General features: G+C 35.4%; 3 protein-coding genes across 4 annotated transcripts; 2 read left to right on the top strand and 1 right to left on the bottom strand.

The window, feature by feature from the left end:
- The first annotated feature begins 35,217 nt into the window (after positions 1-35,217).
- LOC141717255 (putative ETHYLENE INSENSITIVE 3-like 4 protein) lies at positions 35,218-36,928 on the top strand. Its single transcript, XM_074519348.1, has one exon. The coding sequence runs from the start codon at positions 35,255-35,257 to the stop codon at positions 36,716-36,718; it is 1,464 nt and encodes a 487-aa protein (XP_074375449.1). The 5' UTR covers positions 35,218-35,254; the 3' UTR covers positions 36,719-36,928.
- Positions 36,929-48,414: 11,486 nt separating this feature from the next.
- Positions 48,415-52,393, top strand: LOC141721395 (uncharacterized). Of its 2 annotated transcripts, XM_074524317.1 has the most exons (8): positions 48,415-48,450; positions 48,562-48,655; positions 49,000-49,247; positions 49,535-49,693; positions 49,829-49,985; positions 50,151-50,293; positions 50,416-50,451; positions 51,509-52,393. In XM_074524317.1, exons 2-8 carry the CDS (start codon positions 48,580-48,582, stop codon positions 52,277-52,279), a joined length of 1,590 nt encoding a protein of 529 aa, XP_074380418.1. In that variant the 5' UTR covers positions 48,415-48,450; positions 48,562-48,579; the 3' UTR covers positions 52,280-52,393. The 2 variants fall into 2 exon arrangements, with proteins under 2 accessions (XP_074380418.1, XP_074380417.1); XM_074524316.1 differs by lacking the exon at positions 48,415-48,450 and having other exon boundaries at positions 48,457-48,655.
- Positions 52,394-53,306: 913 nt separating this feature from the next.
- On the bottom strand, positions 53,307-57,911 carry LOC141721394 (short-chain dehydrogenase ptmH-like). Its single transcript, XM_074524315.1, has 3 exons — positions 57,482-57,911; positions 55,706-55,865; positions 53,307-53,932 (listed from the first exon to the last, which is right to left on the bottom strand). Exons 1-3 carry the CDS (start codon positions 57,837-57,839, stop codon positions 53,596-53,598), a joined length of 855 nt encoding a protein of 284 aa, XP_074380416.1. The 5' UTR covers positions 57,840-57,911; the 3' UTR covers positions 53,307-53,595.
- Between the last annotated feature and the right edge of the window lie 14,178 nt (positions 57,912-72,089).

Raw genomic sequence — 72,089 nt, 5'->3', positions numbered from 1 at the left:
GAAACTTCAAAGCTTTTACCATTTACTCTCTGCAAAACCTACAAGTTATTCTCTGCAATTTCTACTTACAACAATGGCACCAGTAGTAAAAATTATGTCTCAATCTGGGTTCATCTATGAGAAGAACAATTTCATAGCTTCGGTAGCAAAGAATGAAGCCCACTCAAATTATCACAAAATGATGGACTTCATCAAAAACTGTAAACTTAGCTATGCAATGCTGGAAGCCCCAACGATTTACTGTGAAGTAGTTGAGGAGATTTGGACAACTGCTGAGTTCAACTCCATAGATATGACCATCTCTTTCACTCTCAAAGGTAAAAATCACTGTGTTAACTGTGATGATTTACTAGCATATTTTAAATTGCCTGAGAACAATGCCATGACACCACACACTAATAATGATGTATCCAGCATGTTAGATTCCATAGGTTATTCTCTTAACTCTGCTAGTTTAGGGGGTATTAAAAGAAAAGGCCTTAGGAAAGAATGGAGTTTTCTTGGGGATGCCTTTATCAAGGTTTTCTCTGGGAAAATTAGTAATTTTGATGCCATAACTTCATCTCTTGTTAATATGCTCTATATGCTTGTTTCTGATAGGTATTTCAACTTTAGCAATTATGTTATGCTAGAATTGGGTACTAGATTAGGTAACAAAGCTAATAGACCTAATAACATCTATTATGCTAGATTCTTTATGTTATTAGCTAACCATGTTGCTGAAGGTTTGGTCATAACCAATGAGAATAACAAACTCAAGTGTTGGGCACAAGAGAAAAGAGTTCTTGCAGATTTATTGAGAATGGATCTCAACAGCAGTGTACCATTGGTATATTTACCAATCATGAATGCACCTCAGGTAAGTGAGGTAATTGTTTCTACAACTCCTACTTCTTCCAACCCCTCTATTTCTTTATCTTCTAGCGTGCCCATGGAATCTGTGACAATGCCCCAACAGATTCCTACCAAGGTCACCAAAACTAAAATTTCAAAATCAAAGACAAAGAAAACCACCTCTGTTGTTTCTCAAAAGACAACAGTTGTAACACCTACCCTTAACCCTGAGGGGAGTGAACAGGGTGTGAGTGGTGAGGGGAGGGGTGAACATCAAAGAAACCCCCAGGATAAGGAAGGAGAGATAAGTGTTTCCCAAGCTAGCCAAGCCACAGTTTCTCAAAAAGCTGTGGTGGTTGAAAAGGTTACTAGCACATCCCTAGCCGCATTCTCCCAAAAGGATGCAACTATTGAAAATAGTTCCCAACCAGGAACACAGAACAAACGAGGGAGGGACACAGAAGCCAAACACTCACCAACAAAAGCTTTTATTAGAAGAAAGAGGGCTAGAACCCAATCTTCTACACAGGGTGCACACACTGCACAGATACATCCATCTGTATTTATGCCTTCTCAAACTCAGTTTGATGTGGCTCCAACAAATGTGAAGTCACAGCCCCAATCTCTCACAATTAACACACATCAATCAACACACACTTCATCACCATCTCTGGATGTGGATATGTTATTCCCATCAATTCCTGATTCTCCCTCTTTACAACTCAGGGAGGAGCCCCACTCAAATACAGGTGATCCTCATCTTTTAGATGATTTGTTGGATCACCCGCAAATTCTTTCAGATGTAATTGAAGGATCTGTGTCACCAAAACTCAAATCAATCCACACAGATTCAACAATTATATCACTTTCAATTTCTACTTCTTTTCCTTCTTCAACGGATATCACTCATCCGTTGACAAGTGGTTGTTCTTCAACGGATAAGCTTAACAGCAGTTATCCGTTGATACCATCAGTGTCACCTTCAACGGCTATTTCATATCCGTTGATAGTCTCTACACACACAACTGAAACAATTCCAAGTGTAGAAGACATGATTACTGTACAATCACTTTTAGGACTGAGGGAAGGGAGTGACAATTTGAGTGAGAGGCTGGGTTGCACCCAGGCAAAAGGAGAGATTGAGAGCTCAAATAAGCATGCTATTTCTTCCAGCATGGCAAAAGTAAGTGAGAGGAGTACCACCTTAGTAGGTGAAGGTGAGGGTGTGAGGAGTGTGAGCCAGGGGGAGCCCCTGATGCAAGAATATAGAGAAAAAGAGAGAAAGGCAGGTACAGCAGATATAAGGGTGGATCCAACCATTGCTAATGAGTCAATGATTGTGGATGATGCTGAAAAGGAAAGACAATTTCAGCAACATTATAAAGCTGTAATTGATAACATTTCCTTGGATGCTGACACTTTTACTCATCCTGTGTCAGCCTATCAGTTGTTGGCTGCTCAGGGCAATGAGGAGGCAGAAAAGACACTACATCTAGTACATACAACAAAATCTCTTCAAAGGGATAAAGCTGCTATTAACAAGATGCCTTCTACAGCTGGTGAGTCATCTGAGGAATTTGGAGTAAATTCTGATGATGATGACTCTGTTTCTTTTGATGGAAGCATGAACTTAGGGGGAGATGAAAGACCTAGTTCTATTCCAAATTTACCTGAATGGGCCTTGACAAAGGAGTCTACACCAGGGCAATTCAATATCTCCTTAGTCAAACAAATCAGTACTATCCAACAGGCCATTCAGAAAACTTCACATGCTGGTACCAAGGCAATCCTTACAGCTCACCTGGACTCACTGCATCTCATGAAGTTGCAGCAAGTAAGCCAGAATCAGAGTGTGGATGAACTCAAGAAGGATATTGCTGACTTGAAATCCTACAATTCTGAAAAATTGGATTCAGTCATGCCCTATGGTACAATGAAGGACTTATTGTTGAGATTGAAAAAGGATTCAAATACTGAAAAGAGGCTGGCTAAGTTAGAAGACAGAGTCCAAGTTATTGAAAATTCTTTGGCCAGCATTCTTCACAACCAACAATCTCAAACAAGTCTACTTATGCAGCTGGCAAAGGCACAAGGCTTGACCCCTCTCCTTGATGATAACAAAAAGGGGGAGAGAAAAAGGGAAGGGGAAGGAGAGCCATCTACAAAAATCCAGATATCTAAAGTGCTAGTTCCTGCCATCACTACTTCTCCAATTATGCAAATCAAAGGAAAGCCTGATGGAATTGACCTAATCCAGCTAGCAGCAGCTGAAATTTAAGTGAAAGAGCAAAGGAGGAGAATTGATGAAAGGGTGCAACAAATGTTTGGCTCAACACAAGATAAATCAATATCTGTGAAACATAGCACAAAGGTTGAACCAATCATTATGGAGCACAAGCCAGAAAAGAGGAATAAGGTTGGAGAGACTTCTTTCAAGAATCTAAAACCTATGGTTCTCAAGCCCAACACTAGATCCAGCAAGGACTCCACAAAGAACCCCTTAGACTTTGCTCAGATGAAAGAAGTGGACTTTCCTCTTCCAAAACCTGATGAAGACAAAGTTTTGGGTGCTAACATCATAAAGCTTAAGGAGACCAAGGACATAGTTGAAAGAATGAAAATGGCCATTATCTTTAGAGAGGGAAAGAGTATCTGTGTGATGCAAGGACATCCCAAATTTCCAAAGGCCAAGAGGGAAGAAACCAAAAGGTTGAAGAAAGAAGCTGAAAAACTCAAGGCTGACAAAAGAGCACAAGCAAAGCTTGAACAACAGCTAAAGTCAAGTCAAGTTGAAGGAGAGAAAGGAATTGAAGTCAGGGGTGAAGACAAGATTGTAAACCTAGATGAGGTTTTTGGGAGTATATTTGGTGAGAGTATGGAGGAAAGAGAGGAATGGCAGAAGGGAAACAGAAGAAAGGCCAAGGCACATAGAAGGAGTGAAGATAACACTGAAGAAACTAAATCAATATCTAAACCACTACCTTCCATACTTGAACCTTGTGTTGCTGATCCCACTATAAACATCCATGGTGAACTAATCATCCCAAAAGAGGAACCTATTGATTGGGACACCATCAAATTGCCTACCTTTTTAACCACTCTTCCACTACCAAAGAAACTAGAAAAGAAAATCCAAATATACACCTCCCCTAACCTCTAAGAAATTCACTCAAAAACAAAAACCTAAGCCTATGCCACCCATTTCTAAAGATGATTATGTTCACATCTGTGACATAAAAGAAATTTCAGACATTGAACTCTATCTGGATGAGCTGGAGGATGTAAGGGGAATAGCTGCCTACAGACAGCTACCAGAGAGATTGGTGTTCAGATACAAAGGAGCTGGGGAAAGAACATGGCCTCTCTACAGGATTCTGAATGAAGGCTACTCTACCTTGATCAGAGTCTTTTCAGCCATACAAAAGGATTCTGGCTTTACCAGGACTGCCAAGACTGAAATTCTCAACAAGATTGCCAACATAAGGAAAACTTGGAGGGAGCCCAATGTTTTGCCCAGAACCTTACTCATTCAAGAGAGGGGAACTACAATTCACAAATCACCTCATTGGTTGATGGAATTCAGAGATGATAAAGGAGTCAGAAGATTTTTCAGACTTGAAGACCAACTCAAGATTTCCAGCAATGAAACTCTCAAGGAAATGCAATCTAAGTTGGATATCAGTGATGAAGATGAAGCTGAATTCTACAGACAACTCCAACTCCAAATTGAGGAAAATGACAAAGGGCTAGGAAAGAAAACAAGGGAACAAAGAAGAAAAAGATGATTTGCTCAGACTAAAGGAGCACCCTTGGAAATTCTGTAAATCTTCAATTACCTCCTAGTACATACACTTTTGCAGCACTTTTAAATTTCTACTTAGTTTCAGTTCATATATTTGTGAAGTGTTTTGTTATCATCAAGTTAACCCTGAATTTATATCTACAATTCTTATAGACATAAATAGGGGGAGATTGTTAGGAATATATGTGCATTAGTTTGATGATATGTTTAACAAAACACTTAAGTAGAAGTTTAGTGTTTGCAGCCTCAACGGATAAGACCACTTTGGCTATCCGTTGATGGTGCAGCTTTACTTAGAAATAAGTCTAGTGTTGTAGCATATTTCAGTCTCTGTATTTAAGATATAATTCTTAGAAGTTGAGAGAAAATATAAGTCATGTTGACTACTAAAAGATATGCAAATAGGAAGGCCAATTGTAAATATTTCATACCTTGTAATTTTGTATAAATGAAGTGGTATCAACGGATATCTTAAAGACCTTCAACGGATGAGAAACAAAGCTTCAACGGATGTCTCTAAAGCTTCAACAGATAGAGCTTCAACTGCTAACACATCAACGGATAAAGCCATCAACGAATGAAGGCTTCAACGGATGTTCTGTTAAATAGCAGTTGATAAGTGGTAGTTATAATAGCAGACAGAGGCACATGGGTTGACAGAGACAACTGAAATGTGGAAGCCTAATTTCAGGAACATCAGAAAAAGCAGCCGTTCTACTCTAGTACAAAGAGGCAATAGTCAACAAAGTACTTGAGTGATATGGAGAAGAAACAAGTGGAGAACTTATTTTATTATTGTATTTTTATCTTTATCTTCACTTGTGCACTTGGTGATATATAAACCAAGTAGCAGCTAGTAATTAGATACGAATTTTTCCAGTGCTGTTTAGAAAAATCTTGAGAGAAAAATTATCTAGTTTGTACTAGGATGCAGCTGTGATCAACATCTTGAATCATAGATTTTCTGAAATACCATCTCTGGTGGAACAACAATCCACCAGAAAAGTTTTTAAGGTCTGTTGTGTTCTTTACATTAGTGCTTGAATATATATCTGTCTGTATTAGCTTAAAGCAATTCACACACTTGTTTATCTTGAATACAAAGCCTTCAAAACTGCTCAAAACTTGAAAAAGTTTTGAGATTTACATTCAACCCCCCTTCTGTAAATCTCATTGTTAGTCCACTAGGAATAACATATATTACTATTCATAAAGGTCTTCTACCGATGTCAAAAATTTGGGTTCTTACAGTCTTCCCCCCCTTAAAAGGATTCCATCCTGGAATCAGTTTAGAAACAGGCAGGGATATGCTTCTAGCATGACAACCTCGAGTTCTCACGTTGACCTTGTTGTATTTGATCTCTTCATAAAATTTCCACTCATCCATCCAATATATTTCTGGTTACTCGTCCTTGTAGTCTTATGACCTCTATATGTTACTCGGCATACGCTAAGTCTGGCTAAGAGTTTATTAGCTCATTTTCAATCATATGTTTGGTTTTGACGGTTAAATTTCCTAACCTGGATTCGTGGTACTCGTTATAAACTTGGTGATCGTTCGACGATGGTGCTAATTTATAAGTCAACTTTTTTTTGTCCTTTAATCCTTTAACTGGTCCAATAAATCTTGGGTTCAACATTTCTTTCCCTTTCGAATCTCATCACTCCCTCCTCGGGAGGTACTCTCAACAATACTTGGTCAGTTACTTCGTACTTTTTGTCTTTATAGTTCTGGTCCACGTATCTCTATTGTTCATTCTGGGCTGCCACTAGCCGGGTTCTGATAAGTTCTAGGAATTCCTTTGGTCTGTTGACTCAACTACAGTGCAGTATCCTCCGCTTACCAATTGCTTCCCAACCTAAGAGAGAACGATTCTTTCTTCCGTACAAGCTTTGTAGCCGTTCCAATGCACGCATGACAACTTGTTATTGTCGATAATTCGATTAACTTCAACTGGCCAGTTCATTTCCCTTAAAAATTGATAACATGGACGATTAGCGCATCTTCTAGTGTTTGGAATCATCCTTCAACTTATTTGTTTCCCCCTACATCGCTCCTACTAGTGCTAGAGTTTCATTCGCTAATGTTTTCCTATTTTGGCGCATCCTCTCTGTCGATTAAGTCATGTAAGAAGTTCTCATTGCATTTCTACACGCTCGTCTTCTGCTACACGCTTAGCACCAGATTTAACATTTCTTTCCGTAGTAACGTAAAGCACGTCATCGTCCTGTTGCCATCTTGAAGGAAGCACCATTGCATACACAATTGATTGACACGTTTTGAGATCGTGCAACGTTCAGCTTCCGTCATCGGTCAGACTTCTTCAATCACTCCCCGTATAATATCTATAGTACTACGACACCTTCTGGGTCGTACTTATTATTCTCGCTAGCGCCTTAGACGTATTCACGTTTATTGGTACCTACTACTAGTGGCCTTTATAGGGCGTGTACGATCTTCTTTTCCTTCTATCAGTTCTGACAATGTCATCCTTCATTCTTTCACGTTGCCCTTCGTAAGGCATATCGGTGACTATTTTTCGTATGCTAGCGTGGTAAGTACATCTACACGAATTATATGTCAACAATAGGCGATTCCCCAAACCTTTCCAAATAAAAGGTAAGCCGCTAGACGTATCTTCAATGGTCAGGATAGTCCTCTCGTTCTACTTGTCGATTTGAGAACTCTAAGTCGTGCCTCTGTCCGTCCTTTTTCGTAAAATATCTTGGGAAATAGTCCCGTTGTGAAATTAAATCTTGGGTCCTTGTGCGGTACAGTCGTCACAGGGTCTCTCTGTCCCAATTATCTCTTCCGCGTTCATAACAATTTTGTAGAGTGGACATCTATCGTTTGCATAATAAAGTAAGCGGTCTTATTTAATCTATCACTCAAAATCCTCAAATAGCACGATGGCTAACTTGGTTCTTGATAATCCTCCTTCAAAATTTATTATAATTAACTCTTACTCCTATTTGGGTCATCTACAAGTCGAAATCGCCAAAATATTAACCCTCGCCTTTTCATTTTCATTTTCAACTATGTCGAATACTTACTTACCTACTCAATGACATCCCTTTTCATATTCTGTCATGACTAATATCCGTTTACGGTTTTAGGCACCTTTAAGTCTTCCTGTTAAGTAATAAAGCGTTCTTTTCATGTGATCCTTCTCATCAGTTATTCTGAGTTTTGTCATCCTCCACATATCTTTTCCTACTTAAAGTGTCAGCCACCACTTTGGCCTTTCCTTGATGATACTAGATTCCCCAATCATGGCCTTTGATCATTTGACTATAGCCTCTATCTCGTGTTCAGAAAAAAAAATTCCAAAATTTTCTCATAAGTAAACTCCTTATCCCTTTCAGTCCGAACCTTATCGCAATTATTCTAGATTATTATTAGAAAGCCTTATGTCACGGTCCTTAAGTTGCGTAGACATATCATTAGACTTCATATAATATCCTATTTTTATCGTCGAGTAATTCTAGCACGGGGTTGTTACTAACTTTGCCTTCAATTCTTGAAAATCTTATTCCTCAAATTCATACATGCTTGTTTTTTTCCCCGAATTTATTAGCACCTTTCCCGATAATGTTTCATAGAAGTGTACCTCACTAATCACGTCGTATCCCTATTTTCGTTCTTCTATAACCATATTAAAGATACTTATTCTAATAACTAAACATGGTATTCTTCTTTTTAAAACAACTTACTCCTCACGATGCTCCGATTGCACCATCATAGCACTGAGCTTTCAGTATCATATTACAACAATCGGTTCTCAACTATACCTCTCTTTATTGGGAAGGCAACTAGCCTTGGAAAAAGATTTTCACGATATCGATGAAATTTAGACAGTTTTAACAAGGTTTCAAAATCTAACATCTGAACAATTAATGAGCTCTGAATAAAAAAGTCACAACACTCAGAAGATTTATAACTTGGAAGGATGAATATAACAAGGATTATCCTTCCATGTCCTTAGAATTCTATATTGTGATATTATGGAGAATATCCATTGAAAGCAATGATTGATGAATAATAACATCATACGAATGATACTTGTGATGCCCTCAATCTCGGGGTTAGGAAATGAGGACTCACACACCTTTAAACTAATAATTAAATAAGCATAAACCCCGATTAACTACTAACAGGATCAACATGATAAAGTTTGAGACAAGATTACAACTACCAATCATAAAATATAACTTACAACCCCAAAATCTATTATTAAATAAACAATATCGATTCCGGCTGGGAACCGACAGATAACCCATTGTATCTTTATATATTTCCTTCTAGGCGCGTGCTCACTCAAAAATACCACTACCTGCTCTGGCAACCGGAAGCCCTCAACACGGTAGGGACCACCAGGTACGCTCTTACGAGCAGTGCACCTAAGCCTGGCCATCTTCTTTCTTAACTTCCATGGTTAGAGCGTGCTCACTCAAAAATACCACTACCTGCTCTGGCAACCGGAAGCCCTCAACACGGTAGGGACCACCAGGTACGCTCTTACGAGCAGTGCACCTAAGCCTGGCCATCTTCTTTCTTAACTTCCATGGTTAGATTAAAACAAAACATATGAGTATAAAACTCAGCAAGTAACTATAGTTCTACAATATCAAATCACAATATACTTTACCAAACTCAGGGCATTCTACTTTACTTGTTTTAGGTGGCAGATTTCCAGCTTTTGGGTTAAGGAAAGGTTTTGAAGGAACAATATGGAGCTTTTAAGGAACAAGGCTCAACGTAGGTTGAAAGCCGACATTCATCACAAATCATTAAAGGATCAGAATAGATCTTTCAAAAAAAGGAAAGCAACGGTATTTTAATATATGGAATCAATCATATGATCAACAGATTTAAGAATCATGGTTCTCGAGCTTTAAGCTTCACATTAACATAATCAACTCTTTTCAAAACCATATAAACCGTTTTCATTTTCAAGAATCAATTTACTGAACAGAAAGTTTCAGTTCCCTTTTTAAATAATCATTTAGAACCCTTGATTGGATCACTTTATCTTTCCATTTCATTATAATACGGGTGATCAGCCCGTACCGACCTCCATCCGATCTTTAAGGTACCAATCGGCATAATTTCAGCCTTAAGTTGGACTAGCCCCGCTAGCCTCTTACCTTGACTGGACTAGTCCCACTAGCCTCTTACGTCCCAATCCAATCCATCAGGAATTCGTTTGGAAAACCTTGAGTTGGAAAAACAAATAAGTTTTCAAAAACCCATTTTTATCATTACCAAGAATATGAAATCGTTCAGACTCTTTCGAGTCGAAACTCATTCTTAAGCCAGATTTTAAGAAAACAGAGTTCAGGGAGTGATTCAAGGATAAACAAGGAACAATTCTTAAGGATTCTGTAACAAAAATAACAAGGTACTTATGTTAGAAGGATCAACATCTGTAATAGGGTGATCAGGAAATAAGGTATCATTCAATAGGGTTCACAAAGATAATTATAGGGTTCAATACAATTCATGGCTTAATAAATATCTTGATCAGAAAGGACAGGTTATCAAAGGGTTGAATCAATAAGCTTATCAATAACAATTTATCAAGATCAAAGGCAGGGTATCTCAAATCAATATCAGGGTTTCACTAATTAAACATTTCAATACTCTACATGGTATGAACAACATTCTCTTTATAACCATTTACACAAGTAATCAGAGTTAGTTACTTGCCTGAATTTGCTTTCCTGAAGGTTGAACTACTGCCACCTAGTACATCCTTTCCTTTCCTAGCCTGAATGCCCTCACGCTCCGAATCTACAATAAAACCAGAATCTTAATCCGTTTCTCAACTCTCGTTCCCGGAACGATCACTCAATACGATAGCTCGATTATATTCTTGACTCAAATATACGAGTATAGCTTATACACATAAGCACATAGCACATAACACATTCATTTCTCGTAACCTTTATATCTTTATATACTTAACAATCGAAGCGTAATTGCTTAATCTTAGCTATTTCTCAAATCACACTAATATATCTCTTACGAGCACATGATTTATTCACAACCAAACCTTTATGGCCATAACTATCACTTATAGCTCTTTATAATAACAAACGATTTAATTCCCTTTTTCTTTTATTCCTTAATTCGAACCATAACAACAACCAATCACACAAATGAATCACATATCTCCTAGGATTTCACATGCAATCACTTAACAAGGTTTTGGAACCAAATCAGTCGCTTTTCTACTTATATATCATTCATCCATACACATAAAACACAACCCTCATATACACAATTTCAATCTCATATGATCAAACACAACTAATGCAAATCACAAGAGTCATTTACGCACTTAAACTTCATCCTTTTTAATCAAAAATCCGAATCATAATCACATTAAGAATCGAAATCAACACCTTCTTTTAATTATCAAGATTCAAACATAAACACCACCCATTCTTTGTCATGCAATCAAGTTCTTACTATCCACTAAGATAATTGGCAAAAATCAACTTAATTTCTCTTTTAAAACATAAGACCCATTCGGGTTTTTCAATAAATCATACATGCAAGGATCAATTTTGACATGCAAGGTTGTATATCACATTTCCCACTTGTTTTAATCTTTAATTTAGTCATTCAAACCATTAAACACCAAAACCAAGCATCTCATAGTGACACAAACTTTAATCAATTCATTCAATCAACATGCATTCCCTTAATTATCAAATTAATCTCATCTAAACCCATTTTCATTCGGCTAAAATATGATCTACAATTTCAAGGATCCAACAATGACATGCACTACTTGTTTTCTCTAAAACTAACATGCAATCACTTTTTATGCTAAATAAGCTTTGTGCTAATTAAAAATAGGAATTTGATTTGATGAATTGATCTTAGTGTACACCAAGCATAAACTCAACATGCAACCTTAAATTTTAATCTCCTAATTATCAAACAACTTATACACACATCAATAATCAAGACAAATCCATTTTCAATCACATACTCAATATCAAAAACTCTTTTGATCTTTTCAAAAACCAAACATGCAAGGCTTTAAAATTCAAATCAACATATCGTAAAAACTCTACCGGCTCTCCTTGGATCATAGCCGGTGGTGGTCGAACTTAAGAGAGCCCACAACGGGTCTTCTCTCGAGTTTATGACCCCAAAATCTCCTTGAATCACTCGTATAGTTTTGTAGCAAGAAATCAATTTCCTTGAACACAACCATAGAGATCAACATCAAAACACTTACACAACACTTAAATGCAAATGGAAATTGAGATGTATACCGAAAATAGAGACTAAAGAAAGCAATATCTTTGAGTTTGAGTGAGTTTTGAGTGTTGCATGCAAGAGAGAGAGAGATGAGAGATAAGAGAGCCGAGAGAGAGAGTGTGTAGCCGAGAGAGAGGGTGAAGGAAAGGAAGAAAAAGAAAGAGAGAAGGGGAAATGGGGTGCACGGAAAAAGAAAGGAAAAAGGGGGGGGGTGAATTTATACACCATCAAAGTCAAGGGCAAATTAGTACATTACTAAATCCCTTTTTGGCTCATTTGATCCTTTCTTTTTATTCAAATGTAAATAAAATCAATTATAAAGTATATCTCTCTCATAAAGTCGAAAATTATTACAAATGACAATTTTAACACGTAGATCTCGAAAATAGCTTTTTAACCACTACTCATAATAGATTTTTGAGCGGACGGTTGATTTTATATGAATCTCGCAAGCTCGTCTTAATAATAACATTTTCCCACATAAAAATCAATTTAAAATGCAAAGACCACCAAATAAATCCACTCATCATTTTTAAAAAGTCTCTAGGACTACTATGAAGATAACAAAACAAATCCCATGCTTTTATCGTACTCGGATAATTTTATAAAAATGTGCAAAGGTTAAATAATCCTTTATTTAAATCACATAATTCCTTTAAATTCATAAAAATGTCATAGAGCACATAGTCATGCACACAGACAAGCAATCACACATATACGATCACATAACAACTCAGGTCTGACCATAGAATTTATCCCTCTTTAATCTTTATCCTTTTCTACGCGTACCGGGTCACGTTCAGCCTGACGGCCCGATGCTCAGCGTTTCGATTACGCTTCTCATTATCATTATCGACCGACAGATCACTGAGGACGAAATACTTTATTTAAACATTCATTTTACTCAATCACACATAATTCACATTTTATATTCTTTAACTCCTTATTAGGACGGGTTCCGTTCTACCTGACGGCCCGACACCACGGCTTATCTCCTAAGCTGACTCTTTAAATTGGAACGTTTTTATTTACGCTCCTATATACTAATATACATAAAAGACAATTAATCAGCACTTAGTCACATAATTATAATCACATCATATCAGGCATACTTTATTGACTTAATTACGTCGCAAAATTCTCAGTCGTCACAATACTTGTAAGATTTTCCCATTGAAAGAATACTTTTCTTCTCGGATAATGAAAGAAATATTGAATGACATCCTCAACCAAAGGTTAACCATTGAGGTCTCCAAGAGGTGCCATTTTGAAAGAAGGAATTTTATCCAATGATTAATAAATAAGGAAGTATATTGTTCTTCAATCACTTTGTAATTTTAATTGGATATTCGTTATACAAATGAAGGAATAAAATATTTCATGAACATAATATTTCATAAAACTGAATATGAATTCTCGTTTGAGTGGGCGACCTAGTTAGGTCTCAATAAATCATTCTTTGAAAATTCCATCAACAATTAAATCTGGCATATATAATGCACTATGGAATAATCAAAATTTTATTGGAAGTGGAACTAGCAAAATAATAACTAGTCCATATCAAGCAATATTATCAACCGGCTAAGAAAATGGCCAGCACAATTGGTTTGGCCCATAGCAACTAGCTAGGATGATTAGCTAGGCTTTTGTCGTATTAATTAAAATTTTGACTAGTTAGGACAATTAACTAGTCATTCATGAGAACATATGCAACTAGGCATATTTCAGTTTCTTTGTAAAAATCTCAACATCGTAACCACTGAAAAAATTGTGGCTACCTGGATGACGATTTTGAAATAAAGAGTTTTTAAAGTTGGGTCGAGAAAGACAATTATAACTCTGAATCGAGTGATCTTGGCATCGGAACAATCGATAGCCTCTTATCAAATATTTATTTCCAAATAAAGGGTACACTCATAGGTGTCCTAGTTCACATACTTTATCAGATCTTTAAATAGAATTGAATCGGAATACCAATATCAAATTGATACCCTTACTATGATTTCAAAGTTCAGTATATAATTTCATCCCGATTAGAGGAAAAGGATTCCCGAGGGATATATGGATATTTGATCATCCATGTTTTTAACAATTTGTTAGATATTTACAATCTCGACTGAAAGAGTAAGTATGAAAGAAGAATCAAATGAAGATACTCATTATGAATATTCATCGATGAATTGAGGGAAAATTTATATATATAAAAAAATCTATTGGATAATTGAAATGAAGTATAAATATCTCTGAGTTGATCAAGAAGATCATAATCTATGAATGAAAGTTCATGGATTAACTAAAAGAATTAAACAAGTCCTGATGCGGAGAAAGACTATTCAAGATGGTCACATCAGAAGTTCAAAGTAGGGAACGAAAAGGATTGTCTGACATAATTTATCAAGGTAATACGAATGATCAACAATTTGGAGGGAGTAACGGGACAGTGAGTAGGTGCCAAAAGATTTCACTGATTATCCTAACTCTCGCCATTATTCCTCTGAGGATGATCCCACCTCTTCTTCTTCGTAATTCCATGTTTCAAATAGTTTCTCTATCAACATCATCTTAAAATAGCTTACTAACTTGACTGTCGCACGTAGATCTGTTATTCCGGTATTTTACCTCGAAGACCTCACTCAGAAATATTCCAAAAACATCTGTTAAGTCGATAGTTGCTTGCTACACGCATCCATTACTAACTACAAGTGGCCAGTTCCCCCTGGGAATAGATCAAAGAGATCTCTTAGGGATCTCAATGCAGTCCATAAGTTCAGTGGTATGTGTGTGTAATCGAACATACGTTACCGAATATATTAGAGGTCTATGAGCATATATACGTAGCCTCTGACATCATATCTACCGAAAAATTCCGCTCTGGACTCACTGGTCTATCCCTTTTAAAAAGGTTCTAAGATTGAACTATCGTTCATTGTAATCTTACGCCATTTAATTATAGACATGCCATCGATTCTCTATGCTCTTAATTTTTAATCTAAACCATCATATACTTACATGTTAAGCGCACTAATAATATTATGTAGTATACTTGTCTTACGATGACATTTGTATATCATATTCAAATCTTCCTTAATGGAAATAAAAAATCCTCAAGGGTATATCAGACACTATCTCTGTTGAATTCGTTATTAATACGATATTCAACTTCTCATTGGTTAAAATGACACCTTCCACTAGTCTGGGTCAATAACCTCAACTGTATATTAATAATTAGACTTTATGGTTCTCACATGTGATGCCCCTTCTTGGGCAACCTACACAGAACTACAGGTAACAAGGCTCGTGTTATCAAATTTACATATGGTGTTGGTAATAACGTTTTTACCCCAAATGCTCTGGAGACTCAGCTCCAAGTTCTACATCCATATCCTTGCCAAATCAAATATGATTCTAATTTTTCTCCTCATCATTTTGATAATCTCCAATGGTCTAATTAGTCATACCTTAATACCTCAAATATACACTTATCCTAACCTACACATTGAGGCTACATCCGGTAGTCCAATGATGAACTCTATATGAGCTCTTACGAAATCTCGCATCTATACAGACTCCTAACACTCTCATTTCTGAGTACTATAACTTAAGGCTCTGATACCATTTCTGTAACGCCCCCAAATCCGGGGTCAGGAATCTGGGTCGTCACACCATTCTTCACTCATGTGTAACCTGTTATTGATTCAATAATCCAACAGACCCCAATCTCATACTCACACACATAAGTTATAGCCTTAGAAATGATGTACAAAATGTAATCTTCTTTTATTACACTCAAATGTACTTTACAGGATCTCAAACAATTATTCATAACCTCTACATGAAGTTACAATAATTACGACTGATATCTTATACCTATCTGACACTCTGGCACACCTGAGACATGGCTGCCAGGGTTTTACCCCATGACTGCAAGCGACTAAGTCCCACATCGGCATACTGGTTATCTGTTGTGTTGTGTCATTTAAAAGAAAGCAAGAGTGAGCTATAATGCCCAGCATAATAATGTACAGTGTGAAAATGACTGTATGATAAACTTACGTAAAACATCATATATGATAATTATGTTTTATTCAAAAATAGTTTTCCTTGGTGAAACACACATTCTCATGAAAACAATCCTTTAGTGGATTCTATTATTCTGCGAATACCTTAATAGTAAACCCAGCACCTAGGCTTGGGTTACGGTATTGCATTACAATTCCAATTGGAAGAATAGGACATTCATTGGAGCCACCGCATACGATAATCAGTGGTACTACAATAAAAGTAACCTTTTCTACTAGTAGAGGGACGACACCTTCACATCTTGGTTATCACCCTTGCCGCATACGGGCTATGTGTCCTCACTTCGGGTATACACACACTTCGCAGGTCCATAGGTACATATTGTACCGTCTCTTACAGTACCAGTAGTATATCCAATACACGAAGTACTTGGATCCTACCCCTCCCTTGTCCATTAGGAAATCCTATCATATTTCGAGAACTCGAACCACATCGAAGTTTCTCCAAGCGTTTTGCTTGTTGATAGGCATAGCTTTACTGTATATATATATATATATGTACTTCCGAAAGTTTTGGAGGAAGTACTAATGATGTGAGTTGACCGTTGTCAACAGATAATTAAATAAGGGGGAAAAGTTTCTCCTTGAAGCTATATTCAAAATATTTAATAAGTCGGAATAATATTCTCCGACGATATGAAATTATTCGAATGATATTCCGAAATCAGGAAGTATATTTTAAATCAGGATCTATAATTTTTAAATCAATAATAAACCCTCTAATAAATAATAAATAATTAAATAATATTCGATAAATAATTAAATCTCGAATGAGTTTACTCTTGTAAAAGAATATTTAAAATAATATTCCTCAACTAGTTTATGTCTATGAAATTAATAATCTTTAATGATTAATCAGGTTTGAACAAATAACCGTTGGAAAATACTTCTCCTATAATAAATGATTAGTAGATAAATAATTCTTGTCCGAACGATAAAGTACAGTTGAGGGAATACGGTCTTTGGAAATCATTTTAATAAAAGTCCGAGGTATTTTAATGTTTCGTAAGTGGACGTTGAGTCCCTTTAAAACGTACTATTATGGACTTATAATCGTCCTATAATATCACCGGGATGATTTCCAGGTTTATATTTCATAAAACAAAACTGACCGACTCTCGGTCTTATGACTTATCCATCACACTCTACTATAGTGTTAATATTCTTAAATAAGCATCTCCGGAATACTTTCGGGTTTTTTAGATTAATCTATTGCTTATGCTTAGAATGTATGATAGGCTCTTCATGATAAAAGACATGAAAAGATAAAAATTGGAGATAAAAATTGGAATTCAATGCTAGTTATGGCTAGGCGTCAAATGGCTAATAGCCGGCTCGTATTGTATACGAGTAGTCTAGGGTTGAACAAGATGGAGCGAAACGCACTTGCTCAGAAATTGAAAAAAAAAGAAAGAAAAAAAGAAAAGAAAGAAAAGAAAGAAAGAAAAGAAATAAAAGAAATAAAAAATAAGGTTTAATGCACAATTGATCACGAGTGAGCTCTTTGGTATTCAAGTTATTAAGTTCTTAGGGGACTTTGTGCCTAGTGACCTAAGGCTTCTATAGTCCGGGATCCGCTAACCTAACACTCGCTAAATGGGTACCATTGCATAAATCTTTTGTGGACCTCACCCATTGCACGATCAAATAAGCATTTGTTTATTGTGTTGAATAAAAGCATGATTCCGTAATAAACTCCAATAATCTTGAAGTGTTATAAGTCATTTTGTTTCTAGAATATATTTTTCGTATAAGCTTGTGATTGCCTTGAGGATAATTAAGTTATGGTGATTGATCTAGTTTCGAAGCATATCTGTTAAGCATTCGCACACACCACATTTCTAGTTGTATGTTAGCTTGAGTGATTTGATTGATCTTTAGTCGCCTAATTGCATTTGTTGATATATCATGTGTTGGTTGGTTTAGTCATCGCGATGGGGATCGCTGCATTCATATAGTTGCATTCATGCATATTTTATTCTGAGTTTGAGTCTGTGATGCTTGAGGTTAAGCATCTATTTAAGTTTGGGGGTGTGATAAGTGGCATTTTATACCACTTAGAGCATCTCATAACGGCTTGAATTGGTGTCTTGAACTCGAGTATTTTGTGTATTTGACGCGTTTTCTAGTGTTTTTGCATTTCAGGGTATAACTTGCTTAAATAGGTGGTTTTCATCGAATAAAGCTTAAGGAAGTGCTTGGAATTAGTCTAGGGGTGATGAGCGAAGAAATTAGCAAAAATAGAAGCAAAATAATATATTTTCCAGAAGGGTTGCAGGCGCCCGCTTGCTAGTAGCAGGCGACCGCCTGCTAGCAGGCGTCCGCGTGGAGGATGCAGGCGGCCGCCTGTGGGCGAAAATTCAGATTCCGGATTTTATTAATTCGAGTACAATTGGGCTTCTGTTGGAGCTGGTTCTCTTGGGTTATTATATAAACCTTATGGGAAGACGTTTTCTTCATCAAGATAAGGAAGAGCGAAGGCAAGAAGATTGAGAAGACTGTTTTAGCACGCAACAACGAAGAAGAGGAAGCATACGTTTATCTTGTGATTCTTTTAATTCATTATAACTGTGGATGCTAGTTTTCTTTATGCTTTGAACCTTAATACTCTTGTGACGTACTTCATTATTTATTAAGTATTTTTAATATTTATATCATTGTGTTATTATCATGCTTTCATATAAACCCATGGTGACGATGATTCTATTATGGGCTAATCGTAATCATGAGATTCTGGCAGATTTACTATGGATTTTTTTAGTTAATTATTTAATACCTTGGTATGTGGTGATTTAATGATATCTAGCATAGGTTGTGCTCATTCATCTTATGTGCACCGCGAACATGTAAGATATCCTGTTAATCTCTTGTGAAGCGACAGTGAATCTTGAGATTTAGAACTTGCCATGCTAGCATATGTTCATGTATTGTATGCATGATTAGTGGGTAACTCTAACCATTTTATTTGCCCTGTGTAATCATCATGAATAACTTACGCTTAAATCGTTATGTTGTCAAATTCTGTAGACATATAGGGCCTCAACATAATTGATGCCTATTCAACTTCTATCTTAATTGTGGATGCTTGGTAGAATGGTATTCGTACAACAAAAGTTGGCGTTTATCAATTTCGTGTTGTTCGATTAATATTATCACCATTACATGCTAAGGGTAATAACAATAACTATTGAATTAAGTAGTAATGAAGTTAGGATCTCATGTGTGTTTAATATTGTTAATTCAAGTGTTTAATTCTCATAGTAATTATTAGTTAATCAACCTTAATTGTTATTGTCTTGACATTGAAGAATAATCATACATTGGTGAGTAGGTGTTAATTAAATATAATTAATCAGAGTCTCTGTGGGAACGAACTAGAAATCATTCTAAATTACTTGTGAACGCGTATACTTGCGTGAATTATTTAGCGCATGCTTTGTGCCTAACATTAACTTCATATATTGAGAATATGAATTAACAAATAAACAGTTTACTTAGAGTTTTGAGAAATTCTAAGTTAAAAATAAAATGAAAAATAAATATGCAGAGAAGTCTGAAATATTTATAAGTCATATTTCAGTTAATTTCCAATTAATCAAATGAATTTTGATTTACTAGAAATTAATTTACTGCAACACATTAGCTGAGTTCTTGCCTTAGGATGAAGAATTTAACATTCCAATTTTACCTACAAGTCTAGTGAAAGTTGTTTCATCCAAATGTTTAGTAAAAATGTCAAATAATTATTTTTCTGTTGGAACAAAAATGAGCTCAATGGTACCATTTGCAGCATGTTCTCTAATAAAATGGTACATTACATCAATGTGCTTTGTTCTAGAGTGATTAACTGGATTAGCCACAATAGATATAGCACTAGTATTGTCACACATAATTGGAATTTTGTGTAACACTGGGCCATAGTCCATTAGCTGATTTCTAATCCAAAGCAATTGAGCACAACAACTTCCAGCAGTTATGTATTCAGCCTCAGCTGTGGAAGTTGACACAAATTATTGTTTCTTTCTATACCATGATACAAGTCTTTGCCCAAGAAACTGACAGCTTCCACTAGTACTCTTTCTGTCAACTCTGCATTTAGCAAAATCTTCATCTTTGTATCCAACAGCTTCAAAACCAGTTCCCTTAGGATACCATAATCCCAAGTTTGGAGTCCCCTTTAAGTATCTGAAAATCCTCTTCACGGCCATCAAATGTGATTCTTTTGGATTTGTTTGAAATCTTGCACACAGACATGTTACAAACATGATGTCTGGTGTACTTGCAGTTAAGTAAAGCAATAATCCAATCATTCCTCTATTGCTTGAAATATCTACATTATTGCCATTTTTATCTTCATCCAACTTTGTTGCTGTAGACATAGGTGTAGATGCAGGTGAACAATCAACCATACCAAACTTTTTCAATAAATCTTTAACATACTTAGTTTGGCTGATGAAGATTCCATCACTTCTTTGACTGACTTGAAGTCCAAGAAAATAACTTAATTCCCCCATCATATTCATTTCATATTCACTCTGCATAAGTTTAGAGAATCTTTGGAAAAGCTTTTCATTTGTAGAACCAAAGATAATATCATCCACATATATCTGAACTAGGATCATATCATCACTATACTTCTTGTAGAAGAGAGTCTTGTCTATGGTACCTCTATTAAAACCATGTTTAAGTAAATTTTTTGACAATGTATCATACCAAGCTCTAGGTGTCTGCTTTAGTCCATATAGAGCCTTGAGTAGTTTGTACACAAAATCTGGAAATTCTGGATCTTCAAAGCCAGGTGGCTGTTGCACATACACTTCTTCTTCCAATTCACCATTTAGGAAGGCGCTTTGACATCCATTTGATACACTTTGAAATTTGAATATGCAGCAAATTCTAGAAAAATCCTTTTTGCTTCAAGTCTTGCAACTGGACCAAAAGTTTCATCATAATCAATTACTTCTTCTCGTGAATAGCCTTTTGCAACCAACCTTGCTTTGTTTCTGGTAAATATACCATTTTGTTCCTGAACACCCATTTTGTTCCAATTACACTTCTGTTCTTTGGTGCAGGAACTAACTCTCAAATTTTGTTTCTTTCAAATTGATTAAGCTTTTCTTGCATAGAAGATACCCAATCAGGGTCCATTAGAGCTTCTTCAGTTTTCTTAGGCTCTACTTAAGACAGAAAACATGCATGTAGGAACTCATTAGCAGTTACACTTCTAGTCCTTACACCAGCATTGAGATCACCAATTATTGCATTTGGATTGTGACTCCTGTCCCGTTTTCTGGTGTGAGTTTGTTGAATGGTGCCTTCATCATTTCCTCCATCATTGGTAGGACTAGTAGAACCTTCTTCTCTTTCTCCCCCTGAGTTTGTGCTATCAAAATTAGGTTTATGAAATGAGCTTCCATTTCCATGATTTTCTTGTTCAATAGTCTTTTCATTTATCATTTGTTGTACATTGACTTCAGCCTCTTCATCAAAATCACTGTCAATGTTGAGATTTTCAAATGCAAGGGGTTCAGCTTCATTATCATCAAGACATTCCAAGCCTGGACACTTGTCATCATCAAAAGTCACATATGTGCTTTCCATAAGTTTATTTTGATCAATTACATAGGCCTTGTAGGCAATGCTTTCCAATGAATATCCCAGAAAATTTGCTTCAAAGACATTTGAGTCAAATTTTCCTATATATTCAGAGTTGTCTTTTAAAATGTAACACTTGCTTCCAAACACATGAAGATGTTTTACAGTAGGTTTTCTCTTAGACATAATTGAGTAAGGTGATTTGCCATGAATTTTGTTAATGAGATATCTATTTTGAGTGTAGCATGCAATGTTAACAGCTTCTTCCCAAAAACTAGTTGGTGAGTTGGCATCTTGCAGCATTGTCCTAGCAGCCTCTACTAATGTTATGTTCTTTCTTTCAACTACCCCATTTTGTTGTGGTGTTCTAGCAGCTGAGAATTCTTGAACAGTGCCTTTGTTTTTGCAGAATTCACTCAATATTGCATTTCTGAATTTTGTCCCATTATCACTTCTCAATCTTTTCACACATCTTCATCCTGTTTCTCTATCTTCTTTATGTGCTAAATTATGATGTGTGGAGTCTCATCTTTAGAGTGCATGAATTCTACCCAAGTGTACCTTGAGAAATCATCCACCATCACAAGTGCATATTTGTTTCTTGAAATGGATAAGACATTTACTGGTCCAAATAAATCCTTGTGAATAAGTTGCAATGGTGCACTTATAGAATTTAAAGTTTATGTCTTGTGACTTGATCTTTTCATTTTTCCTTTTTGACAAGACTCACAGACTTCAATTTGAGCAAATTATAATTTTGGCATGTCTCTCACTAACTCTTTCTTGACCAGAGTGTTGATTGCCTTGTAGTTTAGATGTGAGAGTTTCTTATACCATAACTTGCTTTGCTCTATACATGTCTTGTTGTAAAAGCAACAAATTCCATCATCATTTATTGAGTCCAAGTCTGCAACAAACAAGCTTCCTTTCCTTGCTCCTTTCAGAGCAACTTTATTGATTTTCTTGCCGATGAAGGCACATTCTTCTTTGTCAAATAGAACTTTAAAACCTTTGACTACAAATAGGCTGACACTGAGAATATTTACTTCAAGACCAACTACCAATGCTACATCATCAATGAAAATATTTCCAGAAATAATCTTGCCATATCCCATTGTGAATCCTTTGATGTTGTCTCCAAAGGTTACCAAAGGGCCATCCTTCTCCTCAAATTGTGATAGCAGGGTCTTATCACCTGTCATATGCCTGGAACATCCACTATCTATGATCCATATGACCTTCTTCATTTTGCCATGCATACTATGAGGATTAAGTATGTTTAGCAACCCAAGCAATGTTGGGTACTTTCTTCTTATTAACTAATTTAGCAGAAGTAGAGTTAGAAGTCTCAGAAAGAATGGTATTCATAGATGTTTGTGCATTTTCCCTTGCAGCTGTAGATCCAATACTGACTTCTTTAAGATCCACTCTCATCTTGTGGCAACTTTTCATCACTTTCAAGTTGCAAGGAATGCAATCAAACTTGTCACGGAATGAGTAGGGATCATTTGCATTTGCTTCATTGTACTTGCATGCTCCTTCTACTGGCTTGCTAACAGCCTTTTTACAAAGGTGAGTTAGATGATACACAAAGCCACATTTTTGACATTGTTTCCTTGGAGCATTTGCAACATAAGGAAAATTATTGCTTTTGTTTATCCCTATCTTCTCATTTCTATTTTTCTTTTTCTTTCTTGCATCTTCAGTTTTCATTTCCTTGACAGGTGTCTTGGAATCTTGGTTGACCATAGGCTTCTTCTCAGCTTTGGAAGTTAGAGTTGTTTCTGCATTCTTCTTTATTATCTTCATCAACAATTCTTGTTTTATGATAAACTCTTCTTCACTGAATTCTACTTCACATGCCTTGAACATAGGTGAACCAACCTTTTTCAGCATAGCTAGGACATCTTCATTTTCTGTTGTTTTTTCTTTGCCACATATTTCTTTTTTCTTGTTGTTCAAAGCATTATAATCATGACAAATAGCTATATTAGCACATGGCTTGTTCTTCTCATGGTATTATCCAACCAAATTAGATGCATTTCTGAAAGATTTCAACTTGACTTCATTCTTTTCTAGCTTCTCCCTCAACACTGCTTGAATCTCATTTGCACACTTGGGCTTGTTCTTCAGATATGCATTTTCTTGTTTCACAACTTCAAGCTCTACCATTAATAATTCAGTTTCTTATTTCTCATTTTCAAGCTTCCCATTGATTTTTGTTAGTCTGATAACCTCCTCATTAGCAGTAACCATACTTGTATGAATGTGAAACATTTTTGTGCTCATCTTTTCAACAGTTTCCTTATATTGACTCACATTTAAATTAATGGTGGTAAGAGTTGGTACCCATGCTTTTGATGAGGATGACTCTCTTTGCTCCAAGGCCATAAATGCATAATTTCCAATTTCCTCATCTTCATCATTATCAGAATCATCCCAACTCTTTCCCTCTGTAATATAGGCTTTGCTCTGTTGTTTCTTCAGAAGAGCTTCATAGTTTGCTTCCAATTCAAGATAAGCTTTGTCTTTCTTTGATTGCTTGGGTTTCCTGCATTCTGTAGTAAAATGGCCTCGCTCATCACAGTTATAGCATCTTATCTTTGATCTGTCAACAGATCCAGTTTTGTAGCCATTTTTGCTATCAGGTGTGTACTTCCCTTTTCCTTTCCAGTTGCTGTCTTTATTGAATGATTGTCCTTTTCCCTTGAAGAATCTTGGCTTCTTTACTCTAATATTAGAGAACTTTCTTGCCAGATAGGCCATTGATTGATCTAGCCGATCAAGTTCATCCACGGTGTAGAACTCATCTTCTTCTAATTCCAGCATGACTTTCTCCTGTGAATTATTGTTTCTTTGCTCACTTGTTGAGGCATTTGGAGTTTGGAATTTTGGCTCATCATTAGAGATCTGGATTCCATTAACAATTAAAGCACCTGAACCATCTACAACATGCCCTTTACTGGCTCTTAATAATTTCCTTTGAATTATTTCTAATTCATATATTTTTAGAATTCCATATAGAACTTCCAGAGTCACTCTGCTCTCTTCCTTCTCTAATTGCTGAGATTTTCTGTTCCAAATGGTCAGGGAGTGTGAGCAAAAACTTCAAGTTTACTTCTTCAGCTTCATAATATTTGTCATGCAGCCGCAAGTCATTAATCAGCTTGTTAAACCTTTCAAACACATCAGTAATGCTTTCCTTTGGCTTGACCATGAAACCCTCATACTGTGAAATCAATATCCTTCTTTGATTTGACCTAACTTCCTCTATTCATTCATAAAGTATCTTTATCTTCTCTCATATCTGCTTAGCAGTGTCACATTTAACAATGTTGTTATACATTACATTGTCTAGTGACTATATAAGAATTAGTTGCAAGCCACTGTCCAGAGAGACTTTTTCTTTTTCAGTTTCATTATATTCTGAAGGATCTTTAGGAGCATAATGTGCTGAAATAACCCTGTCCTCATCTGTAGATTCCTCAACTCTTACCATGGGAGTGAAAGGTCCATTTTTGAGGATCTGGGGGTAAAGTGGATTGGTCATCCTGATAAACAACAACATTTTCTTCCATAGAGTGTAATTAGCCTTATCAAAAGTAGGGATTTTGATGCTACTGATTTTCTGTGTATTCATTCTTCCATGATCTTGAATCTGTTTACTTTCAGATTTTGCTCTGATACCACTTGTTAGGTAATGAATCACACACAGGGGGGGTGAATGTATTTTGGTGTTTTTCTGCTTTTCTTGAAGTGTTTATGGTGATGAACAAAGTAAACTAAAACCTTGTAGTGAAATGTGTAAATACTCAATTTAAACAAGTAAGAACAGTGAACACAAATATTTCAAAACTCACTTAATTTTATTATATTAAAATTAAAAATGTCTTGCTACAAAATTTCTAGGCTCTTGTTGATAAAGAGCTTAGCTTCTTCCTTGAGAGAATACAAGATTTCTGATCTAAAATTATTACAGCTAACAAAGGACCAGTGTTAACTTTATAGAATAGCGAAACAATGGTTAACACAACATGTAATAAGAAGTGCTAATCACTTCAGCAGCCTGTCACTAATCTTTCCATTTCTAGCTTAACATATCTTTCCGTATTGTGTTAACTTTGATCTTCCTTTGTCAGTTAATCTTTACCCTTTATCTTGCAATCTTCAAGATGTTTTTCGTAGACTTGTCAATCCAACTAATTGGATCTTTTGTTGATTGATAATCTTGGATATTTTACTTGATTATATTCTGCATTTGAATTTTATTAGAGGTCTCCAGTTAGCTATTAGAGAACTGACATCTCGATAATTATAAAGGCTTATCGAGGTCTCACAGTTCCCTAATGATTTTTGACATATCGAGATCTTCGAGTTCTCGAGTTACCTTGACTTATTCGAGGTCTCTGAGTTCTCGAATGCTATTTGACTGTTCGAAGTCTCTGAGTTCTCGAATGTTGTTTGACTGTTCGAAGTTTCTGAGTTCTTGAACACTGTTTGACTGTTCGAGGTCTCTGAGTTCTCGAATGGTGTTTGACTGTTCGAGGTCTCTGAGTTCTAGAATGTTGTTTGACTGTTCGAGGTCTTTGAGTTCTCGAATGTTGTTTGACTGTTCGAGATCTCTGAGTTCTCGAATGGCTTTCCTTGACTTCTCAATAAGTCATTCTGGAGTTCTCGAATGACTTCTCTATAACACTTAATCTATGACTTGTAGACTTCTTGACTAAGAATATTTTTCACAAAACAGATTTATTCAACTCCAAACTTCTTCACACTTCCTCTGAGGCATGATCTTCATGATCTTCTTCTAGAGCTTATTCTTAGGCTTGAGACTGTTTACAGAAAAGTACTTCATTCTAGTCTATTCACATTTTTACAAACTTAAATGTTACAACATAAAATACAAACTTAGATTACAATACAACTTACTTAGGGTTTTCAATTTGACTCAGTCTTGTTATAGTACAGGCATGTCTTACACAACAGTACTCAAGAAGACCTCATCCAAAAAAATTAGATCTCGATTTTATTAAAAAAAACTGATACATAAAAAAGAGTATGGAAGATCAGAGGAGGAGGGGTATGAATTACCGAAAAATGAAGAAGTTGTGGTCAGAAACCTAGATAAGGGAGTCAATTTCTCCAGGGAGAGAGTTCGCAAACCCTATGTCTTTATTTATTAATAAAAAAGTGTAGATTAGTTGCTTTTAAATTTTATCACTACATATATTTTTACATGTGATCCAAATGATGTTAATTTCTGAAGAACAAAAAACAATTAAAAACTCGAATTTTAGACATAAACTGACAAGATTAGGGTTGTATTAACATTAAAAAAAATTAAGGGTGTATTTAGTGGTAAAAGTAATGCTGGATAATTCGTGTAACAGCCCGCACTTCCGAAATATTAATTCAAAGTCAAAACTAAAATACAATATAATTTATTAATCAAAAATCTATTATAAATGTGACTATTACAGACGCACAGCTAACAGAAGTTCAAAAGATAATCTACTTCAAACCTAAGGTCCTCGAACTTAATGATATCCAACTCGAATCTTAGACAAAACCTGAAAATTGAAAGAATGAGCTGTGAAGCGCAGCAAGCAACTACCGTTTGACAGCTCAAAATAATATTTTTAACTTTTTTTCAAAATACAGTTTAGACATGCAACAAATAACATAGATCACATAGTATTGCATAAATATTCGATAACAAAATTTACAAAATATATTGTCTATGACAAGGATCAAAATGAATCACACAATATATTATATAATCCACATCATCACAATCCTTAATTAATCAATAAATCATAACAAACAACTTCATATCTTTAGTCCCACAATCCTAAATCACACCTTATGCCACACTTTGCCAGTGACCGGCATCTTATACTTTATGCCACACTTCCCAAGTGACCCTTCTTATTCTTATTCGATAGGGGCTAATTTACGTCCCTCGTTAAGTGAAACCAAAGCTTGACAAGGTATCGATGTGTTCCGGAACGTGCGCAAACTAGTTCTAAGTTTTATGTATCATACTTTCTAATGATCGGAATCTTGTTCTTATACATGACTAAGACTGGGGATTTCCGAAAATTTATTATCTTATTAATCACATAAATATGGCACGTTACAAAATAAATACGGAGTAGTGAACAGTTACATACATATCCAGAACATCTAATTCTAACAAACTGTTGGGTTTGTGGAGTCTATTAATTAAGTACATGAAAATAGATTATTCATATTCATATTAGTTTATGGATTAGTTTACTTTTCAGATTTGGAATATAATTTGATTTAGGCCTAGTTTCTTCTCGTTTAAATACACATGTAATTGTAAAATCATAACACAACAAATTGTGAAATATCAATACAAAATTAGTGCGGATTATGGACTAGGAATTTCTAAACCACGTAAATCTTTGTCTTGTGTGATTGTCGTTTATTTTCTTATTCTTGTTTATTCACTTTGGGTTTTATTTCCGTTGTTGTATACTCAACAACTGGTATCAAGCGCCTAGGTTTTTAGGCAAGTGGGAGCGATGACAGAAGACGGGAAGGTAAAGATCGACAAATTTGATGGCAAAGATTATAGATTTTGGAAGATGCAAATTGAAGTTTATTTGTATAAAAAAAACTACACGAACCGCTGGAAGAGAAGAAACCGGCTTCAATGAAGGATGAAGACTGGAAGCTATTGGACAGGCAGGCTCTGGGTGTCATCAGGTTGACTTTGGCGAAGAACGTTGGTTACAATATCGTCAAGGAAACGACAACTTATGGTTTGATCCGCTTTGTGAAACATGTGTGAGAAGCCGTTTGCTTCAAATAATTTGTATTTGATCAACTTGTTAGTTTCCACGAGATTGAATGAAGGCGATTGTTGGCATGCCTTTTTGTTGACATTCTCATTACCAGACAGTTGGTGGATATTAAATTCGATGATGAAGTACATGCCTTGTTGTTGGCATTCTCATTACCAGACAGTTTGACAAGTTTTGTCACTGCTATAAGTAATTCATCCGAGAGCGGTATAATAACTTTTGATGGAGTTCGAGATTTGATTCTTGGAGAAGATATTCGCAAGAGAAACTCAGGAGAATCGTCAAGTTCCTTGTTGAGTGATGAGAGTAGAGGCATAAGTTCAAAAGGGGCAGAATAAGGGGCGTAGCAGATCGAAGTCATAGAAGAGAGGACAATCCAAAGATCGCAAGGATATTATTTATTGGAATTGTCAGAAGAAGGATTATTACAGGAATCAGTACACGGCTCCCGCGACTCCTAAAAAAGAATATAATTTAGCTAACGTAGTTCAAGAAGTGGTGGATGACGTTGCTTTGATTTGTTGTGTTAAATGTTTGATTGAATCATGGGTTAAGAATTCCGGTGCATCATTCCATACTACCCCTTGCAAGGATTTAATGTTAAATTCCAGAGTTGGAAATTTTGGTAAAGTCCGTCTTGATGATGATTGGACTTTGGATATTGCGGGCATATAAGATATTAATCTTAAAACCTCTTTGGGAACTAGCTGGACGTTGAAAGATGTAAGGTACATTCCTGGACTGAAGAAGATGTTGCTATCTGTGGGTTAGTTAGAAAAGGAAGAGTATCGAGTTACTTTTGGAGAGGGACAGTGGAAGGTTATAAAGGGGAATCTAGTTATTGCTCATGAAGAGAAAAATGGGACTTTGTACATTGTTGAACAATCTAGCTATGAAGTAAATGTAGTTGCTGATGAGATTGAGTCTTCAACTTTGTGGCACCAAAGGCTTGGTCATATAGTGAAAAAGGTATGAAGTTGTTAACTTCGACAGGAAAGATTCCAAAGTTGAAGAATGTGGAAGTTGGGTTCTGTGAGCTATGTGTTCTTGGAAAATAGAAACATGTTACTTTTGAAAAATCAGGGAGGACCCCCGGGGCTAAGAAGTTAGAGCTAGTTCATACTATATGGTCCAACAACAGTTGTGTCATTGGGCGGATCTCGCTACTATGTCACTTTTATTGATGATTTCACTAGAAAGGTATGGGTTTATTTTTTTGAAGAATAAATCAGATGTGTTTGCTACTTTCAAGAAGTGGAAGACTGAAGTTGAAAAGCAGACCGGTTTAAAGGTGAAGAGTTTGATGTCAGATAATGGTGATGAATACATTAGTAATGAGTTTAAAAGTTATTGTGCGAAATTTGGGATTAGAATGATTAAAACTATTCCAGAGACACCACAACAGAATGGTGTTGCAGAACGCATGAATAGAACCTTGAGTGAGAGGGCCAAGAGTATGAGATTACATGCAGGGTTGCTAAAGATGTTTTGGGCTGATGCAGTTAGCATATCAGCGTATCTCATAAATAGATGACCTTCAGGTCCTTTGGGGTTCAAGATTCTCGAAGAAGAGTGCCGGAAAAAAGAGATAAATCTTTCACACTTGTGAGTTTTTAGTTGTGTTTTTTTATGTGCGTGTTAAAGATTCCGACAGGGATAAGTTTGATCTGAAAGCAAAGAAGTGTATCTTCATTGGTTATGGCTTAGATGATACGGGTTACCGTTTCTGGGATGAATTGACTAAGAATATCATTAGAAGTAGAGATGTAACTTTTAATGAAAATGCAGTTATAACATCCAAGCCCGTAATCGAATGCGTACCGAACCCAACAACCCACCACAGGCCAGTCCGAAAAAGCTAGAAATTTATTACACATTAGTTGTTGACTTGTATCTATAAAGGTCTACAACACTCTTATTCTTATCGACGTGGGATGTTACAAACACCCCCTCTTATCAACTCGACATCTTCGTCGAGCCCAAAAACATACATACGGGACCCAAGTAGTGCCTTTGCACTTCCGGCCGGCGAACAGATCTCTAATACCATTTATAACATCCAAACTCACAACCGAATACGTACCGAATCCAACAACCCACCACATGTTAGTCCAAAAAAGTTAGCAATTTGGTACACATTAGTTGTTGACTTGTATCTATAAAGGTCTCTATCACTCTTATTCTTATCGATGTGGGATGTTACAGCATTGTATAAGGATAAGCTTGTAGTCGATTTTGAGTTTACAAAGGAACAATCTGAGAAAGAGAAAACAATGCTTGAAGATTAAGAAACAGATCTTGCAAGAAATAGTGAGAGTTCAGAGAATGTTGATGACAGGGTTCCAGTAACTCCATAGACCGAGGTAAGAAAACCTAGCAGAATTGTGAGGTTACCACGGAGATATTCTCCTTCAGCATATTATATGTTATTGACCGAGGACGAGAAGCCTCAGTGTTATTCAGAGGCAGTACATGTGGATGATTCAGTTCAGTGGAAATTAGCCATGGATGAAGAGATGAGTTTTTTTGAGAAAAATGATACTTGATTTTTAACAGAGTTACCAGCATAAAAGGGGGATTTACAAAATAGGTGGGTGTTCATGAATAAAGAAGAACATGATGGCAGCGAGAGATACAAGGCGAGGTTAGTAGTCAAGGGTAGTTAACAGAAAAAGGGTATTGATTATACTGATATATTTTCTCCCGTTGTTAAGATAACTACAGTTAAAATTGTGCTAAGTATTATGGCTGCAGAGGAATTACATCTAGAGCAACTAGATGTTAAGACCGCGTTCTTACATGGTGATCTTGAGGAAGACATCTACATGGTTCAACCAGAGGGATATCAGGTAGTTGGGGAAAAAAACCTTGTTTGCAAGCTTATAAAAATCTTGTATGGTTTAAAGCAAGCACCAAGACAATGATACTTAAAGTTTGACAGCTTTATGATGAAGAATGGGTATATGAGGAGTGCTATGGATCATTGTTATTACTTTAAACAGTTTGATTCATCTTATATATTGTTGTTGTCTGTTGATGACATGTTGATAGCAGGATCACATACGAGGGAAATCAACAGGTTAAAGAAACAGATGTATGAGGACTTTGAGATGAAGGATATGGGTGCATCAAAACAGATACTTGGTATGAGCATCATAAGGGATAAAGCTGAAGGTACTTTAAAATTATCTCAAGAGAAGTATGTTGAGAAATTGTTGTAGAAATTCAGTGTTCAAGATGCGAAGACCATAAGTACACCGTTGGCGAGTAATTTTAATCTCATAAAGAAGCAATCACCTAAAATGGATGAATGTAAAGAAGACAGGGCTAAAGTTCCATATGCATTTGCAGTTTGCAGTTTGATGTATGATATGGTGTGTACAAGGCTAAACATTGCTCATGCAGTGGGAGTTGTTAGAAGATTTATGTCGAATCCCGGAAGAGAGCATTGGGAAGCAGTCAAGTGGTTGTTACGCTACTTGAAAGGCACATCCAAGGTTGCATTATGTTTCAGTAAGAAAGATGTTATCTTGGAAGGGTTTCCTGACGCAGATTTGGGTGGATGTTTGGATACAAGAAAAAGTACAACAATTATATTTTCACTTTGGGTGGCACCGCAGTTAGTTGGATGTCTCGACTTCAAAGGAGTGTTGCCATTTTAACAGCGGAAGTAGAATATATGGCTATCTCTGAAGCTATTACGGAGATGATTTGGTTGAATAATTTTCTTGAGAAGTTGGACAAGAAACAGGCGGACAGTGCTTTGTATAGCGATAGTCAGAGTGTTATTCAGCTTGCGAAGAATCCCGTATTTCATGCTAGGACGAAGCATATTCAGCTGAGATATCACTTTACAAGAGAGTTAATAAGCAATGGTATTTTGTCCTTGAAAAAAAATCCTTGGTTCAAAGAATCCTGCAGATATATTGACTAAGGTGGTTACCAATGAAAAGTTGAAGATTTGTGTAGTTTCAACTAACCTTCAGAATTGATTGATGAGAATGCACCGCACTAGTTAGAATTATTGATTGAAGTATTGATTTTACTAGATTTACAAGAGTGAAGTGAAGATGTGTTCAGACTCCAAGTGGAATTTTTTTTTGGGTTTGTGGAGTCTATTAATTAAGCCCATGAAAATAGACTATTCAGATTCATATTAGTTTATGGATTAATCTACTTTTTAGATTTGGACTATAATTTGATTTATGTCTAGTTTTTTCTCTTATAAATACCCATATAATTGTAATATTATAACATAACAAATTGTGAGAAATCAATTCAAAATTAGTGTGACTTGTGGATTAGGAATTTTCGAATCACGTAATTTTTTATCTTGTGTGATTATCGTTTATTTTCTTCTTGTTTATTCGCTTTGGGTTTTGCTTTCGTTGTTGTATATTTAACACAAACGTCACACAATAATACGGAGTAACGGATAGTCACTTACAGAACACGTGCAAAGAAGTAATATGGAACAACGGATAGTTACTAACAAAACACATAAGCAAACAAGTAATACGGAGCAACTAATAGTTACTAATTTTAGGCCCATTTGTCCAATTTAATTTTAAATCCGGGTCCTTATCTAATTTTAATTCTATTATTCTTTTATTAATATTATTCTATAAATTACGAGATATTATAATTCAAAACTTGTATCAAAATAATTATAAAATAATATGACAGTATAAACATCAAAATTTAATTCGTGAGCGCATAAGAATATACGCGAAATTTTATATTATTATGAAAAAAATTATCCTTTATGAAATATTTAGGAAAATATTTATAACAATATTTGATAACCGTAAACTCTTTCTAACGGCTAACTCCAGCTTTAAACGGGAAAAGACAAAATTCATAGAGTATTGGGGGGTTGCTATGACCTGCTTTGCACCGGATGTAATCTTGGGATTATACACTTTTTTAGCAGTATTTTTTCCTCTGTCAGAATCTCTATTGCTCGAATATTCTGTTCCTTTTTTATATATAAAAAAGCTTATAAAATGATGTGAAGAATGAGATATAACATTTTAATTCGGTCTAATTACGTGAATACAGGTACATTCATTTCAATCAATATTTCACGCATCATTTCGTGAAAAAAATTTGAATTCAATTTTATGAATCTAATATTTTTTTAATAACATAAATTATAAGAAAATAAAGGTAAAGTAATTTTGACAAAATGTAATAAAATAAAGCAGGCTTCTTTATTTTGACAGGCTCTTAGATGAAATTTCTTCAAAAGTAACAAAAATTGTTGTTTGCTATGAGAAAGTTATATATTCAGATATAAAATTCTTTTAAGTAAAAATCATAAATGAACTGAGTTTACTTGAAATGAGTTGAGTGAGTTTTGTTTCAAATCGATATTGTAATGAAAATATTGCTAGATTTATATAATTGTGTACCACTACTAGCATAAGAGTAATATTATATAATCAAATTTGTAACAAAATAATTAAAAAATGATTAAAATAGTTAAAAAGTGACTAACATGACTAGTGTCAGGATTTAATTTATGCCCATATTATCATGAAAAAAATTATCATTTATAATATTTTTTTAAAAATATAACAATATTTTAAGACTAACATTTTTCCTAGCATAATACTAATTTAAGTGAAGTGACAACTCAGCACAAACATTGCATGACAAGTGAAATGTTTGTGGGATATAGTTCTTAAAAATTAAAGGTTGCTAATTATTGGAGTATAATGTTGCTAAATTGATATAAAATTGAGTGAAAATAAAATATTAATATATAAGATGATTTGGCAAAGTTGACAACCAGTTTGACAACCCTTATCTGAGGTGTTATATAGTCCTCACTCGTCACCGACGCTCACCACCGGAATCGGTCCGACTCCATCTGACGACCTCTATATATCATTTTATCAGAGGTTTTATTTTTGTAAAATCTGCAATATTTTATAGGTTTTTTTCTTTGCAAGGTTAACTGCAATCACTGAATATTTACTTCGACTATCTTGCAACCATATAGGCCGTACGCTGCATTTGAGGAACCTCAGTCAGTGACACTCTGATCAGAAAGCTCCCTCAAGGCCTTCTTGCCTAATATTAGATCCTTTAACTGATCAGTCTCGCTGTGACTGAAATCTATGCTCCCTCAACTTGGAGAAACCTACATTATATGGTACAGAAAATAAACCTACATTTTGGTTTTGCTTACGATAAAAAAAAACACAAGAATGACCCTCTTAAATTGAAAACCTGGCAATGGAACAAACTGCATGGTTTTCAGGAGCTTATGTAATCTAATATCTTTTCGGAGTAAACAAGTGAAAAAGCGCAGAGAGTATCTCATATCGTTTCTTTAAAAATCTCACCGCCCTGTGATGCAACAAAGGCCAGCGATGACAATGTGTTCATGCCAGGACTGAACTTTCTGTGCTGATTCACGCTTTGTTTTCCCTGTTAACCGACCATGTATAGAGTTTTTATGTTTTTTTTTTCTTTTTTTTTCATCAGTAAACAATTTTGTAGTATAGTAGTATCATCCATGCATGTGTCTTAATGGCATCAAATCTTGCTTATCACTTGCACCAGATTCCTCAATTTCATCAATTTCCCACCTCACCAGCTGCACACATAATACATCTCCTCTATCAGACATTTCAAAACTTCCACGATACCCCCATTTATTGCCACCTAGCCACTTCTTATAATATTTAATTCTTCTCCCTTTACCAAGAAGGACATGATGCATATAAATACCTGCCTTGCATGATTTTTTTTTATCATATACACTTTCTTTCGAAACTACTTAAAGATCAGTTTCTGTTTTGTTTACCTTGGTTACGAAGAGATGATGGTGGAGATACATGAAGTTAATGATGTTGAAAGTCCAATTGAAGTAGTAACAGAAGAGGAAGAGGAAGAGGAAGAAGACGAGGATGATATTAGCTATAATGAACTGAAGGATAGGATGTGGAAGGATCGTGTGCGGATGCAAAAGCTCAAGGCCAAGAGGGAGGAGGAGCCTGAGTCATCAGAGGCTAGACTGGAGCTGTTGAGGCGAAAAAAGATGTCAAGATCACAAGATGCTGTGCTCAAGTATATGGTCAAGATCATGGAGGTTTGCAACGCACAAGGGTTTGTTTATGGCATTGTTACGGAGAAAGGGAAGCCTGTAACTGGTTCCTCTGATAGTCTTCGCCATTGGTGGAAAGAGGGTGTCCGATTTGATTTGAATGCTCCGGCTGCTATAGCCACTTTCCTGCCTCCCGTTATCAAGCAGGCAGCTGAGATGGACCCTATTTCATCTATGTATCTCTTGCAAGACTTGCAAGATTCTACTCTAGGGTCACTCATATCTGCTCTTATGCAACACTGCATCCCTCCTCAGAGGAGGTTTCCTTTGGAGAGGGGCTTGGCCCCTCCATGGTGGCCAACAGGAAACGAACTCTGGTGGGGCGATCAGGGATCAACTTCTCAAGAACAAGGGGCACCACCTTACAGGAAGCCTCATGACTTGAAAAAGACCTGGAAGGTGAGTGTTTTGGCTGCAATTATCAAACACATGTCTCTTAACTTAGACCGTACGAGACGGTTAGTGAAGCAGTCCAAGTGCTTACAAAATAAGATGACATCAAAGGAGACAGCATCTTTGTCTAAAGTAATTAATCAAGAAGAAGCCCTTGTAAAGTTGACTCAAAAGTCACTCAACATATCAAATGCTTCTGCAACAGAAGGTCATGCAAGCAGTTTGGACAGTCACAGGTACTTGCACAGCAACCAAAAGAGGAAATGCAAGTTTGGTCAAGAGTCCTTGGCGGAAAAATTATATAGTTGTCAGAACAATGAATGTCCACAAAATAAGCTAGCAATAGGCTTTAGTGACAGGAAGTCACGAACTGACCATGAAGCGAGGTGTGTTCACGGCCCTATAAATGATGGTCCAAGAACTCTGGAGATATTCACCTCGAGTACTCCAACAGGTGTTTATCCACCAATAGATTCGGAAGTTGCACAACGTGATGGGATGGAAGGAAGTGTTGTGAATGATAACGAGTGGATGAATATGGATATGGAAAAGGATGAAGAACGCCTTGTAGCACGAGAGGGGCAGGCAAGTTCGAGTTCAGTGGAAGATTATGGACACTACTGGGGAGAAAATGTATTTGAACAGGTTCACTTTGAAGAGATTTTTGGCATTCATAGAGAACAGATGGACCTAAACGTGACTCCACCACCTTACAAGGGGGTTTTAGATGAACATGGAACAGCTTCAATATGGGATTTGGGATACGAGTCACCTGAAGAACATTGAATCCTTTGCTCCAAGTATCTACTTATCTTCGAAATTCATTAGTTTCTTTATGCAGTCTCCTAAAATTAGTTTTAAATACCCTTCTGCCGTTTTTTAATCTTACTAGTGGATTTCTCTCTTACAATAAACCTCTTGAAGTACTATTAGAACCTCGAATGTCATTACTTACAGGTATCATTCGTGTCTGGAGCTAGTTTACACTTGGTCTTTTCCGAATATTTCAGGCTCTCAGCTGTCTATTGCTCATCATGATCCAGCAATTCCCTGTACCTGTAAAATGATAAATGTGAACGTTGAAATATTAAAGCAAAGATATGTGTCTGTTTAGGAGAGAGACTAAATAGTAGGCATCACATATTTGCATTCCATTTTTTTTAAATCAGTTTTCATGCTCTAGTAACTGGAATGACATTTTTTTCTGTGTCTTGTGCTATATATTGGACTCTATGATTTGGCTTATTCAGTCTCACTATACGTAAAATGTCATTATTCAGTCTCACTTGGGTCTAAGACTACATCTAGTCACTTACAAATTAACATCCCAACTAAACTAATGACTTGCTACTGAAGATAAAGTCAGGAACCTGCAGAACTATCAAGTACAGAAACAAGAAAAGAAAATAACGGATTATGATCAATACCAGGACAAGTGAGTTCTGGCTTACTTTTACATAATGCACTCCATCATCAAGTCCAAATAATATGCAGAGGCACAGCTTGTAGGCTCCAGAGTGGTAATCAAAACCTCTTGCCAGACTCAGATCAAAAACTACTTGACTTTTCCAAAGCTTTGAACAAAATTTCTAGATCATCCAGTGCTCCTAGTGGATCACTATTAAGCTGTTAGCCGAGAACTTGCTGTCCACCTGTTTTTGCTCGTGTAGTATAGTAACTTCAGAGGAGTTCCTCTTTGCTTTCCGAAAGCACCAACCTACCTGCTGTTTCATCATTTACTCCCTTCTCCTCAAGCTAAAAAAGGTTGCAGCAAGGCTACCAACAAACTTATTCTCCTAATTTGTATCCAGCTATCAACATGAATCAAACGTGTCACCAAATTCTTTTATGTTTGCTCAAATGCTTGCTTTTCCAACTTGTCGATACTTAGAAAGATAGTTCAGAATTTTATAGAGGAACTTCGTATATTTAAGCATCCCATCCATTAACATGTCCAGATAGTTCTTGCTGGTTCCTCTCTTTCTTTGTCACATCATACTTTATTCTTATTTTTAATCAAACGATAATCTCAGAATCATTAAGTTAACAGAAAGAATCTATAAATTCATTGTGGATTGCAGCAATGGAAAAGAAAATTCGGGCATTAGAAGCATATAAGACTTGTGATTTAGAAAGAAACACATGAAAAAACATCTATGGGTTACATAGTTAAGCTAACGCAGATGGGAATGGGATACTGGAGATATAAAGCTAGACTAGTAGCTAAAGGATACAACCAGAAGTGCGAACTTGATTTTAAAATGTGCAAAGCGGTGGTGTATCATTTCTTTAGCTGCAAGTAAGAAAGGGAAACTATTCCAATTAGATGCAAGTAACAAATTTCTGTACGGTGATTTGTTAGAAGAAGTGTACATAAAACCTCCCGAGGACTATCTTAATTATTCAATAAAGTATGCAGATAAAGAGAATCACTTAATGGACTCAGACAATCTTCCAGCATGGGGTTTGGTGAAATGGCAACTGCTCTGTTATCTTCAGGTTTTACACAAACAAAAACTGACTACAGTCTATTCTCATAAACAGAATTAAGATGATAGTTCTAGTCTTGTGGTGTATGTTGATATTAAAATCATCACTGGAAGCAATGATATTACTATCTTTAATACATTCAGCCAGTATAGTACTATTCTTGTTGTGTATGTTGACAATATTATCATCACTGACAGCAATGATATTACTATTTTCAGAGGAATAGAGTTGTAGTCAACAATATATATATACCAAATGTCCATTGAGCTTTATACATTGGTTGAGCAAAACTGACAGATTTTGATGTGAAATTCGTTCTTAATCAAACTCGTATGTAGTCTACCTTGCTACTATTTGAGCTCAAACATAATTGATCGTCAACGATTTAACAGACCATAGAGAACCACAAACAAATTTAAACACTTGCAAAGAAAATCATAAAATTGAAAACTTAACAGCATCATATTATACATCTACTAATATTGCAATCAAGTTTGAATTACAAAGCCAAGTCACCATCACTGCAATGCATTACATCAGACTTGTAATCCAAAAGAACAATCAACTAAGCTTCTTATCCACTACAATCCTAAAACTTCATGCAATTTCTGCTGCACGCTATTATGACATTTACTAATATTGCAAACAAGTTTGAATTACAAAGCCAAGCCTCCATGCTGCAATCCATTACATCAGGCTTGTAATTCAAAAGAACATCAACTCAGCTTCTGATCGCTACATTAATCCTCTGAATTTATGCAACTAATGCTGCATGCTACTACCTAGTTTTTTTAGTAAAATATACTGCCACATTATGTTTATTTATACTACCACTTACTAATGCAGAATCTTCATAATCATCTCTTAGAACTCGTACTTACTTACTACTGATCACCACCATGATCAAAACACTTACTGCTTCATGAGAGGACTTGGAACCATCACCGCATCTTTCAAATACCGGACAGAATTAGCCTTCTTCAACAACTTAGACTTTAGTAACATTTTTGCACTTGGCCTTTCCCTAGGATCCTCACTCAAACACTTAGCCACCAGTTTCACAAAACGTTTTGAAAACGGCTCCTTGTGTATCTCCCCTACTTTTTCCTTTCCTTTCCTCCTACCAATCGCCTGATCATTTCCTCCCCCCTCTTTCTTTTTTCCTTTCCCAATAGCAAGAATCCCCAGCAGCCTGTTTGTCAAAAAATTCACTGTAGCTTCCTCAATCTTCTTTCCTTTCCCTTTAGGTGGATTCTGAGACTCAATCTTGAACTCTTCAGTCTGTTGCACTAGCTCGTCCCAAGTATTCGCCATTCTACGAGTCTTGCTAATGCACTCAGCAATATCAAGCAAATCCCTACGATCCAAAACTCTTATATCACCATAAGCAAATTCCAATGCTGTGATCCCAATTAGCCAGATATCTGATTTGTCAGTGTGCCCCGAAATTTTGTACTTTTCTTGATCATCCTCCACAACTTCGGGGGCTCTTCCCCATTTCAAAATATCCCTGTAGGGAAGGAACTCACTCCCTGGAAAATAACTCGAAGAAGATGCACCATCATAAAAAAAATCAGTCCTATGAGTATCATCAGTACGCATTTGAGCTGATCCCGCAAAAGCAAGCCTAATGGCATTAGGAATTTTATAGACCATAATGTTGCTACCAGTGATCTGTCGGTGAATTTCTCCACGACTATGAATGTACTCAAGGCCAAGAAGTGCTGATTTCAGAGCAATGACAATGCAATCTTCAGGTAAGCCCGAGTTCTTGAAAATTTCGACAGAGAACATGAGTGCTCGAAGATTAACACATTGTGCCTCAAACAAAACAAGAAAGAAGATATCATTATTGCTAGCATCATCATAACTTCCAAGAATTGGGAGAATGTTAGCGTGTTTAACTCGATTGCTTCTTGCAGCATCATCACGGGCTAATTCGTACCATTGAGGTTCAAGAAGTTTGTTACAGGCTTTGATATTAACGACAGCGCCTTTAGGATTGATTAAATGAGTGCGATCAGGAGGAGGGATAAGAGTGCCTCTGTAAAGAGTGGTGGTGTTGTTGTAATCCCAGTGGCCTATGGGTTGGATGATTACGTAACGACGGTCGTTTTCGCCATCGTGGAAGATGTGGTTACTGACTTGATTGCTGGCAGGGCCTAAGTTGAACAGGGTGTTTGTGTTTGACATTGAAGGGAGAGAGAGAGAGAGAAAGAAAATGTTGGAGGGGTTTGAGTTGAGAGAGATGAGTTTAGTTCTTGGAGTAGTGGATGAGTTGAGAGAGAGATATGAGTTTCTTGGAGAGATTTCAAGAATGTGTGGTGTGTGCAAAAGAGAGAGGGGGAGGTGTTTATATTGAAATTCGGTTGGAAAGGGCGGGAGAGATTTAAGAGAGACAGAGAGAGAGAGATGAATCTTGATGCGCGCCTTGAGAGACCGTTATAACAGTTGGAGTCGTCTTGATTCTTCTGTTATCACGGAATGACGAAAGTGCCACACTCTATTCTTTCGTTCTTGGGAAGATAAAATCTGCCCGACTTTAGGTGTAAAATATATTTTGCAATAATAAAAAAAAATCTTAATTTTTATGTGGGTTTATTTATAAACGAAAAATCATCAAAATATCTCATTTTATGAATCAAAATGCTAAAATATGCTAAACACCGACTAAGATACTCACTATATATATCGGGAAAATGCGTGGATGCTGTAATATCCTGTAATTTTTAGAATCAGATTAATAATTTAATAATAGAATAAAAAGGATTAAAATTTGATTAAGATTATGATTTAAAATTAAATTAGAATAACGGGCCTAAAATTTGGATCAGATTCTAATATTAATAACTTGTAGGTTAAGATATAGGGTTTTGTATCGTTATAAATACATCATATTCGTCTTCCTCGTTTTTATTCATAAAATTCGTAGGGCTCTTCTCGACATAAATCAACAATTTTGTAAAATTCGTAGAAAATTAATCGTAAGTCGGAATTCAGTGATCCTGGACTTTTCGGAAAGATCTTTTTGTTCTCTACAACTTTCGTGTTTCGTATTTTTCAATAAAACGTCGTTTAGATAGTCAAAAAGGCTAAATTCAGATCTGGTCAGTTTTAAAGGTAAGTTTTCGATCGATCTTGCTAGTGTTTTCAAACTTGTGTGTTATATGTGTATCTCTGATTATCAAAAATTGGCCTGAGTGATCATATATTTGATAGTATTATGTGATATAGAATATGTATCGATCTATATATGTGATGTCTAGACGATAATTTGAGATCTCTGATTTATGCCATGGTTTGTGAAAATATCGAATAAGAACTTAGGACCGTAATCACCGGATTGTAGTGACAGTTTTCAGAAAATTTAGGACCGTTATCACCGGGTTGTAGTGGTCGTGACATAGATTATGGATTTTGAATTATTGTTGTTATGTGATTATGTGTATCGAATAAGAAAAAAACATGTATCGAAAGTATTTGTTTCGTATATCGTATCATATATATTATTGTATTTTGTTATATGTGTATGTGTTACTTGGCCTACTAGTTGGATCGATTGTTTTCTTGCTGGGCTGTATAGCTCATTACTTACAATTTTAGGTTTCGTCTAAGAGTTTCGAGTTGGATAGCATTCAAGTTCGAGGACTTAGTTTTGGAGTAGATTGACTTTTGGATTTCCGTTAGCTGCGCCTTCGTAATAGTACCTTTGTAATAGAATTTCGGTTTAATAAATTGAATTTTATTTCAGATTCTGTTTAGATTTAATAGTCCAGAAGTGCGGGCTGTTACAGATGCGTATTCACTTTTTCAAATTTTATAAAAAACAGGTGATCACGTACGCGTTCTTTTTTATTATATAAATAGAACATGTAACCTAAAATAAAAGGTAAATACTTTGCTAAATATTAAAAAAATGAATACATATATTCGTAAATATTTTGGGCGGAAGTTACTGTTTATAGTTATTTTGGCATTTGAACCCCAAAAATCATATGTTGGGACAACACCCTTTACAAAATTAGAGCTTTTATTTGAAAAAATATGATTGATTTTATTTTTATTTAGAAAAAATGTGTTTTTATAATATTTGTTGACGGAGAAATTTTGTAAAAATAAAGTTTGGGGTTTCTCGCTAGAATCAAGATCTAAGATGGTGGTTTTTTACCGGAAAATCAAGCGGCATGTGGTGTTTGTGTGTTAATTGGTGGCTGAGATTGATTAGGGTTAGTGGTGGATCCTTATCAGCTCTTAACTTATTATCCCTTTCAATGTGCCTACGTACCTATTATATAAGGATCAAGCCTGACGGAGTTTTTGGGGAACAAAAAATCTGATGGGCTTAGACTTCTTATTCCTAGGTCCGGTAAAAGTCCTTCCAGAATCCATCTTCCACTAGTTTTAGGAATGTCCAACTATGAGACCCAACAGCGAAGGTCCAATGCTCGTTCGTAATCGCATAATTTCACGAATAGTGCATCTCCCTGCGCAAGGATAACACTCCGCTGCACCTATATCCCTTGAGTTACGAACACCGGTTCACCCCACATGTCGGACGCGTCCCTATCCCTCGAATGAGGATAACCCACCAGATAACAGGACAGGTGATCCCAAGCTCTTGGGTGCAAAGTGCATGATGACTCCAAAGTTCTCCAACGAGGACACTCGTTGAATACAATAACAGATCTCCCAAAGCACATACCAATATTAACCCCGCATCCTCAACGTAGACACCCGTTGAATACAGAAGGAGGGCTTCAATCATTATGCATGTAATATCCCATATTTTCATATATTATTATTATTTGAAGTTGTTTATGTGAATTTTAGTGAATTATATTATAATTGGAATTGATGTTTTGATGTTTATATGTGATAAATTCTGAGTATTTTAATTTTTATATGTTCAGAATAAAATATAGATAATTGTGATATTTTTCTGGTAACTTTTGGACTGTTATATGATTTTATAATGATTTATGGATTTATTAATTATTTTTTGAGTATTTATAAAACCATTTTATAAAGTCGAAAATCGTCCAACTTCAACCGTTTTTGCGTTTTTACAACCCGAAAACTCCTTCCTAATATAATCTGGATATTCTGAATATTTTCCGTGTTTTAACTTTTTCCATCCGGATTACGGTTTGACCCGTACGAGTCCCGACATAAAATTTTCGATGCGATAATCATTTCGGTAGATCAATAAAACCCGTATTCTCGAGAGACGGAATATTTTTACATATTTTCTCGTAGGGTGTTTTATAAGAAGCCCGGTTTTGGCAATTATCCAAATCGGGTATCAAATTGGATCGTTTTTGTAATTACTTAGCGGCTAAATAGTTTATTTTCGGATCCGAAATGATCCAAACGAGATACTCCTTACGTGTTTATCAGCGTCTTTATTGAGGTACTCGATTTATCTCGTTTCATGTGCATTCGAATGTATTTTATGTGTTTTCGGGGTTTTCAGTTAGTTTAGGTATTGTTTCGATTTTTCAAAAATCAACGGACCGGGACTCCACCGGGACGTTAAAGCCCACAAAATTCCTGTTTTTTTATTTTTATAAAATCATTCGTATTTCAAATACCCAATATTTTTGCATTTTTGAATTATTTGTAATTTTTGGAAAATTTTGATACAAATTTTATATTTTATCGCTTCTAAAATTATTTCCCATAATTATTATTTTGGGGCTTAATTATTTTAATTATGGGAATAAAAACACCCTTAATTTGTTTTGGGGATATAATTTCTTTAAATATAAATAGCTGCAAAAATATATTTTATTCACTTACTTATTAAAAATTCAGAAAAGAGAAATAACCAAGAACAAGGTGGGGTGTTCTTGAGCTAAGGAATTAAATCCCAACTTTGGAAGTGATTTTGAACAACAAATCGTAAGTATGAGTAATCAAAATGATTGTATTTCAATTATCTACATGTTTCAATCATAAAAAATAATCTCAGATTAGAAGAGTTTAATTTCGTTTTTTAGGGTTCTCCGTCTGAATTGGGGGTTTTTGTTTGAATGATTTTCGATTCGATTTGATGTTACAGTTAGCTTTATCTTCTACTTTCCATTCGATTTATGTATAAATTTGTAGTGTTTTAGGTTGGGAAGTGTTGAGACGGGTTCTTGAATTTAGTTGATTTTATGTTTGATTTTTCTGCACAATATTGATGTGGGTTATGGATTTTGATCATTTGAACTGATTTGTATGAGTTTTAGCTTCGTTTTGGTATCTGAGTTGCTTGATTTGGTTGAGAAATGGACGGGATCGGTTTTTGGCCGGACTATTCCCGATTTTGCTTCGATTTTGATCGGAGTTGGGGTTCTGATGGTTGATTGTGATAGTTGTTACTAATTCTGGTATTGCAGGAATTAGTAGGATCGTTTTGATGTAAAATTCAGGAGTTTTAGTAGGTTGTTGACCGGAGATGGGATTGCCGGACCGACGAACGGCGCCGGCCGTTTTCCGGGCAACCCAGAATCCGGCGACCTGTTCTTCAGGTCCCGGCGACCCGCCACCACTCAGACCGCCCTGTGATCCATTGAGGAAGAAGGCTGTAATTAGAAACGTGTTTGTGGGTTTTTATTTTTATAAAATTTCAAAATTCAAATTTTATTTTCAAAATCATTTCTTTTAATTTCAAAAATCATTTAGTTACTATTTTAAATTATAAAAATTATTTAGTTAATTATTTTAAATTTCAAAAATTATTTCTTTTATTATTTTCATAAATTCATATTTGTTTTAATTATTTATAATTTTTTTAATTAATTATTTATAGATTTAATTAATTGGTTAATTCATTTAATCAATTAATTTTATTTATAAATAGTTAAATAAAATACAATTATTTATAATTAATTCAAATAAATCCTAAAAATTGTTTTTAAGGTTTTAAAAATTATATTTTTGATATTTAAAAATTAATTAATATTATTATTAATTGATTTAGTTCCATTTAATCCTTATTTTGTTCATAATAAATAAACCGTTTGTCCGTTTAATACGAAACGAACGCGTATAGACTCAGAAAAATATTCCGCTTTCAATAAAAATACTTTCAAGACCTAATTTCTTTTGTATTGAAAGGCCATTTGATTTGTGAGTCATTCTGAGTCGATTATTGATCGATAAATCATATTTTGACCCGATTTCAGTTTTAAGCGTACCGAGTCGAATCTTTTGACGAACTGAGTCATATGGATTATGTGCTTACGTGTTATATGAATTACGTGCGTACGTGGGTCAATGGTCTTGTGTTTGACTGTCTTCTTTATGTGTGGGCTATCGTATGGGTAGACGATAGGATTTTGACGCGCAGTTCGTCGAGTATTTATCGTTTGGACGATTAAAATGTGATTTTCTAATTATAGATACGAGTCTTCCAAAACGATCAGGATCAGATGAAATGGATGAAGACCAGAGTTGAATAGTATGGAATATTGGGTTTGCAGCACTGGATAAGCAGCAGACCAAAGGATTAGTAGAATAAAGACGGTGATGTTTTGTGACAAAATGTCAGAATAGATGCGTCTTTGCGAGTGTGACTAACTGTTAAAAACTCAAAGGCAAGTATCCCTATCATCACTTATTGTTCAAGTGATATTTATTTTAAATCTGCTTATGCAAGTATTGTTTTCCCTATTCTCAGTTCAGAATAGATAAATGTTTTATATATCGATGAATTAAAATGCTTATCATGCAAGTACCCTATGCTATTATATGTTCAGAATAGTTAAATGTTTTACTTATCAAATTACTAGATTTATAAACGTTTTGGATTTTGAGAAATATGATTTTGTTGCGAGTATTCCTGCCCAAGTGAATGGGGGAATAAAATTATTTAGGATGTCGATTGAGTCGGCTCCTTTTCAATAAAAAGGTTTTTAGATTGGAATGGTTACTGGTTACAGCGTAGGTGATCGAGATATCGGTCCAGCTGTAATATCTTTCAAGGCGAATATATGCCTTTTCTGGCGCCCTATAGGTACCGTATGACTGCGGGATACGGGTAGTACCTATATTTACGATATGGCTGCGGGATACCGGTGTTGTTTCGTGACTGATCATCAGGAACATCATGAAATATAATTGGTTCCAATCTAAAATATTATTTCTAAATTGTTTTGATAATTATAGAATAAATGATTTATCAACTGTTTCTGTTTTGGATTAAAGGTGAAATACAGTTTTGATTCAGTTTCTGCTTGATGTGGATATTTAGGTTGTTATAAAATATCAAAGGTGGTATTAGTATAGATGATTGATGTTGACTTCAGTATGAGATGTTGTGAGCATCAAAGTTCATATTGATATCTAATTTGATATGACAACAAAATGAATATTAATATCAAGAGTTCGATTTTGAATAAAGTTTATGATTCATTCCATAATCATTGTTTCTTGTTATTGTTGTTTACGATATTTCCGTACACATTGTTTTACGAGTTTTATTCTCGTCAAGATTCAAAGTATTGCTGAAGCATTTCGCTCGAAAATATGAAAAAAAGTTTTGAATACAGTGAGAAACAATTATCCGATTATTTGATAAAATTTTCTGGTTCAACAATCATGATTTTAAATGTTCTGCTCTTATGCAGACGTCGATTTTATATCAAAAGACCTTATATATGCTATAATGAACTTGCTGAGCATTTCTTTCGCTCATACTTGCCTGTTTTTAAATTTAACCTCCAGTGAGGATTAGTTTGCGCTGTTTAGCCGCGTAATTCGAGGAAGCAAAGAGGAAGCTTTTGGGAAGGTGGTTGGTTCAGGGTTTGTGGACTAGTGTAAGTTCTATTATATAAAGTTGTTTATATTATATTATATTATAGTTGTGTATTGTATAGCTGAGCCTAGTATACTTCTTTTCGAAGTTATACTAGTGGGTTTAGTATTGAGTTGAAATTTATTGAAAAGAGTTTTAAAAGAAAAAGAAAAATTTATTTATAGAATTTGGATATCTTGTTTCTAGAACTGTAACCTTAAAAGATCTTGAATTAGTTTGGGGTCATAAATGATAAATATCTTCCGCTAACATTTATTTATTGATTTAACAGGTTATTTTGGATTGAGGTTTCATCGTGACGACCAAATCACTTGACCCCGGATTTGGGGGCGTTACAAGGCATATCCCTCGAGGCCTCTAAACTTTTCACGGACATCCTGCTCCTTGACCGACTCAAGTAGGGAATTTTTCAAAGGACATCTGCAATAAATATGTTAGTAAAAGTAATCCTCTATTGCTCCCTCCATGCTTACCTTGTCCTGTACTTGTTTTCATTTGCTTTGTCCTGGATGAGGACAAGCCCAACTGTTTCAGTAAATTCAGAACCATGCATCTCCCCAGATCAGAATGCGTTTTCCCTTGTAGAATGCACATATTCTTTCCTGAATTGTGACCCAAAATATAGATAATTCATATCCTTCATTTCAGGACGCGTCCTCACGGAGGACACGCGTCCTCACTTTATTGGATGCACCCATTTCTTCCTGCACTGCAATCTTATTTTCAAACTGTCCATATCATGTATCTCACCCAATAAGGGCGCGTCCACTTCTCATGCTTTGTGGCCTCATGTTTTGCGGCCTAAAACTTAATTAGTCATCCTTTTTCCTTTTGACCCAATTTGATTCAATTAACCCGTTCTTAATGGAAATGATTCGATACCAAATTTTGGCTATAATAATAATTTAATTGAAAAAAATATGATTTTTAATTTTTTTTTACGAATGATTTTGTAGTCAACTGCGATTAGATTCAAAAAAGTAGGTACTTAAGGTACTTGGTTAGTTAGTTGTATTTTTCCCTCTATTTAAATATTTGTTTTAAATATTAATATTTAAGTATTATTTCGTGCAAATTTTAATTCTAAAAACAATTAATTTTTTTTTCAAAAAAATTAAGTCCATAAACACAAGGCAAATGTTCCTTTCAAGAGCAAAATAATATAAATATTCTTGCTGATACAAAATAATTCAAAAAGGGAGATGCATTATACACCGACCTCACTGTATGTATAAGTTAACAAAAATACCAATCTCCAGGGTTTGATAAAATCCCCAAATCTTGTTCAAGTGAAATCTCATGAAACTTCGTTAAAAGATGTGATTTTTACTTGCAGATTTAATTTATTTGAAGGATGAATAGCGTTTTCAGTGAGGAGATACTTGCAGACAAGCTCGCCAAGCTTAACACCACTCAGCAATGCATCGAAAGTATCCTCTCTCTCTCTCTCTCTCTCTCTCTCTCTCTCTCTCCCCCCTCCCTCTCTTTATTTAATCTCGTACTATATACTTGTTAGTTATTTTATAGATTCTTACATTTCATTTAGTGTTTGATGATTCATTATTTCGAATTGAACATTCTATTTCATGCCATTAAATTATTGATTTAGTATGAATTTATTGTGATTGATTACAAGTTTGTATCGTATTTAGGTTTCTCGAATTGTTTATCAGTTTAGGTATGATACCCAAGAGTTAAAATTTGGATACAATCTCAATAGCTAGTGAGATCTTGGTATTTTTTGTATTGATTTGTTTTCTTAACTTTGTGTTAGCGTTATCACATTGGTGTATATTTCACCAAAGCAAAGCAGACCTGGTTGTTTCAACATGGAGTAAACAGTTCCACAATTTAGAGATGGTTCACAAAGTTCCGTTGCTGTATCTTGCTAATGATATCATGCAAAATAGCAAGCGGAAAGGAAATGAATTTGTCACTGAGTTCTGGAAGGTTCTCCCTGCGGCAATTAAAGAGCTTGTGAAGAAAGGCGGTGACTATGAGAAGAAAACGGTCTCCAAATTGGTACGGCCTGTTCTTTTCCATCCGTTATAATTTATCAACGGCCCTTAGTTAGCGTATAAATATTGATTGAGTTCGAGCATATGCTAATTTCGTATCTGGCTGTACTTGTCAAAACTTATCTAATACTAGTATATATAACTTATAGCTGAATTCACTTTTGTATAAAAAATCATGCACCCACGTCCTCAGAATCCCAAATTACCAATACATTTGGATCATATTATATTCAGGTGGCAGTTGATAGTTCATAAATGCATAGTAAGCTTATCTGCTAATTTCTTTGCTAGGTTAATATATGGGAACAGAGGAGGGTGTTTGGTTCCCGTACAAAAAGCACCATCAAGGATGTGATGCTTGGAGAAGGATCACCTCAACCATTAGAGTTCAGCAAAAAACGTTCTCGTTCCGTCTCAATTGTGAAAAGGGATTCGCGATCCATAAGAACAGTGAGGACCATATCTATCACGCTTTTCATCCAATTTTCCATTCTAAATCCAGTAAAATTAGCTATTAATGATATACATACTTCTTTTATTAGCAACGCATTTTGGTATTTCTAACTGTGTAGTTTTGAATGCAAGAAACTGACAATTGGGGGAACAGCAGAGAAGATAGTGTCAGCATTTCACTTGGTAGTCAATGAACATACAACTGAAGATGAGGAAATAAATAAATGCAAGACAGCTGTCCATTGTGTCAGAAAGATGGAAAAAGATGTTGACATAGCCCTAAACCAAGGTAGGAGGCAATTATGCTAAGTTAACCATGTTTTTAAAGTTTAAATATTGTTGTTGCTCTTCCAAATTGGTTCTATCGGCTCGTAATGTTAACATCCTTTAACATTTTCTCCACGTTTCTATAATATTCTTGACATCGTGATTTAAACCCCCCCCCCTCTTCCAGCTAAGGATCCTAAGAGAAAGTCTTTAGCTAAAGATCTGGAGGAAGACGAAAATATACTGAATCGGTGTATTGATAAGCTTACAGTTGTTGAAGCAAATAGATTGGCCCTTGTGTCACAGTTACGAAATGCATTGAGTGAACAGGTAATTAGGGAGCTATTCTTCTTGACAAAGGCAATTCTGATTTTTTTTTAGTCTGAAGTATATAAATCAATTTGGTTATGCTGTTGAAAGCTTGTGTTAACTTATCTTTTTTCCTGTACCAGGAATCTGAACTGGAAAATGTCCGGACACAGATACAGGTCTGTGCCTTGATGCCTAGAACTTGAGATAGTTTCATATTATTTTAAGTAGTGTCTTGTCTCTTTGATGGTCGGATGAACCATTTGGACACATAAACCCTTAAAGTATATTTTTCTGGCACTACCCTTATTTTTGTCCATTGTACAACTCCGCCATTTATGTTTGTGCTTGTATACAATTCGACCTTTTTTAAAATATCTGTACCCACTATACCCTTGCCACGAATTTTAGATAGATCGGTAATCATTGTGTTCGAAACAATTGAGAAATTGATCGTTTCAAATTGTGTTCTATAAAAAAAAAAACTGAAAATCTCACAGTTTTCGGCCAAATTTTAACCCGAATTCAAGACTCATGTTAGGGAGAAGTGGAATAAATTAAAAGGGTCGGAATGTATAAAGGATAAACTCAAGGGGTACAGAGGTATGCAAATTTTCTTTGAATGTCTCTTTTTGGACAAATATATAGGACAATGTGTATGTGTCAAGTATCACCCCTTTTTAAATTTATCTATATGGCGATCTGTTAGATTGTGCAAAACTGTATACTTTTGCAAGCATTTGTTATACTGTTTTCTTGTCCATCTTTATCAGTAGTCAACTGCTTGAGTAGTTGAAACCTTGACCCGAAGGTAAAGTTTTCATAGTTTTGTTGTCTCCTACCCCCTTGGCAAGTTGTAGTAATTGGTCATACCTCCTATGTACTTGAAACTTATGTGGCTACCTAGCATGAAACTGTTATTGTCTTGTCGTCATTGCTGCCCTAGCTCTTGCTTGACATATGCTTTTGAAGCATTTATGCTTTCAGATTATTGATAATTATATATATAGCAGTGTATCAGTTCATGTTACATCCAAATAAACTTTTAGATATCCAAACGATATTCCAATGACTTTTTGAAAATGGTCAATTTTTTTAATCCATTTTATATAACCCAGGAACAATTTTTCTTTATTGTATTCTATTTACGAAGATAAAATCACGTCCATCGGTTTGAGTTTTGCAAACAGTGCATTATCAATCTTTTATAATGATATAAATGGAATGATTTTTCAGGTCGCACAGGCACAAGCAGAGGAAGCTGCCAGCATGAGGAGACATCTCAATGATGAAAATTATGTGGCTGATACTAAACTATCAACTGCGACCCCACCAGCGGTAGATGCCATTGCGAAAGGGCAAACACCAAAGAAGTCAGCTGCAGCCATTGCAGCAGAAGTTGCAGACAGGCTTGCAGCCTCTAGCTCCTCTCAATATATTATGAGTTCTGTTCTTTCCACATTTGCAGCCGAGGAAGCTAAAAAAGCCGGGCGAACAAAGACCTCTACATTGTCTAATTCGATCCCTTCCAAACCGAGCAATATAGTCAGCAACCCCATCTCATATCCACAGCAATCATATCCTGTTTCAGACCCCAATGCTTTTATGGCCACACAACCCCTCAATGCTCAAACAAATAATCCCCATCATTCGGTTATGATACCCCAACCCAGTATGCAGAGTCAGATGCCCAACTCACAAGGCCAATATAGTTCATTTAGTAACCCACCTTCCCAGCAGTACATGCAACGGTCGGGTACCATCGTGCCATCATATGGTTATGGTAATGGCCCTCCCATGACACCTGCACCGCCGCCTCCAGCTCCATCGTACATGATGAACCCTATGGTCCATATACCCCAGCAGCAATCTTTTACAATAAATCATCAGCAGTCAGCATTGGGGCAACAAAATCACATACCAATGCATCAGCAACCACCTCCTAGTTACCTCCCTCTTCAATCTCCTGGTATGGTGTATTATGCATTCCCTCATCAGCAACAGTGACTTTAGCCAACTTGAGTAAACCGAAAGTCGGAATTTGAGACTGTTTAGATGTAGAGGAAAATCGAACGTTTTTCTTTGTAGACCTGCAATACAAATTTTTGTTTTTTCCATAAAGATCGATACATAGCGACATGACACTGTGACCGTGTGTACATGTATTTTGTAGAGCTACTACAGATTCAATAGTGTAGGTGAAAAGGATTTATTGAAAAAAAGAGCTTAAAAACTCTCCTGGTAATTTTTTATGCAAAAAGCCTCGAGAAGAGTGGCAACACTTGGGGTTGGTAGTAGATGAATGTTGGAGTTATGAAGATCGAGAGAAAAACCGAAATGCAAAAATCTGTAGTTTAGATAGTAAAGAAAATAGATTATTTGAAATATCTATGCTTTACAAAGAACCAATATAATCAAGATTCAAGCAATCCTAATAACTTTCTTTAAACTCATTGCAGATGTAGCTACAGAGAACATAATATTAACTGGTCTAATGGACAATTATGTTACTTCGAAATTATTACATATTCTATTATTTGGTTGTCTGTAGATCCTAATACTTGGTTTCTAGGGGGAAAGGAAAGAGAAGGCTTAATGATCAAAGAAAGTTGGGAGTAATATTTTGTAAAATTTTACGACGAAGTTGAGAACTGGCCCTGAGCACAAGCGAGTATAGAGATTCATGGGCACAAATATTTTTATTTAGGGGCACAAGATTTTTTGAAACATAATAATTTTACTGATATTGACGGAGAAATTTTGTTTTTTAAGTTGAGAATTCTTTGTGAGTGTTACCCATTAAAGTTAAAAAAAGGCTATTCAGATATATAATTAATTGAAAGTGCCGAAAGAATAATATTCAACATCACAATTGCTTGTAGAATTCTGTTTTGTGAAAATAAAATTTTTGAGGTTAAAGTTGATCGAGTCTTATCACGATTCAAGTTTTTTTTATTGATGTTATTGGTAGGGACCAAAAAATATCGCTTGGAGCTTAAAAAATTTCAGGACCCGCCCAGACGAAGTTGGAAGGTTGGAACATCAAGGATTTATGGTTATTTATACAAAACCGGTATAAGTTTTTACTCGTTTATTATCCAACCACACAGTTTAACCAAAGATGCAACAGAAGCACAAGCAAAAGCAAAACCACCAAGATGGACATTGCATCTGAAAACCTTAATATACAGAGAAAACAAGTTGTATCCCCGCCCCCAACTAAATATGTAAAATTATATTCTATATCATTCGTCCATCTCGTTTGGGATTGCTTCCCTGCTTTGTGCCACCATATAGGGGATTAAAATATGAACAACAGGACGTCAACACTTCATTGCCTTTTTCAGAAGAAAATCCTTGATAAAGATTGGCAGATGGTACATAATTGCCATTATCGTTGAGAACTGGCCAGAGGAGAACCAAGCCGGTGGATTCTTCTTCAGGACTGCAGCAACCACCTTCTTAGCAAACTCCTCAGAAGGGGTTGACTTTGAGTTTTGCGAGAAGTAAGCTCTTTTTCGGATTGCTTCTTCAAATGGCTTGTATAATTTCCACTCGGGCATCCGACTATAGTTGGCTATAGCAGCATTACTAATGTTCGACTTAATAGCACCTGGGACAACATTTATTACATCAATTCCTAAAGGCCTGAGCTCCAATCTGCAGAAGAGATGTATCACACAACGTTATTACAATTGAAACTTTTTTTTATATAAGCCAGCAAAATGTGCTAACATCCATATGCTAGGTGATCATAGCTTATTGAGAAGACTGTAACTATTATTATACTTATTATTGTATGAGTAAATACTAGACAACACGTATCCAATAAACTGCATTCAAAATCTTTGGTTTGGCAAAGTTTGTTATACTGTATTTCACCGGCTGTAATTTAATATATCTTAGTCTTTACCTCATGTGGGTTCCATTTTTGTTACATATTATCACCAAGCACTGTTAACTTTACAACCTTAATCCTAAGAAGTTGGGCCATCCGATAAATTCCTGATGAAGCAAATGGCTCCAAAAGCCACTACTTAGTTCCAAGTGGACCAAAACCCATACATGGCTAAACTAGAGGCACCACTGGCAGTACCAAGCAAAAGTGTAACAATTCCTAGAATTCAGATAAAACATATGATACTGTATCTTGACCACGACTTGTGAATATTCCACAGCAAAGAAAAGCCCTTTAAAGTTATAATACGTTGCAGTGTAAAATAGTTTATTAACAAAATAAGCTGAGATCTCACCCGACCTTTAGTTTGAGTAGCTAGTATTAAATGGACCTCTTTTTGTCCTATTCAAAAGTACATAAGCTCATAAGATTCTTCATCACTTGACCTCTTCTCACCCTTTTAAAGTTTTCAATTCCTCTTTAACTTTGGAAATAATATGATAATTGTGAAATCTTCTTCATCAGAGTTTCTTGATCGCATAAATTAGGAAATTGAAAATCGGAGGTTTCTATGTAGGAAGATGAATAAAAGAACTTGTTATTTTCCAGATGACAATTTGAGCAAGTAGAAACCAAACTGCCAGACCATGACAGGACAACCAAAGAGCAAGCAATAAGAATTTTTTTAAAAATGCTAACAGCCTACCACAAGGTAGCCACCCTATACTCGTCATTTGGGAAGAGAAGAACATTGTAGCCTGGATAAGACTTCGAACTTCAAAGGAAACTAGTTCTACTTCAATTGGACACCAACTAATTGTTCGTGTTGCAAATTTTCATACCAATGGACCAATAGCGTGTAAAGTTAAATTCAATAATTACTAAGAATAATTTGGATTAAAAAATTTAGCTTGGTTTGGTAAACATAAGCAGAGTGCGGAAAAATTTACCCACATGATTCAAAGTTCAGGTGGTTATATACAAAATGTGTCCACCCACATTTGGTGATTTGCGATTTTGCATTTGACAATAAATTTTACGAAACCTATGATAGCTACCAGTCCATCACAATCTTTATTTCAATAATAATACTCAATTAGTCAATTCTATTTGTAGGAGAAGACATCATATTAATCTGATGAAACAATACTTTAAGTTTTCATAAAGACTTCAAAGAAGCGACAAATCCATGACCTAATGCAATTAAAGATGAAAGAGATTACCTTTCCCAATCTGCATAGTTTCATATCAGTCTTAAAAAATGAAAATGCAACCAACGGCTGGGAAAATAGGAAAAGGTCGGAAGAAGTTCAGAACTTACGTGAGAAATGAAAAGGAAGATATTTTATTATCTAACAAAAAGAAGGCATAGGAAGAAAAACAGAGAAAAAACGAAATGAAATTTATAAGAACTGTATCTACCAGTGTAACGCGGTGAAAATATTTAAGGGGTCGTGGAGGTTGCTGAAAAATAGATATTGCAATTAAGCAGACATATAGAATTTATATTGCATAAGTGCGTGCAATTGGCAAACCTTAATGTATCGGTAAGAGAATGCAACGCAGCTTTAGATCCACTGTAAGCACCTGACCATGGTCCAGCACCTAAAGCAATCACACTACCAATGTTCACGATCCTTCCTTTCTTCCTAGATGCCATATGAGGGACTACAGCTTGAACCATTCTGATGGCACCTATACATGACATGATTGGAGGAATAAATTAAACTTGCCATGTTTATAATATCAGAACAGATGGTTCCTAATAGTCATGCATTCAGCATTATTTTGTGAAACTGACACTAAAAATAAAACCCCAATTCTTTTCAATATTGAAGTCTTAACTGTGGAGTCAAGATATGCACGTGTCCAAATCGGTTAAAGAAGAAACATTGATTGATCAATATGTTAAATACAACGAGAATTCTCTGCACTTCTGAAGAATGCAGGCACCAATTTCATAATTGCTACGTCCGTTTCAAAAATGTTTGACTACACACAACCATCGCTGTTTTTGCACCTAATTCACAAGTCTGAAGCAATTACTGGCCCAAATTTATCAGCACATTATCCGAAATCTTGATAAATTTCTATTCTTTATGTAGTTTATTTAATTAGCATAACACAGTCCAGCATCAACACTCTACCTCTCCATAAGAGAACTTGATTTAATGAGCGTTTGTTTACTTGTTTTTTTTGGTGCAAAGTAAAGAGAATGAAAGAGAACACAGTGTTGGTGAAGGTGGTGGGATCATGATGGCCATGTGATGTTGAGCATAAAACAAAAAAATAGTTAATTATTTTATGTTACAATTTAAATATAAGTAACTTCTCCAATTAATAAATAATAACTATATTATTTATTTAGGAATCTTAGTGAATATAGTTTATATTGTAGTAGATAAGTAATAGGTATTATTTAAAAAATGAAAGGGTTTGTTTCCTGTTTTTTGAAGATTTTGTTTATTCACCTAGTTTTAGGTAACTATGCAGATTTATTAAGTGTTTCTTGCCGACTTTCTGCGGATACCACGCCTTGTCCAATATAAAATTGTAGCACGAGCTTACATTTCTACAACAAAATCTTATATCTACATCAATATCTTAGATATCTATGTTTCTACATCAATATCTTGATTGCTGAACCCCTAACCACCCTTTGTCCTACATCAAGTGGTAACAAAAGCTTAAGTTTCTACAATCCTAATTTATCAATATAGATGGTGAATTATATGAATTAAATCCGCAGACGTGTTTCTTGCCAATTCAAGGGGTATTTCCATTTTAAGAGTAGGAAGATCACATGATCTATGTTGCCAACTCTACCGAAGCTTGTGCAGAGATACACCCAATGCACAGTCCCCGGGAAATTAGCCAAATGCTCTCAAAGGTCGACACCACTATAGTTGCAGAAAAAAAGAAGCCACACTTTTAGATTCAAGTCACCAAAAACATAACCGAAGGCATTGTTTGTATTAGCATTTAGATTAGACCAAAACCAATACATATTCCAAAAGTCCACCATTGTATAAGCATTAAGAAAAACCATATAAATATCATCATCAAATTGAACACACTTTTCAATGTGGATGCCAATTAGATCCCCCTAATTCTAACAAAAATAACGGAGACCATCACAACAATAAATTACCCTAATACAAAATGCATCAAATAGAATCACTATAGCTACAATGTGCTCCTAATCTTAACACATAAATAAAACTAGACCAGATCATAAACAAAAAAATGAAACTAAATACGATACAATAAATAAAGTCGAAAAGGGGTAAATGGGGGGGATGAAATAGTACCAAACACATTAGTATCGAAAGTATGTTGAAGTTCAGACAAGGGAATCTCAGCAAGAGGAGCTACACACTGAACACCAGCATTATTAACAACAACATCAATTCTACCGAACTTCCCGACAACATTGGAGACAACATTTGACACACTTTGATCAGACAAAACATCAAGCTCCTGGAGATAAAAATTAGGATTATCATAATCAAGATCAGACATGGAAGATAAAGAACGAGCTGTGGCAACTACAAGGCACTTGTCGGCGGCGAAGGCGCGTGCCAGCGCGTTTCCGATGCCGCCGGTGGAACATCCGGTGATCATAACTACTTGCTGCTGCTCATCTTTATCCATGTTTTGCAGACTCATAATAATAATAAGATATTTTATTTGTTTATGAATAGATAGATAGATAGATAGGTACGCGTACGTCAGTGTTGAAACGATGTTAAAATGGCGGATATTTTTATATGGCTGACAGTCTGACACAAATATATTCGTGGGTCCGTGATTCAAAAACATTTCTTTTTTGGGTAACGCTAAAATAGTAAAGTTTTATTTGCACTAAAGTTTTTTTTTTATGCAGTAATGAAAATTACAACTACATCCTCATATTTATTAAATGTTTTTCAAATTTATTAAATAATGTTTTGATTACCGTTAATGCTAGTTATTTATATTATTAATACTAACAATTATATGTTCATCAAGCTGGGCGTATATTATTGATTTAATTTTAAATTAAATTTACTTTGATACTAATATTTTCTTATATAAATAAAGTAGTTTTGAATTTAAGGCTATAAAGTTTGAAATCAATACTAACATATTTCTTTATTAAACAAATGTGTTTTAATCAAAATTATATATTTATAAGTTGACAATTTATAATTTAATTTAAATTTAAGATGTTAAAATATGCAAGTTCAAGTTTATACCTGCAAAAACTTTAAATACAATATATAATATTGTTTCATAATAATTTAATATATGCTCCTCTCCAACAATGTCCTTTATATTTACACTGTTAGCTATTGAGTGCAACACATAGGGGTGAATGTGTTTTCTTGATTTTTAGTTTTTTTAAACAGTTTGGATATTGGTGAACAAAGCATTTCTAATTTGCACAAATATTGTGTTAAACAAAAACAAGACAACAAGCACAATATTTCAATACTCACTTAATTTGTATTAATTAAATTAGCCTTTCTACAAATTCCGTGTTTTTAAAAATATAAGAACTCGGCTTCTTTTTTGAGAGAATACAAAAAAAATTTAGATTTGTTTGTTACTACTAAAAATAAAGGGCTGGTGTTTACTTTATAGATTAGTAAACACTCGTTTACACAACATGGAATAAGACGTACTAAACCCTTTTCTAAGCACTCCCTGATTCTTTCTATTTTTGGCTTAGTAAATCTTTGCACTATCTTGTAAGTCTGTGACTATCCATTGTCAGTTAATCTTGGCCCATGATTTTGTATTCTTCCAGCTGCTTTGTAGACTTTCCAATCTAGTGAATAGATCGTTTGTTGATTGATAATCTTGAATATTTAACTTGCATGCATTCCGTATTTGAGAGGTGTTGTGCAAGACATGTCTGTACTATAACAAGACTAAGTCATATTAACAACCCTAAAATTTAGTTAAATGATAGTCTAAATCTGTATTTTGTATTATATTACTTGAGTCTGTAAAAATGCTAAAGATCAAACTGTAATATTTTTCTGTGAACAGTCTCAAGCCTAAGAATAAACTCTGGAAGAAGATCAATAAGATCATGCCTCAGAGAAAAGGTGAAAAAGCTTGCAGTTGAATATATATGTTTTAGGAAAAATATTTTAAGTCAAGATATCTATAAGTCACCAATCAAGTCATATAAATAAGTCATTTCCCTTGCAGCCTTTTGACACTAGCTTCTACTTGCTCATGAGAGACTTCCCTTGCTCTCTTGTGATGTTGCTTGACTGGAGTTTCAGACAGTTCTACCAGCGCCTCAGCAGTAGATTGGATGTCAGAATTTGGATTTGATGCATTCTGTGTCTCCTCAGCAATTTCCTGTTTGATCTGGAGTAAGTGCTGATTGTAATAGACCTTGACCAATCTCCTTTTTTTTTTGGTCTGGTATTTGCACCAGTATTAGCAGCTGTGTCTTTTTCAGTTGATGGAACAACTGGTCTCGGAGAAGAATCAGACAAAAGGTTTGGAAATCTTGAAGATAAGGTAGCATTGTCCTCATCTGAATTTGATTCTAATCCAGCAAGTACAAGTTTCCTCTTTACAATTTCTGAGGGTTTAGAAGAATGAGGAACTTGAGATGCTTCATCTTTTGACTTAGCTACAACAGTATTTATAGCTGTTTTAGCCAATTCTTTCTTTCTTTTTATAACAAGTGTCTTTTGAGAGACACCTGAGGTGGCTTCTTTTTGAGATTGTTCTGGTGGTTGAGTTTGTATTTGGATTTGTGTTTGAGTTGTTGTGCTGGGGTGAGCTATATGGGGGTTTCCAATGGTAATTTCCTGCAGCTTAGCACTCTGACTGTTAAGCAAACCATAAGTCTTAGGAAGTCTTGCGACAAACAAGTTTCTTACAATCAATGGTAATCTCAAGGAAACTAAATTCAACCGCTTTTCATCTTGTGAAATTAAGTCGGAAAAAGCCCTTTTTGTCAACTTAAACACTGACACTATTTGATTAGAGGGGATGGGGATATTAGGAAAATAATATTGAAAATCAACTGACAGAATCTAGCATAATATACTATATATCTATCAGAATTTATCCTATCACCAATAAAAGACAAAACTATTCTACCATAATTATAATGTAAACCATGAATTAGAGAGTACCCTGTCTGCTGTGTCATAATGGGCAAGGCATCAAAATTTGAAGATTTGTAGTTGAAAGCCTTTGTGATGCAATCAAAGAAGAAACTCCATTCCTTTCTTAACCCATTTCTTTTTAATTGACCAAGGTTCCTCAAATCCTTGTCATAGCCAATCTCAGTGAAGAATCTCCTCATCTCAATATCACCTACCAGTCCTGAGTAGGAGGTATAAGAAGGAAACTGTAATGCATCCCTTACAGTTTGAGGAGTTACAACCCTTGTTGATATCCATTGGCTCCTCCATCATCAAATACTCCATTCCCCCAGATAGCAAGCACCTGGTCATCAGAGATTGTGGGTGGAGCTGTGAGAGCAAACCTAATCTCACTGGATCTAAGAAAGTCCTGAAAAATGTGAAAATCAACTTTCACGCCGTCGTTAGACAGAATAGATGAATAGTTGTTAGTCACAAACTTTGCACCGCCATAATCAAATGATTTAGAAGCAGCAGGTGAAGTCATGGTTAATTTTTCAAGAAAGATCTATGAGCAGTATTTAGGGTTTCAGAGTTTACGACTTTGAGAAGGGTAAAGTAGCATGAAGAAGATATCGAAGATAACTAAAGTATTATCTAAAATCAAAATTGATTTTATACAACACTTTTCCCACTAACTTAGTCACATTCAGTTTAATAGGACACATGGAAATATATGATTGACTATAAAAGTAATCATGTAAATATGTGTTCCCGAGAATAAAGTTATGCATTAAACGAACGTGTTTCAAAACCTTACTCTTTGCAAAAACTTATGTAACCATGAAAAATTTCCATCTGAGGCAAACTTCAACCTTGTAATTACAATACTGACTAAAATAATATCTTCATAAAAATAGTCAATCAAAGTTTGACCATTATCAGCATGTAATCATAATTATCAGGACTTATCAACTACTGACATAAACTATCAGTCAAAGCAAGTTTAACTAATAACAAAGTTTATAAGCATAATCAGTAGTTCAACATGCAATTTTCACATAAGATCATTTAGCATAATTTGCATGTTATGATGGCATCAACATTTAGCATAGGAATCGGTATCTAACAAGTACTGACAAATAATAAGATACCATGCTTCAATAATATCAGTAGACTTAATTATCAGAGTTTGAGAACTATCCTGAAATCATTCCCAATTCATTTACCAATCTTGTGAATGTAGCTTCACATAGAGGCTTGGTGAATATATTTGCTATTTGCTGATCTGTTGGAACAAATACCAATTCCACTATACCAGCTTCCACATGTTCCCTTATAGAATGGTATCTGATACTGATGTGCTTAGTCATTGAATACTGCACTGGATATCCTATCATTGCAATAGCACTTTGATTATCACAATATATAGGAATAGAAGAATAGTCTAACCCATAATCCAGTAATTGATTCTTCATCCATTGAATTTGAGCACAACAGCTTCCTGCAACAATGTATTCTGCTTCTGCAGTAGATGTGGAAATTGACTTTTGTTTCTTGTTGTACCAAGAAACCAATCTGCCACCAAGGAATTGGCAGCTTTCAGAAGTGCTTTTCCTGTCTATTTTGCATCCAGCAAAATCAGCATCTGCATATCCAATTAGCTTAAAGTCTGAATCTCTAGGATACCATAATCCCTCATGATGCCTTTGAGATACTTAAAAATTCTTTTCACATCTAATAGATGAGGTTCTCTAGGGTCAGCTTGGAACCTTGCACAGGGATATGAAGCATACATGATATCAGGTCTACTAGCAGTCAGATATAGGAGTGAGCCAATCATACCTCTGTAGTTAGTTATATCTACTGAAGAACCAGTATTTAAATCTAACTTGGTTGCAGTGGCCATAAGAGTTGATGCAGTTGAGCAGTCTTGCATTCCAAATCTTTTGAGTAGATTCTTGGTTTATTTGGATTGATTTATGAAGATTCCTTCATCAATCAGTTTGACTTGTAACCCCAGAAAATAACTCAAATCTCCCATCATACTCATTGGATACCTGGACTGCATTAGCTTTGCAAATCTCTCACAAAGTTTATCATTAGTAGATCCAAAAATGATATCATCAACATATATCTGTACTAATGACAAGTCCTTACCATGGTATTTATAAAAGAGATTTTTATCAATTGTACCTCTTGTGAAACCACTCTCTAGCAGAAATAGAGCAAGTGTTTCATACCAGGACCTTGCTTTAGTCCATAAAGTGCTTTATCCAGTAAGTAGACATGATTTGGATACCTTGGATCAATGGACCCTGGAGGTTGTTCAACATAAACTTCCTCTTCGAGTTCTCCATTTAAGAATGCACTCTTCACATCCATTTGGAACACCTTAACCTTCTTGTGAGCAACATAGGAAAGAAAGATTCTTATTGCCTCTAGCCTTGCAACTGGAGCAAATGTCTCATCATAATCAATGCCTTCTTGTTGTGAGTAACCCTTTGCAACCAGTCTTGCTTTGTTCCTTGTAACAATGTCCTCACTGTAAGTTTTGTTTCTGAACACCCACTTTGTGCCAACTACAGATATGTTCTTTGGTCTTGGCACAAGAGTCCAGACTTTGTTCCTTTCAAATTCATTGAGCTCTTCTTGCATTGATGTGAGCCAGTTAGCTCTTGCAGAGCTTCTTCAACCTTTTTAGGTTCAATTTAAGATAGAAAAGAATGGTAGAGACATTCATTCTGAGTGGTTTTTCTTGTTCTTATACCACTGTCAGGGTTTTCAATGATTAAGTCAGGTGTGTGTGACTTAGACCATTTTCTTGCAGATGGAAGTTGACTCCTTGAAGACGAACCTCCCATTGATCCATGAATTCTTTATTATTTCTTTGAGTAGTACCACTGTTGTTTCCTGATGCTCCCCTGAATCAGTGTTCCCAATATTATCAGTATTTGACTCATCAAAATTTAAGGAAGTTGAGTCTGATGATCTTTCTACTGATGTCGCTTGAGATGAATCACTTGTTGTAGTCTCTGGATTTGAGTTATGTTGCTCCCCCTCAACATATGCTTCAATGTCAAAAGAATTTCCACTGTCTTGTGGAATCTCAGAGCTTTGAGTGATATCAGGACTTACTGCACCAGAGTCAGGATTTAAAAGTTCAGCATAAGGTACTTCATTTTCAAATCTCAATTTGTCATGGTCATCTGCATCTTCTAGAACTATTATCTTCTTATCATCGAAAGATACATGTATAGATTCCTTGACTGTTCTTGTTCTCAGATTGTAAACTCTGAAGGCTTTTGTAGTCAACGGATAACCTACAAATATTCCTTCATCATCTTTCATATCAAACTTGGTCAACTGCTCCGGATGAGTTTTGAGAACAAAACACTTACAACCATAAATATGAAAGAACTTCAAATTTGGCTTCTTTCCCTTCATCATCTCTGTTAGGTCTCAATATGTTTGTAGAAGGGGGGTTGAATACAAACAATACCGTTTAATCGAATAAAATGCGGAATAAAAAAGTGAAACAAAATTCAAGTTAAATAAAACTATTATTAAACTTGAAAGGTGTTACAACGACGGTATCGTTTACAAGGGATTAATCTCAAATAAATTATTCCAAATCTAGAATAAATTCGACATGAACTTTTTCTATTTTTGAAATAAAAATGATCAAATGCTAAAAGCAATTTGATATTAAGTTCTAGGGATTTTGATCCGCTAGATAGTTACACAAGAACAAGAAAAGGATTTCTAGTGGTTTAGATTTAACAATGAATACTAGAAATTAATGATCTGAGAAATTGCAATAAGTTCTCTGCTGTTTTCTTGTTTCTGTGTTCTTCTGTATATTTGATATTCAATGCACTGTCTGTTGAAAATCAGCTGTTGCTTTTATATTAAATCAATCCTTGATTTAACTGGCAAGACAATCCTGTTAGCTCAGCAAGACAATCCTTTTAACTGGTAGAACTTTCGGTAGGACAATCTATTGAACTGGCATGACTTTCGGCAAGACAATCTAAATGAACTGGCATGACTTTCGGTATGACTATTGATTGTCATACCGATTGTCATACTAATACAAAAGATTGACTTGCTGAATTAATTTTGAATTTAAATTCAAAATCAATTCTGAAAAACCATAATATTAATTCAGAATTAATTAATCAATTAATCCAATTAATCAATAAATTAATCTTTGCAGATATAATTTATTTTCATAATTAAATTATACGACTTAATAAATAAATAGAGAATTAATACTATTCTTGAACAACAACCATTCTTCTGACAATCTTCTGAAAATCATGAATCCATTTCACCACTTCAATATTGACACTCGATGTACAGTCTGGTTCATGAATGACTAACTTCTGTGATGTTTCTTCATGTCTTGATTTTCTTCAGATTAAATCCCTGTAATTAATTGATACCCTGACGAGATCTCTGTCACTTGATTAAATCCACAATCTTGATTTATATCACTGAGGCTTGATCAATTTCTTGAGCTTCTTCCAGTGAATTAAGTCCTCAAGTCTGTAGATGAACAATGTTACTTTGAGAGATCTCTCTGACGATAGAACCACTATTTACTTGTTACATCCTTATTTGAGTTGAGTTAAATCCTCGAATAAATAAATAGGCTATGACATATGCCTTTCAATCTCCCCCTATTTGTTTGTTAGACAATAACAACAAATACCTAGAGGATAACTCAAGTAACAAATAAGAAAAAGATATAAACAATAATGCAAAGTAAATAGCAGAAAAGTTCTGGATTATATTTAACATTTTCCAGATTCCAAAAGAAATTTACAAGTGAATACAAGATATATATTCCTCTAGACTGAACATATAACTACATTAGTCTATCTTTATTCATAAAGCTCTAATCATATTACATTAAATTTTGAGCTAATTGAATTCAGTTGTCTTTCCTTCCGAATTCACCTTCTTCCAAATCTTGAAGCAACTCCTTGTCAAAGACACAATCCTTTTCAGAGGTGAAGCTGGCTGGTCTGACTGGTTGAACTCCAACTGACTTTAGCTTATTCTTGAACTGATTGTACCTTTTAATATTCTTTTCACAATAAGCTTGAATCAGATCAGCTGCTTGAGTTTTCAACATGGATGAATATCCGGCAGTTCTTAAGTGATGTTCCATCCAGACAAGATGCTTAGCAGAGTAGTCTTTAAGAGATTATGAATCGAGCTGGAAGATTTGAAGACAGTCAGACTTAAAGAATCTTACCTGATGAGGATTGTTGACCACTTGAGGACTAGCCCTGCTGGCAAACTCTTTGAGCCTTTCTCGAAGAACTTCATTCAATTCTGAGCTTCTTTTGACTTTATTGAGAAGAACCCAAATCTCTGATAAAGAACAATTCTCAAACAGATGAAGTGATACCTTGAAAGATCCTTCGCTCTGACAATATACAAATATGCTCATTTCATTTAGAGATCTGTCAAAGGCAGTTGTGATCCTTGAGACTTCAGTCTTGATAGCATTCATGTACACGTCATCGTTTGGATTAGAGATCTCCAACTTGTCAAGAAGATGTAGAAACTGCCTATCATTGTTTGTGCTCAGCTGAGGCATATCAAGTACGCTCCTAGCTTCATCCCATTTTTCACCAATCTTCAGCTTGACATCTCTTCTCCTTTCTTTAGCTTTAATGTCATGAAGACGTTGCTTTTCAAGAGTTTCTGTTCGTTCAATGTTTTTCCTCATGTCAATGATCTGGGATACCTTTTTGAGTTCAGCTTCTTTTCTTTTCAACTCTGACTGCTGCTGTTGAAACTCTTTCTCAAAAACAGGATCCACTTGAGCTTCCTCTTCCCATTCTCCAAAATCACTTTTCTCCTCAGCTTCAAAGAAACCATCTTTATCTTCCAAGACTGGTTCAGTGGGAATGTCAAAAATATCAAAGTCATCATGTTCTCCACTATAGTAGACATCATCAATGTAACACCCCCAGATTCGGGGTCGGGGATCCGGGTCGTCACGGTCTTTCTTTCCACAATATCCCTTCACTTAATTAATAATAATAACCTTATGTTGTGACCCCACACTAACACACACCACAACCCGTTATAGTCTCAGAGATAAAATTTAAATAAGTACAAGTCTTTGAATCCACAATTTAAAAGTTATTACAACCCAAAATGATTACTTGATAAATTTACAGTTAATTGCCATTATCTGCCAGAAGTTATAATTATACATAATTGATTCTCAAAAGTAGATGGTCTGATCTACAATAGATCTACCTCTGCAGCTATAGCAGCTACAACATCAACGGGAAGACGCGGGACGCTTCCCACGCGCTTGCGCTGGGTCTGCTGGAGTCTGACCATCTTTCCTAACTGTTGTTGTGTGATGAAGAAATAAAGCAAGGGTGAGCAGCAAGCCCACCAAAATAATATTTATAATGATTAACAATATATGAGCCTTCTCATAGCACTCATGAAAGTCTTGGTCAAAAGAAATGAACCAAGTTGATATCTTAATGCGATGAAGTCGCAAAATATTCAGTATATATATATATATACATATATACTTTTCAAAATATGGGAAGTCCTCTTCCATGCATAATACACACAGAGTTCCAGTTTATAACTGTATATATAAAAAATATCGTTGCAAGGTGATCTCATATATCTAACCTTGTCTCAACGTTTTTCCGAAAATCTTTGTCATTCATAAGACAATCATTAACTAGATATAAGTTTAAAAGATGAAGTTACAAGATACCCCAAAATACTTATATCTTTCCCAAATACTACTTGAACTACCCCCGTTCAAGTTATAATCAGTTTCAAAGGTTCATCACATAGATGAGACTACAAGACAAGATTTGAATAGATTCAATCTTTGAATATCATTATAAATAATGAAGTTACGAGATACTTCATTAAGTCCTGATATATAAATATATTCATATATATCTCCCATACATTTCCTGAAAACCTCTGTCATGTAAAGTATGAACAGAGTTGCAATATCCAATGAATTTGGAAGGAAAAGAATTTTGGCATAAACCAGATATCTTGCTGATCAGGCAAAGATACCAATAAGTAACCTTTTCTACTGTAGATGGATGAATTCCTCACCGGTCATCACCCTGGCCGCATTAGGACCTCGCGCTAGACCGTTACCCGGCCACTCACGCGTTGATGGACTGCCACCCAGCCACTTACACTTTGATAGACCGTACCCCGGCCTGTCGCTTATGCCGACTCAATTAGATGGGCTTACTTCCCGAACATTGGGCAAGTAATCAATTCATTCATCAAAACAGCAACCTTGTTGCGAATATAAAATACACCACAAAGCCGGATCCCTTAGATTTTTGAGCGAGTATTCAAGTCCCCTTAAAATGGAAGATCTTGAATTTGGAAACAAGTTTTGGGATCCTCTCTACCTTTTAAATTCATTTTGAAGACTCGAAAACATTTTTAAGAATGTTTGGAGTAATGCTGATTTAATAAAATAAATCAGTCCCAATATGAAAGAAATATCTGAATATTATTATTTAAATAATATTCCCATAAAGAATAATTGAGGTAGAAGTTGGAAAACTTATACTTGAATGAATAGCAATTAATCAAGGATATACTTATACGAAAGTAATATCTTTATTTGAATAATCAAAAATAAGTTTGATTATTGACACCTTATTCTTTAATAAAATAAAGAATATATTTCAGTAATAAGCAGAGTCATAATACCTCGAATGGATATTATAAATAATATTCATTAAATAAAATAAAGGAGTCATACATCCTCAAATGAATATCCAAGTAATATTCAATAAATAATATAAAGGAGTCATAAGTCCTCGAATGAATATTCAAGATAATATTCAATAAATAATATAAAGGAGTCATAAGTCCTCGAATGAATATTCAAGATAATAGTCATTAATAAAATAAAGTTATCGAATAAACCTTATTCGATTAATAGTTTTGAAAACTATAACCACATATATATATAAATATATATATATATATATACATATAAAATCTACTCAGGATCCTCGACTCCCGATTTTAGAAAATGTTTTGACCTTTGGGTCCCTATACTAAGGGTACACGCAACTACTGCTTATCTCTAGCATAGGTATTATGCAACTATAAGCATCGAAATCAACAGATAGATAACCAGATTACGAAACAGACATGCATATATACCATATCAGCATGCTCCAATATATCACAAAATTTGCTAATAACAATCATGCACTTATCACAAGATAATGCATATACATATATTTACATCACAACAACAGTTATAACGGGTAGAAAACTTGCCTGAGCGACTGGGGGTTACGAATGGCTCTGGACGAGTCTGGTAACCTATAAGCAACAAGTAAGTTGGAATTAAACCAAAGTCACTTGTAAATCTATACTCTAACCAACTCAGACTCTAACGCTCGTTTTGCGCTTACTGATTTGCTTAAGTCACTCGAGTACCCTCGGCTCCGCCATTTTTAATAATTTAACCTTTATGAGTTTTAAAGCGATTCCTTCGCGAGTGTCTTACCAACTGCCTAACACACTTAACATAAATGTTTCATACATTAATTAACCCTTTTTGGTCTTTAACCTATGTTTCAAGGTAAGGCGAGGGGAAAAGTTTCGTTCGCGAAACGCCGTTACTTGAAACGGTCGTTTCTCCTAAACCGTGCATCGGAATCGAACGAACTACATATCAAAACGAAGCTCGTAACATGAGCTATCTAAACATGGCAGTGGTCATAATCTAGCAGGGGGTTCTCGGGTCCTAATGTTATGCACAAAAACAGTCTAAAGAAAATCGGACGTTACGACGGCTATGTTTACGCGATTTCCCAATTTTAAACCATTCAAAACCAACCACAAACCAACCTCAAATCCAACATACAACCAACATCCATCCTTATCACATCATAACAACCCCAACCAATTCAATTTAATCATTCATACTTATGCCTAAGCTTAACTTTAATCATACTTAAGTTCTTTTAATCAAAACCACAACATTTACCATTCCATTTCACTACCATTTCAAATCCCAAACTCTAATCACAACAACAAGCTACAATATCATCCTACTAATCAAAATCATCTTATAATACATAGGAATCTAGGGTTTGGAGATGGTATACCTTCCTTGAAGTGGTGGGAGGAGCTAGGAAGCCTTAAGAAGCTTTGAGAAGTCTTAGGAATGCTTGGATCTTCAAGGAAAACAAGAAAAACTTCAAGTTAAAAACTTGAAAACACTATTCATTGTCTTCTTCTTTGATTAAATGAAGAAGATTGAGAAGGAATTGATGGCTTAAACTCATGATATAGCCCTAACTAAGCATGAAGATGATTAGGGAATTATCTTACCAATTTAGGAGGCTTGGATCTTGAGTTTTTGAATTCTTGCCCATTTGCAATAGTAAAAAGCCGAGAGCATGATGAACCATGCCTTGGTTTCTTTTTGATTTTGATGAAAAATGATTTTACTTGGCTTGGTTGCTTTGTTTTTGTGTTTGATTTAGTCAATTACCTTGTTGCCCTTGAATTTGTGTGGTTCTCATTCAACCACACCTCCTTCCTTCCCATGTCATGCTTGTGTCATCCTCATGATGTCATCCTCCCCTCCTTGTCCTCTTTCTATTGGTTGGATGACATCATCCCCACTAATCCCCTTGATTAACTTCCTAATCGTTTGCCTAATGACCGCTGATCTGTTATACGGTTCGCTTAACTTTCGTTTTCGTTTATCGTTTGAGGGATCATACCCGGGATCTTATTACTTAGGTTCCCTTAACCTTTCTCAATATATTGTATTCCTTTTATGATCCTCTCTTATAATCCTTTAATTTAAATCCTTTTTATCCTGTTACCTTATACTCAATTCTTTCCGTATCTAGTGGATTTCCGGGAAAAATCAAAGTGTTCGGATTTGGATTCTGACGACCTTTACATACACTTATATCCCATATAAAGTACTAATAAAATCTCAGAATATCCATATCAGAACCCCTACATAGTGTGACATGAAAAGTTTTCTCATTCAGCAAAAACACTATTCATAAGGGTTTCAAAAATTTCCAAAAATTGGGGTTATTACAGTCTCCCCTCCTTAAAAGGATTCCGTCCTGGAATCAAATAGAAAATGAATAGGGATACTCTCTTAGCATTGCACTTTCTAACTCTCGAGTAAATCTTTCCACATTGTGGTTCTACCATCAAACTCTGACTAGTTTGATAACCCTTTTCCTAAGCAATTGTTCCTTTTTCAATCTATAACCCTTCCTGGTTGCTCCATATAGGTTACGTCGGGTTGCATGTCTATGCGCTCATATGCCCTTATTTAATAGGCATCCGAATTACACTTTCTTAACATTGATACGTGTAACACGTTATGACTTGCTACATGTTCGGGGTTAGGGCTAGCTCATATGCTAACTTCCCAAACGTCTTAATATATCCAAGGGTCCAACAAATTGTAGACTTAGCTTTCCTTTCTTTCCGAACCTCATCAATCCTTTCCAAGGGATACCTATAACATTACTAGGTCCCCTATTTCATACTCTTTGTCCTTTCGTGTCATGTCCATCTTGGGCTACTACCAGCCGTCCTCTGATTAGATCTATCATATCCTTGGTCCTTTAGACCACTGCTGGTCCGAGGATCTTGCGCTCTACAACTTCATCCTAACATAAGGGAGATCGATATTGTCTTCCCTCAAGGATCTCATAAGGCGATATCTCAATACTGACATATGATCTATTGTCGTAAGAAAACTCAATCCGTGTTAAGTGATCATTCCAATTTCTTTCAAGTCTATTGCACAGACTCTCATTATAGCTTTTAGCATTAGAGCTTCTGCTTCTCAATACCCATTCTTTTCGAGTTCGTAATCGCTACTACCTTCCGTTCCTAATATTATACTGGTTATACTTTTGCTCGTTAGCGTTCTATAACCTTTTAATAACCATGCCAACCTTAGTATCACGAATGTGTTTCCATTCCGAATACTACCACAACTTTATTACTCCTTTTTCAGCTGTTTCTATTTTCGAAAGCTTAATCCTTCATATAGAAGTAAAAGAATTTATTGAGAGATCACTATGATCATGAACACTTGTTATATCGCATAGTTAGTACAGAAGGTGGCCAGCCTTTAGTACTTGACAAGCAATTAAACAATAGATGGTATCCTACTAGGCTTCTATCACACAGATAGATAGTCATTCGGCAATACCTCCCCTTTCTGGAAGGGTTGTTCTTCTCAGCTTACCTGAAATGAAAAGAAGAGAAAAGAACGAATTGAAGAGAAGTGTATATATGAAAAAAATATACTGCCACAAAATATCTGGCTTGGAACCTACCTCTGAACTATAGAGGTTTGTCATAGGAGAACAAAACATATACGTATTTATATCAGCATCAAGTATTATAGCATCGTATTTCCCATGCCAAAATATTTCTATTCCGTCCATCATTCTATGGACCCATGCTCTTCCTCGAGCTTATACACAATCACCTTTGAAACTCCCTCGACATCGAAAATCGAATTTGGGATCTCATTCTATATATCACCGTTACTAGGATTCTATGCTCGCACCGCAACCTTCCTCGTATAATAATACGACTCTCTATTGATAAGAAAGAATAATTATTCACTAGGTAGATACTCTACTTAATTAGTCTATCACTGATAACTTATACACTACCACGACCCGATTAGTGGTACTCAATCTCAACACCCCTTCCAATACAACTCTCACGATTGTAATTAGCTCACTACTCGCAGAATCATTGC

The sequence above is a fragment of the Apium graveolens genome, chromosome 4 (genome assembly GCF_009905375.1).
Source record: "Apium graveolens cultivar Ventura chromosome 4, ASM990537v1, whole genome shotgun sequence".
NCBI lineage: Eukaryota > Viridiplantae > Streptophyta > Magnoliopsida > Apiales > Apiaceae > Apium > Apium graveolens.
Note: the sequence above shows the minus strand (reverse complement) of the source record. Positions and strands in the feature narration are given on the sequence as shown.

What these genes read in the sequence shown, in the direction of transcription:
- LOC141717255 (XM_074519348.1), top strand. Translation starts at nt 35,255, where the DNA reads ATGATGGTGGAGATACATGAAGTTAATGATGTTGAAAGTCCAATTGAA.
- LOC141721395 (XM_074524317.1), top strand. Translation starts at nt 48,580, where the DNA reads ATGAATAGCGTTTTCAGTGAGGAGATACTTGCAGACAAGCTCGCCAAG. An exon ending in AGAAAACGGTCTCCAAATTG is followed by an intron (nt 49,248 to 49,534) that starts GTACGGCCTGTT and finishes TTTCTTTGCTAG; the next exon opens with GTTAATATATGGGAACAGAG. An exon ending in GAAATGCATTGAGTGAACAG is followed by an intron (nt 50,294 to 50,415) that starts GTAATTAGGGAG and finishes TTCCTGTACCAG; the next exon opens with GAATCTGAACTGGAAAATGT.
- LOC141721394 (XM_074524315.1), bottom strand. Translation starts at nt 57,839, where the DNA reads ATGAGTCTGCAAAACATGGATAAAGATGAGCAGCAGCAAGTAGTTATG. An exon ending in TTTCGATACTAATGTGTTTG is followed by an intron (nt 55,866 to 57,481) that starts GTACTATTTCAT and finishes TGTCATGTATAG; the next exon opens with GTGCCATCAGAATGGTTCAA. An exon ending in TCTCTTACCGATACATTAAG is followed by an intron (nt 53,933 to 55,705) that starts GTTTGCCAATTG and finishes TCTCTTCTGCAG; the next exon opens with ATTGGAGCTCAGGCCTTTAG.